Here is a 66694-nt window from a genome sequence, read left to right on the forward strand (position 1 = left end):
CAGCCCTGCCTTCGAGACAGGCCCCGAACCTGAGGCTGGAGGCCGCCTGCCCCACCCCTGCCCCACATCAGGCACCTGGTCGATGCCAGGGAGCTGCACACTGTCATTATGGGCCATTACGTCCTCTGGAGGCCGGGGCACAAAGAGGCCACTGGTGCTGAGTGCCCCGCCTGACTGCTGGGATTATTCAGGGTGATGGGAGGGGCGGGGGGCTGCACTGGGGGCTGGCCCTCCTCCCGATTGGGCCCCAGAGCGCACCCCCACTGCACTGGGTCCCGGACGCTCTGCTCCTCACCCTGCCCCCCCAAGACTGGCTTATAGCCCCAGGGCTATCTGGGTAGCAGAGACCCCATGTCCTCTCCTGGTGCCCACCTCCTCTGCAGTGGCTTGAAGCCCTACCCTCTCTCCCTGGGGCGGGGGCCACTGGTCTCGGTCTGCCTCTTGTGGCCTGAGGCCCTGGATCCTTGAAAGGAATGTCTTGCAAGCTGGGAATCCCGGGCTCGGGAGGCTGCAGCACCCAGAGAAATCACCTGCCTGGGGCCTCAGTCTCCCCTCTGCAGGACGGGTCTACGGACGCCTCAGCTGTCTGCAGGCAGGCCCTACAGATCACCGTCTGGCCTCGAGCCCCGGAGACCCTGGGTGCAGGGGGAGCCGGGGGCCAGAGAGAGGACACGAGGTTGTCTAGCCAGGAAAGAAGATGCTGGCCGGGGTGGACCCGGGGGTGAGGAGGAACGGCCCGGACTGCACCCAGGTTGGTCAGCCAGCCTTGCAGGGCAGGGATGTGTAGGAAAGCCTTCCCAGGATGGACCGCCTGTGCACTGACAGACAGACACCTGGTCAGGGGAAGCCGGAGGCCAGAGGAGGCAGCACGCAGCTCGGGAGTCCGCAGCTTCCGCCCTCCTGCCCACAGCCACCTGGCCCCGGGGAAGGAAGCTTAGCCCCCACGGAGCCTCCGTGCAGGCCCATGCCAGCTCAGGTAGGCAAAGGAATTAAAAAACAATATTTGTGTCAGCAGAAGACATTTGCTGAAAGGTTAAATCCACACTCAGCCGCTCCTCCGGCGCAGTGCTTAACCCCCTGCCCGGCGCCCCCCTGGGCAAACCGGCAGGCCTGGATCCGCATCCCTAAGTGATCCCTTGCAGCCCACCCTGGACGGGCAGAGGAGAGCCTGCCCAGAGTTCCAGGAGGCCTGGATGCTGGCTGGGGACCCTGGTGCCCTGGGGTAGAGGCCGGCCCCGGCCCGCACCCTGGGGATCTCGGAGCAAATTCTTCCAGGGTCTTCAGGGCATACCGGCATCCCTATGGAAGACCTCCTCTGGGCCAGGCCTTAGTGGCAGAGGCCACTGAGACATGGTCTTGAGCCCAGAGTCTAGGAGATGTCAGGCCAAGGCCCACACCAGGCACCGGGAGATGCAGTGGGCCAAGCAGCTGGGGGTCCTGGCCTCAGGGTGTTGGCAGAGGAGGGAGGTTAATATCAAGGACAAGAAGGCACAGACGTCACAGAATGAATGGTGGCTGAGCTGGGTTTCGTGGAATGCATAGGAGCTCACCAGGAGAAGAAGGGGGTGAATATTGCAAACTGGGTATCACGGACCCCCAGGCCCTCTTGGAGCAGGAAGTGGGAGCAGCCAAGGGTGAGAAGATCAGCAGGGGGAGGTGGGAGGAGGCACTTCCCTCTGTACCGACTGAGCTCTCCGGCTGCTTCTGGAGGGCGATGGGGAGCCATAGAGGGTGGGGAAGTAAGAGAGTGTCATGGTCAGACCGGTTTGGGGGAAGGTCCTGGAGGAGAGGGGTTGCCCAGCCAGACACCCCTCCCTCCGCTTCCCAAGTTCCTCACACTGGAGGGATGGGCCTTTCTGGAACATTCCAGGTTTCACAGGCTGTGCCTGGGGATCCAGGCCCAGGGAAATGGGACAAGGGACAGCTAACGCTCCTGCTGGTGGCATCTAATGGAAACATGCCGTGGGATCCTGCTGGGAAATTTGATGAAGAATCTTCTGGAAAAGCAAATGTTCTCCTGACATCCCAGGTTGGAGTCTGGGTTTCTCCTCTCGGGGGTTTCCAGGCCACCTGCCACGTGCACTCTCGGGGCGCCCGGAATAGTACCTCCCTGTGTACCCACTGTCACCCCCACCTGGGGTGTGGAGCTAAGGGGACGCCAGCTGTCCCCAGCCCCACAGAGCCCGTCCTCTGGAGCTGAGGTGATTCAGAGCGAGGGCCGTACCCCTGCTGGGCGCCTGCAGCGGGGACGCAATTAGATTTAATGGGACAGAGCCCTTTCTCCTGTGCGTCTTCGCTCCCGCCCACCGCCTCCCTCAGGCGGCAGGCGGCAGGAGAGGATGCGGGGAGGTGGGAGGTGGGAGACGGGAGACGTCAGCTCAGCCTATAAGAGGCCGCCCGGCAGAGGGCCGTGGAGGCGAGCCCCGGACGGACACCAGCGCCATGCCCACTCCCAGCTCCGCCTCGCCCCAGGCCAAGGGCTTCCGCAGGGCGGTCTCCGAGCTGGATGCCAAGCAGGCCGAAGCCATCATGGTAAGGGGGCTGCCGGTGCCTGGTGGCCAGCATGGGCTGGAAGTGCAGGGGTGTCCCCTGAAGGCTGGCAGGGTACCCGGACTCGGGGTCTATATGACGCCTCGGACCTGGGCACGGTGTGGGGTCCTGGCCCTGAGCAGCTGCTCTGCCCAGGCTGGTAGGCGACCCCCAACCACCCCACTGGGGGGTGTTTGAAGCTCTGTGGGTGGTTCCTCCCCGGCCCGGGGTGTGTGTGTGTGTGTGTGTGTGTGTGTGTGTGTGTGTGTGTGACAGTGCCCTGGGCCCTGGCGGTGACTCCTGGGGGGAGGTGCTGGCCACACAGAGGGGCAGACCCCAGTCTCCCATGAGCCCAAGGGTGATCGGGGCTCCAGGGCGATTTCCATCGTCATCCACCTGTCCACCGGCCACGCATTCGTACCCACGTATGACCTCCTGTCTTGAATCCCACCTCCCCTGCCTAGCCACCCTGGGCCCCTCTGACCACCAGGACAGTCCCCAAGGCATCACCCAGCACCTGGGGGCCCCCGAGGGCAGGAGGTCTATGCCGGGCATCCTCACCTCCATGAGGCTGGATAACTGGAGACCACTCAGGCCAGAAGAGGGGTCTTGCATGTCCTCAAGGATGCCCCAGAAGAATCAGCTCCCAAACATTTCAGATGGGCTCTGTTTTTAGACCTTGAATGAAAACATGGTTTGGGATCCGGAAATGTGATTTGCAGGCACCTGCTCAGAGAACTGCCCCCCCCCACCCCGCGCCCTGGGTTCTCAGTGAGATGTCCTCCCTACCCAGCTCCCGGGGCCCACCCAGCCTTGCAGGTGCTCCCTGACCCGGGGCTGCAGCCCTGCTCTGCTCACACCCCCGAGGCCAAGCGGGGGCTCGAGGGGCTTCTCCTGCACCCTCCCCACCATGTTCCAAGACCCGAGGACACCAGAACCTTCTTGGAAGTTCAGCTCCAAGGGACGAGCCTCAGACGTTCAGCTCCTCCTTCACGCTGGCCTGGGGGCTCACGGTCTTGGGGACAGGCTGTGGACCAAGTTTGGCCATGTCCCTGTGCTGTGGGGAAGGGCCGGGGTTGGGGTGCCGAGGTGACGTCTTTCAGTGTGGCAGGCGTGGGGGTCCCTCCCAGGAGCCAGACCCCGTGTTCCCTGCCCTCCCCAGTGCTCTGGCCGACGTCCACCTCAGGGTCCCGAGTCACCCCTCCTGTCACCTCGTCCGGTTGGGACCCGGGGACAGAAGCAAGGCAGCATGTGGGGGCCGTGGGCCCATCCTCCCACCACACCGGGCCCTAGCCCGTGGCTCCACATCTTCCCAGCCACCCCCCAAGCCCCACTGGGTGGAGACAGGCTCTTAGTTCCGCCCCAGCAGGCGAGGCCCGGCCAGCCAGTCCCTCCCGTGGGCACAGCAGGGGCTCACGGACACGGGGGCGGGGGGGGGGGCTTGGAACGGGGTCTGGGGGCAGCCGAGTGCAGGGGGGGAGCTGGGCGTGTCCTGCACCGCAGTCCCCACGCTTCGTCGGGCGGCGACAGAGCCTCATCGAGGACGCTCGCAAGGAGCGGGAGAAGGCCGAGGCCTTGTCGGCCGCCTCCTCGGAGCCCGGGGACCCCCTAGAGGCCGCAGTGTTCAAGGACAAGGACGGGAAGGCCGTGCTGAATCTGCTCTTCACCCTACGGGGCGCCAAGGCCGCGTCTCTGTCCCGGGCCGTGAAGGCATTTGAGGTGAGGCTGGCTGGTGCGGACACGGTGTCCCCTCCACGGGACACCCATGCAGAGGCATGGCTGCTCACTGAGGGCCACCAGGGAGAGGGTCTCAGGAGCCCTGGGCCTGGGGGTTTGCACCCTGAGAGCTCTGGGGGGCCCCCACGGCCCTCACAGTCTCCCTCATGGTCTCGGGAACTCCCTGAGCCCAAACCACCCACCGAGCCCTGACCCCCTGCCATCCCCACACCCACCACGTCACACACAGGGTGACACATGGGGGCAGCGCATGTGGCTCCCAGCAGGGCAGCCTGGAAAGTAGGGGTCCCCACCCCCACCTGCCCCTGACGGGCTCTAGCTAATGTGATGGCGGATGGTATTAGTTGCTCTGGTCACATGAGCCCGGGCGGGACATAGGTTCCTGGCACAGGCTCCCAAATGACATTAGAGCCGGACTCCAGCTCCTGGACATCTGTGTGGCCCGAGGGCCCGTCGAGATCCTGCATCCTTGTTGCTGGGTAACGGGCGACGGATGGGAGGTGGCGGCGAGCAGAGCCTTCCTGCCAGGCCCCAGGGCGCTCAGTGGCGCTGAGCGGGGCGTTGAGCCTCCTGGGTGCGGGGGCCACAGTGGGGCCCAGGGCCCGCCCCCCAGCCCCAGATGAGGCCACCAGGGGTGGCGGACCTTCCGAATAGCGGCTGGGGACTCAGGCCCAAGGGACGCATCACGTCACCCAGAAGACTGGGTGGAGGGGCCGCGCTGAGGACTCCCATCACATAAACTGGACAAAACCCCACCTCCCAGCCGCAAGCCCTCCCCAGGCCGCAGGCTCTGACCCGCGTGTGGAGGGGGGCTTGGGTGCTCCTGGCCGCACACATCCAGGGCGGGGCCGCAGGAGCTGAGCCCACGGAGCTTCTGCCTTCCCATCCCCCCCTCACCTCCCTCCCGTGTCTGTCTCTCTCTCCATCTCTCTCCATCTCTCTATCTCTCCATCTCTGTCTTTCTCCATCTCTGTCTCTCTCTCCATCTCTCTCTGTGTCTCTCCATCTCTCTGTCTCTCCATCTCTGTCTTTCTCCATCTCTGTCCCTCTCCATCTCTCTCTGTGTCTCTCCATCTCTTTGTCTCTCCATCTCTCTTTCTCCATCTCTGTCCCTCTCCATCTCTCTCTGTGTCTCTCCATCTCTCTGTCTCTCCATCTCTGTCATTCTCCATCTCTGTCCCTCTCCATCTCTCTCTGTGTCTCTCCATCTCTCTGTCTCTCCATCTCTGTCTTTCTCCATCTCTGTCTCTCTCTCCGTCTCTCTCTGTCTCTCCATCTCTCTGTCTCTCCCTTGCTCCCTAAGACGTTTGAAGCCCAAATCCACCATCTGGAGACCCGGCCCGCCCAGAAGCCACGGGCAGGGGGCCCCCACCTGGAGTACTTTGTGCGCTGTGAGGTGCCCAGCGCTGACCTGCCCGCCCTGCTCAGCTCTGTGCGCCGGGTGGCGGAGGACGTGCGTGGCGCTGGGGAGAACAAGGGTGAGGCTGGTTCCTCTGTCCTTGTGGGCAACCCCTGACCTTGAGATGGGGACACAGAAGCTTCCGCAGGGGACCCCTGAGGGGACCACACGTGAGGCCTAGGGGGTCCCCTCTCTGCCGGCTCAGGCCCTCCGCCCATCTGTGTGCTGGCCGGGGCACCTCTGGGACCTGCCCGCTGTCACGCCCCCGCCCCCCACCCCGGGCCCTGCCAAGGAAGCCGCAAGGGAGGCTGCTTCCAGGCCGGCCTGACGCTCATGCAGGCCCCTGTTCCCTCCACCCTCCATGAAGTCCTCTGGTTCCCGAGGAAAGTTTCTGAGCTGGACAAGTGTCACCATCTGGTCACCAAGTTTGACCCTGACCTGGACTTGGATCATCCGGTAAGCGGGTGCCCCCGGGCCTCCTGGCCTCCTGTATCCCTGTTCTCATGGCCAGGGTGTCATGGATGGGGCGTCACTCTGTCTGTCTGCTGCCCGGCTCCCGGCAGAACCACCGAGGCCGGGCTTGGTGCAGCCCCCAGGCACCCTGCTGTGCAGGGCAGGGAAGGGGCAGCCGGTGGGCAGGGGGGGGCATGCATCGGGCAGGGAAGGGGGCGGTGGGCAGGGAAGAGAAGTGGCGGCAGGCAGGGAGGATGTGTTGTTCAGGGGAGGGCCAGTCGGGCAGGGGAGGGGTGTCGGGCAGGGAAGGGAAGGGGAGTCAGGTGGGCAGGGAGGGGGGAGTTGGGCAGGGGAGGGGGGCTTCAGGCAGGGAAGGGGCATTGGGCAGGGAAAGGAAGGGGTGTCAGGTGGGCAGGGGGGGCATCGGGCAGGGAGGTGGCGGGCGGGCAACCTCCTGAGCGCGGGCGGCACTGCCCCCAGGGCTTCTCGGACCAGGCGTACCGCCAGCGCCGGAAGCTGATCGCGGAGATCGCGTTCCAGTACAAGCAGTAAGGACCCTGCCGGCCTCGGCCTCGGGGAGCCAGACCCCGTCTTGGAGCCTCACCCTGGCAGGGGGGAGGGCCATCTCTGTCACCAGCGCCGTCACTGTGGCCACTGGCTCGGGGCCCCGAGCCCAGCCGAGCAAACAGGAAGCTGCCGAGGCCCCGCGGCCGGCCGGCGCTCAGCCCCAAGCCCCTCCTGTCCGCCCCCCTGCCCGCCCTCCCCGAGAGGCCCCTGCTGACCGCGCACCCACTCCGCAGCGGCGACCCTATTCCCCGCGTGGAGTACACGGCCGAGGAGATTGCCACCTGGTAAGACCCCGGTGGCCCTCCCGGGGCAGAGGGGACAAGAAGGGCCGGGTGTGGAGGCCAGGTAGAGGAGGGACTTCCCAAGGCCCTGACCGTCCACCTGGGAGGAGAGGCTGCTGCTGGGTCCGGTCATCCCCGCGGCCCTCTGTCCCTCGGAGCCCCCCCAGTGGCCAGGGTCTTCAGGGTCCAGCGAGAGGCCTGCAGTGGGGGCCCCTGCAGAGCCTCCCCGGGTGGGGGGGGCAGAGAGGAGAGCCCACAAGGACGGGCTGCTCTATGTGGGGAGGGGCCGGGGTCTGGGTGGCCAGCGGACATGGCCACGTGGGGACGGGAGCCCCGCAGCAAGGCCTGAGACCCTTGCCTGCAGGAAGGAGGTCTACACCACCCTCAAGGGCCTCTACGTCACACACGCCTGCCGGGAGCACCTGGAGGCCTTCCAGTTGCTGGAGCGCTTCAGCGGCTACCGGGAGGACAGCATCCCCCAGCTGGAGGATGTGTCCCGCTTCCTGAAGGGTGCGTGGGCCGCAGGGGAGGGGCCCGCAGGAGGGAGGCGCCCACCAGCCTGGTGCCCTGACTCCCATGGCCCTTGCAGAGCGGACGGGCTTCCAGCTGCGGCCCGTGGCCGGCCTGCTGTCCGCCAGGGACTTCCTGGCCAGCCTGGCCTTCCGAGTGTTCCAGTGCACCCAGTACATCCGACACGCGTCCTCGCCAATGCACTCCCCCGAGCCGTGAGTGTGCACCTGCTCCCCACGGGGCCCGCCCCTGCTGCCCAGCCTGCTGCCCGGCCTCGCGCAACGGGACCAGAGGGGTGCCCACCTGCAAGCAGACGGAACGTGGGGGAGGGTGCAGGGGGCGGGCTGTCGGCACCCCAGCCCCCCAGCCGCCCCTTCTCCCCACCCCCACAGGGACTGTTGCCATGAGCTGCTGGGGCACGTGCCCATGCTGGCCGACCGGACCTTTGCTCAGTTCTCCCAGGTGTGTCTCAGGCCTCAGGCGGGGGCCGCTGTGGTCCGGGGCCGGGGGGCTGCACCTGCCGGCCATCCCTGGCACCATGCTTGAGTCCCTTGGCGGCTGGACATTATCCGCTTGGGTCCAGGAGGCTTCAAGGAGACTGGATGATCCTGGAATAGAGGGGCGGGTGGGCCATGGCGGGTGTGCTTGGACCCACTCTAGGAAAACCTCCTTATAGAAATGAGTCAGCCCGGCTGCTTGCCGAGCCCACAAGCGGGGGCCGGGGGGCGGGGTCCCATGGCCTGTGCTGCCACCTGCTGGCTTCCTGAAGAACAGCAGAGAGCTGTCCTGGTCCCTGGATTGATCCTGGGAGGGTCCCTGCATCCCAGGAGGGTCCCCCATCTTCGGAGGGTCTCTGCATCCTAGGAGGGTCCCTGCATCCCAGGAGGGTCCCCCCATCTTTGGAGGGCCCCTGCATACCTGGAGGGTCCCTGCATCTCAAGAGGGTCCCCCATCTTCGGAGGCCCCCTTCATACCTGGAGGACCTCTGTATCTGGGAAAGATCCCCCATCCTGGGAGGCTCCCCACATCCTGGGAGGGTCCCCGAAACCCCAGAGGGCCCCTGGAGCACCCTCACCGCATGCAGGCGCCCATGTAGGGGTGGGCCAAGCCTCTCCCTTCTCAGTCTCCTGCCTCCACAGGACATCGGGCTCGCGTCCTTGGGCGCTTCTGACAAGGAAATCGAGAAGCTGTCCACGGTGGGTGCCTTCCCCTGCAGGGCCTTGGGGGGCGTGCTCAGGACACCTGGGTTCAGGCCGGAGGGGCCCCCATCTGGGCTGAGGTCCCCTCTTCTGTCCAGGGACTGTTACCTTTACGCTGTGATTCCCAGGGCCGGCCGGGCTCTGCCGGGGTTGGGGGTGGGGCGGGGCCGAGCGTCGGGGGCTGGCGGGGCCGCGGCTGTGGGCACCATTGCAGTGCTGTCCCCCCAGCTGTACTGGTTTACGGTGGAGTTCGGGCTGTGTAAGCAGAATGGCGAGGTGAAGGCCTACGGTGCTGGGCTACTGTCCTCCTACGGGGAGCTCCTGGTGAGGCCCGCCCCTGCCGTGGCCCCCGGCCAGGAGGGTGCTCACCCTGGGGCTCCCGGGGAGGTGGGAGCAGGGGATGACCGAGGAAGCTCGTCCCGCGCTGTCCCCAGGCCTCTAGAGGACCCCTGCAGGGAGGGTGTGGAGTCAGGATGCGGCACTCCGTTCCCTCCGGGCCCGGGGCGTGGGGGTCCTGTGACCCATGGCCTCCTCCCAGCACTCCCTGTCTGAGGAGCCTGAGATCCGGGCCTTCGACCCCGACGCTGCAGCCGTGCAGCCCTACCAGGACCAGACCTACCAGTCCGTGTACTTTGTGTCTGAAAGTTTCAGCGACGCCAAGGACAAGCTCAGGTGGGCCAGGGCTCCCAGGGCTGAGACTCCCCCCACCACACCCCCAGACTGGGCTAGCCTGCAAGCAGGGCCTGGTGTGCACACCCCTCCCACCGTTGGCCCCCCAAAAGTCCCGGGGGGGGCGGGGGGGGAGAGCTGCCGGACTGGTGGTCAGGTCAAGGCCAGGTTTCAGGAGGCAGAGTTTGACCTTTATAAGAAGGATGTGTGGGGCCCTTCCCAGCCTCCTGCCTGCTGAACAGCTGGGGCCATGGGGTGGGACAGAGGGGCAGGGGTGGCTGAGGGTGGGTGGGGGAACCCCGGGGGGCCTGGAGGGGGCGAGGAGCCTCCAGGGCCGGGGGCTGAGGGTGCGTGACCAGTGGTGTCTGGGAGAGGGGGCAGAACCTGACGCATCCCACCTGCTCATCCTCAGAGAGAGTCTTGTTTTCCAGCTGAGGGAAACCGAGGCCCAGGGGCTGTGTGTGCAGAGTGGAGGTGCGGGAGGGCCGGATCCCACAAGCAAGTGTGGGGACAGGAACAGACCTGGGGCTCTCTGGGGCACACAGCCCAAGAAGGCCTCCTGGAGGGGTGGGGTGGGATGGGGGTCCAGCCGAGGCCCGCTTGGGAATGGCCTGTCCTTCCCCTGCCCCCCACCCTTGGAGCAGGTCTCGATCCCCCGTCTTGTCCAGTTGGTCGGTCGCAAGAAGCTTTTGGGGCCTGGGCTTGCCCCGCACTGATGATGTGCCCCCTCTCCTGGGGGCCGCAGACTCTGCCCCAAGCTGCCCCTGCTCCTCCCCACCTCCCCAGTGGCCCCAGAGTCCCCACCAGGTGACCGAGGGTCCATACGCCCTCCCCTCCCTAGGAACTACGCTTCCCGCATCCAACGCCCCTTCTCTGTGAAGTTTGACCCGTATACCCTGGCCATCGACGTGCTGGACAGTCCCCATGCGATCCGGCGCTCCCTGGAGGGCGTCCAGGATGAGCTGCACACCCTCACCCACGCGCTGAGCACCATCAGCTAGGAGCAGTGGGAGGGGCCCGAGGTCTCCCCACCCCTCCCTAGCCTCCCCCTGGCCCCTGCCCACGTGAGGGGCTGGATCACTGGGCACCCCGAGAGCCCGCCAGAGACCCTCCCTGCCGGAGGGCACCCCGTGGACCCCCACCCCACTGCTTCTCAGCTCTGCCTGCTGTGTCCTTGCTCCTCCCATGCTGCCCACGCCGCCCACTCGCAACCTCAATAAAAGAAAGACTCCCTCTGACCACCTCCCTGGCCTCCTCTGTGTGCCGGGCTCAGGGCTGGGGCCCCTCACCCCCTGCTCCTAGCCTTGCTCAAAGCTTTCTCTTCTGCCTCCCGCCTTCTCCGAGACCTCACCAGGCAGCCCAGGCCAGATAGGAGATGCCCTGCTCACCCCAGAGGACCAGTCTGTGCTGAGCTCCCAGCAGCTCCAGGGGGCGGAGGGGGTCCTGGCTGAGCGCATCATCCCCGTGGGGGCCGGGGGGCAGGGGCATCGGGAGCCGCACCTGGGGCTCACAGCTCTGCGTTTGGCGGGTGTGGCTTCCAAGGCAGGGCTGCAGGCTGGGCCCTCCCCACAAGCCGGGTGTCCCCACTAGAGGACAGGGGTACAGGGGCCAGCCCGTAGCAGGTGCAGGAACGGGGCCCTGAGGCATCCCACCCGCACAGAGCAGGGCCTGGAAATTGTCCCCAAAATGTGTGCTGATGGGGAGTCCAGCTGAGCTGGTTCCCAGATAACCTCCCTGGGCCTGAGTCCCCCAGCAAGGCAGCTGCGGGCTGGATTCCGGGCTCTGTGAGCTGCCCCTCAGCTCACTCAAGGGGTCTGACACGGCCCTCCAGCGGGAGGCCCCGCATCCTCCAGGGCTGGCCCAGCCCAAGCCTGGGGGCTTCCTGGGATGGGCCTGGCTCCTCCCTTGTTGCGGGGTGAGAAATGCCCACCGGTGTCCCGGGCCCTGCTCACCCGCGGCAGCCACGCCTGCCACGCACTGCCAGGGCCCTGGCATTGAGCTTTTAGTATGTCAGCCCCAGCAAACTGCTACTCATCTGTCAAGGCCCTCTGGGGCAGAAGCTTCTTCCCCAGCCCTCCCTGGTGGTCTAAGCACCTTGCCCATCCCAGGCCTCCCCTACCTGCCTCCCTTCAGCCCACGAGACCCCAGTGGGGGCCATTTCTGAGGGCTGTGAGCCCCACTGAGACCCTGGGGAAGGGGTGAGGGCTGGCCCTGACCCCCGAGCTCTACTGGCCTCTGGGCTCCGCCCTCTCACTGGGGTCCTGCTCCACCCACATCTTCCCATCCTGCATGTTCCTCTCAAGAGACCCCCAGACCTTCCGTGGCTACAGAGGGCCACGGGCTGCGTGGTGGCTGTGGGGGTTGCCGCGAGGCCTAGGCGGAAGCAGCAGTGGGGAAGGCACCCCACAGGATCAGCGGCATCCACCCTGGGCCGAGCGCGGCGTGGGGGAGTTGCTGAGCTCGGAGCAGGTGGGCCAGGCCCCTGTAGTCCCCCGGTCGTGCGGGGCCACAGACCAGGACTGCCCGGGCAGAGGGTCCAGCCTGGAGACTGGGGTCCATGCTGAGGCAAGGGCGCAGGATGCCCCCAACCCTTCCTGCCCACTTGGTCTGAGGCGACAGGAGGAGGCAGGGCTCAGCCTGTCACAGACCCTCGTGGTGTCACGGTTAGACATGGCAGGGGGAGGGGGAGAGGGTCCTGACCTCTCTCCTGGTCCTGTCCAGGGGGCTGGGGAGCACCCCAGGGGCCCCAACCGTATATATGAAAGCCCAGGGAGTCGATGGTCTGAAAGGGGTCAGCATGGGGGAGCCGGGCAGGGCCTCCAGAAGCAGGGGTGGCACGGAGGGCGAACATGGGCAGGAGAGAGGGTGTCTGCTGCCCCCACAGCAGAGATGAGAAGCAGGGCCTAGCCCGAGTGTCCACACAGCGGCTGGTCCCCAAGCTCGGCCCTCAGTGCAGCACCCTGGGTGCTGAGGGTCTCAGCAAGGTTGCCGTGCTGGGGTGGGGGTAGGGCTGTGAGCAGGGACGAGATGCTCCGCCACACCTCCCCCATGGCCTTGCATCATCCAAGGGGCCCAGGGGGCAGACAGGGGTCCAGGGGCCAGGCAGAAGAAGCCCCCTCCTCTGGTCCCGGGCTCCCCTGGACTAATGTGGAAAATGTGGCTCAGGCAAGGCCCTGGGGGGGTGGGGGCTCTGCTCCTGTGGAGACATTTTCCCCCAGCTGTGAGTGGCCATCAGGCCCCTCGTTAAGACTCTAATGACCCACAGGTGCTGACGACCAAGGAGCCGTTCCCGCAGACCCAGCACGGGGGAAATGATCCAGAAATTGCAGCCTCAGCCCCCCGGCCATCTGCCACCCCACTAGGGGCCCTAATGGGGTGGGCAGTGGGATCAGGAGCTATAAAGCTAGGAGGGCCCCGCAGCACCCAGCCCCCCGGGACCAGCTGCACCCTGACACGGACGGCTAGCAGGTGTGTCCCCGTGGGCTCCTCGTCAGCCTGGGGCTGCCCCGCTGAGGAGTCCGGGGTGTCTGGGCCCCAGGAGGACAAGAGCTCCTACCTCAGAGCGTTTGGGGGCTGAGCACAGGGTGGGGTTCCTGGGTGGGGCACATGACCCTGCCAGCCTCAACCCCCTCTGTGCCCCAGGTCCCCGTCCCCCGCCATGGCCCTCTGGACGCACCTCCTGCCCCTGCTGGCTTTGCTGGCCCTCTGGGCACCGGCCCCAAGCCGAGCCTTCGTTAACCAGCACCTGTGTGGCTCCCACCTGGTGGAGGCGCTCTACCTGGTGTGCGGAGAGCGCGGCTTCTTCTACACGCCCAAGGCCCGCCGCGAGGTGGAGGACCCGCAGGGTGAGCCCCCACGGCCCCCACCTTGGCTTCCCACCTGGCACGGGGGGAAGGCAGGCAGGATCGTTAAAAAGAACAATGACATGCCCTTGGTCACGTCCTGCAAGTGACCAGCTCCCTGGTCAGTGTCGGGCAGGAGGGACGCGTGCGCAGACTCCAGCCTTGGGGCCCCCACCCCCGGGGCCTGGGAACAGGTGGCAGGGTGCATGGGCCCCGTGCCAGGCGGCAGGCACCCTGCTGTCCCGGCAGAGGCCAGCACGGGAGGGTGGGCAGGCAGGGGAGAGCGTTCTCTCCCCGACCCGCTCCCCCCTTGTTTGCCCACCCACAGCGAGGGACGTGGAGCTGGGCGGGGCGCCTGGCATGGGCGGCCTGCAGCCCCTGGCCCTGGAGGGGGCCCTGCAGAAGCGGGGCATCGTGGAACAGTGTTGCACCAGCATCTGCTCCCTCTACCAGCTGGAGAATTACTGCAACTAGGGCACCTCCCCGCGCCGGTGGCCCTGAGACTTCCGTGCCCTGCACCCCAAGCTATTCAATAAACCCTCTGAATGAGCCTTACGGGTGTTGTCTGTGCGGCGTGGGGATTGAGGTGTCAGCCAGGGGGCCGGCAAGACGACTGCCTGGGCCATGGGGGCCCTTCCAGGGACCCTCGTCCTGTTCTCTCTACACCAGCCCCTCCAAGCTTGGCCCCTGCTCACTGGGTGCCCACAGGCAAGCTCCTGCCCTGGGTGCTGTGAGGTCCCAGGGCCCCTGGCTGTTCAGGACAGGACAGAGAAGGGCTCTGGGGGCTCTGGGGGACCTGGGGGGCCTGAGGCACTGGCTGGGAGCAGATTCTCTTAGCTCGAAAGCCTTGAGCTCTCAGGGCCCCCAGAGCACTTTCCAAGGAAAGAGATTGAGAACACTCCAGCAACTTCTCCCCGCCTGGCCCTGCAGTGCTCTACTTTTAGAGCTATTTCTGATGGAGGCTGAGAGGCGGACGGGGTCCTGCAGGGGCAGGGGACAGAGAAGGGCCCAAGAGGCTGCCCAGGGCTGGGCCTTTCTAGTGCCTCTCTGCCACCCCTGCTCTGGGCAGGCCCAGGGCCGTCCCAGCCCCAGCCCAGATCCAGCCAGAGGAACCCACGGGTGCCCTGGAGGAATCAGTAGAAGCCACATGGCAGCCTTGAGCTGAGGGATGGACTCGGACCCCATGGGCACCGGGCAGGAGTCTTGGGCCTGGCACTCAGGGGTGTCCCAAGAACTGCAGCCCACAGGGCCCAGGCTGGGTCTCCCTGCTGCCCCACGGCCCTCTCCTCCTGCTCAGCAGCCCCAGACCAAGTGGTCAGTCCCAGAAGGGCCTTTGGGCCCAAGGATGAGGTCACTTGGGTTCAGGCCTTCAGGGATCCTCCAGTGTGGGTCCACTGGGCACCCCGCCTAAGCCGTCACCTGGCATGCCAAAGAGCCTGGGGGCTGTCTGGGCTGGCCATGGCCTGGGAGGTCAGCGGGTGACCCTGGCAGCACAAAAGTCTGGCCAGCCGGCCACCCAAGCCAAACCAATGTGCGCCTCTCCTGAAGGCTCCGCCCGGGGCCGGGGCTGGGGATGGCTGGGCCGGGGCCCAGGCGCCCGGGCCCCCTGAGGCTGCAGACCATGCAGAGGCGGCCTCGGGGCCAAAAGTAGATCATCCTGCTGGGGCCTGGCTGTCTTGGCAGCCTCCCTGTAGCCCCCAGGTTCCCTCCTGGGCCACCCCCTCCCACGACATCGACACCCCTGGAGATGTGGCCGTCCGCCAACTAGCTCCGCCCCTAGAGCGGACGACCGGACACTGGACCCGGAAGAGGAGGGGAGGAGGCGGCTGGCATCAGCGGTGAATCATCCATGGGAGCACCCAGGTGGCCCCATCTGCAGGGGTAGAGGCAGGGGCGCCCTGCAGGAGTTGAGGTAGGTAAGCACCCGGGGGCAGGCCTGGGCGCAGCTGGGACGGGGAAGTGCCCTGGAGGCAGCAGTTAGCCAAGCCCGTGTCCTGGCTGGCCTGCTGGTGGGCAAGACCCTGAAAGATGACCCAGGTGCCCCCCTCCCCGTCAGGGGCCAGCAAATTCTGTGGAGCGGGGGGCAGGAGTATATGGGGCCGTCTCAGCTGCTGGGACTCACGGTGCAGCTGGTCTTGGGTGGTGCTGGGGACTCGGGGGCATCATTGGAGGACTCCCTCCCGTTGTGGGGGGGGGCTCGGGAGAGGGCTCATGTCCACTGGGATGGGAAAGCCTGCCCACCCAAGAGACACGGGCATGGTGTGCGGCGCCCCCTTGGCCCCCCTGCCTGGGCTGGCGCCCATCTCCCTGTTCCCTCCTGAGACTTACTGCAGCCCTGAGACCCAGGCCCTCCTGCCGAGACTTTCCCACCAGCCTCTCGGCCCCCCGTGGCTGTGTTCTTGGCAAGGTGGGCGCAGGACTCTCCATACCCCCCACACAGACGGATCCCGGGGGCAGGGAGAAGGGGATGCCCATGGTCGCCAGGGTCCCTGGTGGCAGAGGTGGGATCAGACCCAGCCTCCTGCTTGGCACCCCCCTGAGTACTGAACCCCAGATGCCCCAGTTTCCCAGAGCCCCCGGGTCACCCCATGGAAGCCAGGCCCACAGATCTTGGCTCTGCCACCGCCTCCAGGCCCATGCTCCGCCCCTTCTGGGAATTGGGAGAACAGTCGTCCCATGTCCTCAGACCCTGCCTGCCCTTGGAACCTGGGCTTCCCTTGCCCGCGGGGCTGGCAGTGGCTTTAAGCTGCATCCAGGCCAAATGCCCCTTAGCCAGGGGCAGCGGGATGTGAAGGAGCAGACCCCTGGCCATGCTGGGTCCCCCAGCCCCCTCACCAGAGGGCCAGGGTCCCCACCCCACGCACCTGCTCTCATGTCTGGTCGGTGTCCCACTGTCATGAGTGCCACGAGGGGTGGGATCTGTTGGACCCATATTCTTAATGGGGAGGCTGAGGCTGGAGCCAGGATGTCTGGCCCTCTGGTGCTCACAGTGTGGCTGCCTCCAGGCTGGCTCCCCAGATTGCACCTGCTCCTGGCACCGATAAACTGGCACTTCCGCCTGGCCCTTGGGGCAGTATTTGCCTTGTCCTGTTGGTAAATATTTACCGTCCTCACAGTTCTCCAGGCCCGAGCAGACCCTGAGGGGCAAGGGAGGCAGATGCAGGGATGCCGGAGTGCCCCCCCACCGCCGCCCTTGGAGGGTTGGTGCCTGGGGGGGCCGGTCCAGGAGAGGGAGCGAGCCCAGGAACCAGTGGCCCGAGCTCCTGGACAGGCCCCCTGGCAGAGCCCGGGCTGAGCCCTGGCCAGCATCTGTGTCCCGCCAAGCTGTGAGGGGAGACGCCTGTGTCCCCACCTTAGGAAGCCTGCCCTCGGACCCAGGCCTGGTCAGGCCCCCAGCGCAGGTGGCTCCCCTGAGCAGGCACCTGTCCACGCCAGGCAGGGGGACCCCGGGGGGCCATTCGCAGATGTGACCAGCAGAGGGCACCAAAGCCCCACTTTTGCCGCGTGTCCCTCAGCGTTGTCCAGGCCGGCGGTCTGCTCTGAGGGGTCCGGGCCTCTGAACTCCTGCCGTGGGGCCCTCACGGGAGCTGTGGGGCCCTCACGGGAGCTGTGGGGAACGCTGGCTCTAGCGGCCTTGAGGCTTAGGAAGGAGACGGTCTCAGCCCCCCTGCCAAGTGGGGACCAGGCTGGACGAAAGTACTGGGTCCCCAACATTCTGGGAAAGTCTCCAGGGAGAGCCTGGGCCCCGGCCCCCAGGAGGGCGGGGGCCCGGGCCCCGGGGTGGGACGCTGAGGCCCGCGGAGGGGCCGGCGCCCACGCCCTCTCCTGAGGGGTCTGCAGGACACAGGCATTGGAGGCTGCGGGCTGGGGGCCGCGGGTCCGTCAGGCCAGCCGGCCCCTCGAGCGGGGGGGCTTCGGTGCGGCAGGGGCCCTGGGACCTGGGAGGCCTCAGGCAGGGTCCAGCTGGACCCCATGTCCCATGTCCACCCCCGTCCCCACCCAGTGCTGAGAGGAGAGAGGTCGGTTCCAGAAAGAACATTTTGGGGTCAGAGGTGGACAGGGGTCTGGGGAGCACAGAGATAAACAGGGTGGTGGGGGCCGGCCCTCCTCCCGCCCTCCCTCCGGCACTATTGTTTCTGGCCTCCGCACAGGGACAGCGAGGCAGATTCCTTCGAAAGTGGACGCTGACGGGGGTGCCTCCCCATCGTCCCCCGCAGTGTGGTCAGGCTACACTGGCGCCAAGCACCGCCAGCACCCCCCCCCCCGCCCCTCCGGTCCTGAGCTCCCAGGTCACCTGCCAGCCCCAGCCTGCAACTGGTCCGGGGGGGCACCGGTCCCGACGGGCTCTGAGGCTCCACCAAGGGGTCCCTGAGGCTGCCCCCAGAAGCGGGACTCGGGGCTGTACTGAAAGGTCACCCCGCCGTCCCTACCCCCCGAGGCACTGGGCTGAGCCATGGCGTCCTGGGGGCCCTGCTGGGCCCACGGCTGGGCTGCAGCTGGAATCCGTCGGGCGGGGGGTGGACGTGGGTGCCGCTTCCCCAGCTCCCCTCACCCAGGGAGGCTCTGGATGTCCAGACCCGAGAGGCTGACCCCTGGACCAAGGTGACAGGGTCATGGGGGGCTGAGCCCGAGCCCCCATCGCCACACTCAGGGCTCCCCATCCATGAACCCATGAGGGTTAGGCCTGGCCAGGGAGGGAGGTGGGCCTCGAGGCCCCCGGCCCGGGGGTCAAAAGCCCCTGCGCTCCTGGGCTGGCCCCACCCCCTCCAGTGGGCTCGGCTGGCTGCTGAGCCATCAGAACCTGGCGGGGGAGGGGGCCCACATTCGCCGGCCTCACTCTGACCCTCTTCCCGGCCCATCTGTGTTTTTGGAAAACAGAGCCCGCGCCCCAGCAGCCCTGCCAGCTTGTGGCCATCCCCGCTGTGACCCCGAGCCCACTCCTTTGTTCTTCAAAGGCCATCCTCCCTTCAGAACTTGGCCCGGTTCCAGCCCAGCCTCCCGCGGGGCCACCGTGCCTGCCCCCCCAACGCCCAAGGCCCGGTTGCTGAGGGACCTTGGAAAGTCTCTTCCCTCCCTAGACCTCAGGTTCTTGCTCAGTGGGCAGCAAGAACGGGGCTGGGAGGAGGTGAATTTGGGAGGCCTGGGATGAAGCTGAGGCTCTGAGCCTGGGGCTCTGGCATCTCTGACCCTCCCTGACCCACTCTGATACCCCCTGACCTTCCCTGACACTCCACGGCCCTCCCTGACCCTCTCTGGCCCTCCCTGACTTCCTGACCCTCCCTGGCCCTCCCTGGCCCTCCCTGGCCCTCCCTGGCCCTCCCTGGCCCTCCCTGGCCCTCCCTGGCCCTTGCTGACCCTCTGTAGCCCTTTCGGGCTCTCCCTTACCCTAGCTTATGCTCTATAACTCTCCCTGGCCCACTCTGGTCCTCTGTAACCCACTCTAGCCCTCCCTGGCCCTCCCGGATCTTCTGCAACCCTCCCTGACCCTCCCTGACCCACCCTGGCCTTCCATGGCCCTCCGTGATCCTTTGCAATCCTCCCTGGTCCTCCTTGACCCTCCCTGGCCCTCCCTGGCCTTCCCTGGCCCTCCATGGCCCTCTGTAACCCTCTCTGGCCCTCCCTGACCCTCCATGGTACTCTCATGAGGTCTGACATGCTCAACTCATCAAGGAGATCTTTAAGGGGCAGGGGTGGGGCAAGGGCAGAAAGGCCCTCTCCAGGCCTAGAGGATGGGTTGGTCCTTGGTTGCCCATGAGGGTGCTTTCTGGACCCCAGCCCAGCTGTGAGGAAAGGAAGTGGCAGAGAGGCCAGGCTCTGGAGAAAGGAAGAGTTGGCCGAGAAACTCCTCAGCTCTAGCCACACAGTCAGAGCTCAGAACAGAGGGCAGGCTGGGAGGCTTCCTGGAGGAGGTGTCTTGTGCCCCTACACAGGCATCTCAACCTTGAGGACAAGTCCATATCAGGCTGTTGCTGTGGGTCAGGTACAGCTCATGCCACATTCCCTGGAGCCACAGTGGCAGCTGTACTTGCACAGATGCCCCCCATACCCTTCCTCGTGGCTGGGCACGGGCTAGTCCCGACCAAAAAGAAGGGACAGGCTGAGGTCTGGAGAACATGATGGGCCGAATCCTGTGAGTGCCTCCCCTCACCTCAAGCCTCAGCATATCAGAGCCAGCCAGAGTGTCCACCCAGGCCAGTGCCATGCTGAAGGGGGAGAGATGTTTGGCTAGGTGGGCCAGGGTGTAAGTCCCTGCTCTGCTGCTCCTGGCTGTGTGGCCTTGGGAAAGTTACTGAACATTTCTGGGGCTCAGTTTCCTCATCTCTCAGAGGGAAATCAGAGGAGGCTGTCCTTGCCTTGGCTGCTGAGAGGGCCCAGCATGGTGCACCATGTGCGCTGGGGAGCCCCCCAGGGCCTGTGCCAATCAGCAGGCCTGCCTCTCTGCGCCATCAGGTCCTTCCCTAGCAGGATGCCACTGTCATCCCAGGAAAGCATCGTCCCCAGTGGGCCAGGCATGTGGGTGAGGAGTCGTGGAAGGCCAAGGCCAGGTTTAGGCTCAGCGATCTGTCCTGGCTCCGCTGCTTGCTTCCCGTGTCCAGCAAGCTGTCCCTCTCTGGGGCTTGGTGGCATTGGGACAGCCTGTGGGTCTGGTAGTCCTCCCAAGATCATGGGCAAGAGGAAGTGGATGCGGTCCCCGCCATGTGGCCCATGGGTATGTGGGGGGGGGGGTGGTCTTGCCAAGAGGACCAGCTCCCCAAGGGAGGAGCCTCAGGGCTGAGGTCCTGGAAGGTCCCCATGGAAAAGAGGCCAGGAACGGGGCAGAGACCAGGACCAGCCAGGGCCTGCCGCTGCGCTACCAGTCACCTAGGCTGCACCCCCATATGGCGCCAGGAAAGAATGTTCTAGTGCCAACAGTGAGGGGAGTCAGGAGCAGATACACATTCACATCAGGAGAGTATAATAGTGAGTGTTTATTAGCGTTTACTTTGTACCAGACACTGATTCCAGGCCTCTGTGTCCTGGCACATGGAACTCATGAGATCAGGGGAGGCGGAGGCCCAGGGGGTGACCCAGCTTGCCCACCTCCACGGGCAGAGCCAGAACGTGAACCCTGTCAGCCTCCAGGCCTCCTCCTGCCCACTGCTCCCCTCCTGTCCATCATGCCTGGCGCCCCTAGGGCCCTCGTGATGCGGCCTGGGGGCCTTCAAGCCTGTAGGCAGCCCCCAGCAATCTCCCCTGGCTGGTCAGACTACCTGCTGCACAGATGCAGGAAGCTGAAGGTATCCGACGGGACAAAATCTAGCTTGTTCAGGATGGGGTTCTCTCCATTCCTGGGTTTGGTAAAGGGACCCTGTTGTTATCCAGGAGGCACTATTACTGATTTAAGGGAAACTAGGCTTTCTGAGGCAGCGGATGCACTTCTACAAGTGGCCACAAGGTGTCGGGATCGGGCCAGATTTGGAAAACCCTGCTCGCAAGAGGGCTTGGAGAACAAAATTCAGCCTACCCCTGCTCCTCCCAGGGTCTCTGCCTTGGGAAGGGGGTCCTAACATTAACATTCTTCCCAGAGCCTCCCAGTAATAGATCTGAGTTTATTCTGATACAAATATAATACGTGCCCCTCTAATTTTCAGAACACAATGATGCTTCTGGAAGGTGTCCCAGGTTGCACCTGTGGTTTGGGGCATCTGCCTTGCCACATCCGCTAGTGTTGGGGAGTCCCCCAAAGGGGGAATTCCCCTAGGCCTCCCTCCACCACCTGTTCTGTAATGCCAGGATGGAAATGGATAAAAGTCTCCTATCTGAGCACAGAAAAGTGCAGAGCCCACCTGTACCCTGATGCTGTAGGGGGCCCCGCTCCGTAGAGACAAATGTCCTTTTGCCCCCTCAGCCCTCTCCCCAGAATACCCCAAGTTGTACTAAGACCGGTGAGCTCTTCTGCTGTAATTCTAGAAGTGGCCACCAGGTGTCAGCATGAGGCTGCTCAAGCAGCCAAGCAGAGGCAACTCTTCCGCACTTGGGATTTCTGGGGGTGCCCCAGAAGTCTGCTGAATAAATGAGGTTCTGGCTGGAACCCCAGGATGGGATGATCCTCTTCTAGGCCCAAAGGCAGTGGGGGCAATGAGGTTTTTGTTATGAGGTGTCCCTGCAAGCTTGGGGGAGAGGTTTAAATTCCCAGCGAGATTTAGTTCAATGGGGCACTCCAAATTTGTCCCTTTTGTGTTCCTTCCCCCTACCTGTATCCTTTATTGGCCATGTGCTCTCCCTCCACCATGGAAAAGAAATGGAATGCAGGGCTGTGGGTCCCAGCCCTCACACCCACCTCCCTGACCCAATGCCTCTAGTCCTGCCTCAGTGGTGCCATGGCTTAGCTAGTCTTCCATGGGCCCTTCCCACCCTGACCTCTATCCTCTGCTCCCCTCTCCTTGCTTAAGCACTCTGGGTTCCAAGATGCTCGTGGATTAAAATTGCCCTGCATGATTCCCTTTTGGGCCAGGCTTGAGATAGGGATCCAGATTAGAGCAAAACTCAGATTCAAGACACTGTTTTGGGGCTGGGAGCTCCCACACTTCCAGGAAATGATCTATGGGTTTGAAAGGCTACTTCCTTTTCAGCCCATTAGCTGCCTGCCTTCTCAGTTTGGTGGGCCTCCTGTGGAACCCTATGTCTGGCTTAGGGTCAGCCCTTACACTCTCCGTAGCTCCACCTGTGGCTTGGAAAATCCCAGCTAAGTCTTCTCATAAGGACCTGGTAGTAGCTCCTTGCAACATCTGGGTATCTTGCAGCAGACACAGGGGACAACACAGGATGCAAAGCCTTCAAGCCACAGAGCCCACAGCAGAGTCAGAGCCAACATGAGCAGGTGACTGCTGTACCCCAAGAACTGTGGGCTGCTTCACACTGACTCCCTTCTATGTGCCCCAGACCTGGCTCAGGACCCTTTAGCATCCCTGCATCCCTCCCTATGCAAGAGTCCAGCAAGGAGTCCCACCTGCCTTCTTCCCATAGGGTTATGTGGCTCTGGAGCATCCGCATCCTTTGGGACACACCTGCCAGATCTGAGTCCCCCCTCAAGTCTATCTTCCCCACCAAAAGTCCTGTCCTCCCAACTGGAAGCCCCATCCCTCCAGCTAAGGAAAGGAGTTCAGGTTAGGGCTTGAGAGAGAAAGGAACAGTGAGTGTTAAACCCCAGCATGTGCCAGTTAGCTGGGTAAGCTGGGGTGCTGGGTGCTGGGGGGTGTGGGACTGGTGGCCTTCTCCGAGGTACACATGTCTTTGCCTCTCAGTGAGTCTTTGCTCTGCTGCCTGCTCTCTCTGCAAGCTTGGAAGCAGGGTTTAAATTCCCAGTGAGATTTAGTTCAATCAGGCAGCACATCTGCCTGCCCCCCTCCCAGGTGCTGATGGCTCTGAGGCTGTACCTTGATTGGAGTTTCAGCCAGGCTCAAAGGCTGTGAACCCAATATCCCACCCTCAGTGCCTATGAGCAGGACTGGTGCTCAGAGCTGCCACCTGCCACCACACTTGTGGTGCAGGGTCCCTATCAGAAGTGATCGGTGAAGGGAGGAAACTCCCAGATGAAGCCCCTACCCCTAAAAGAAGAAATGATGTGAAGGTGCTGCACTGCAGCTGCCTTGGAAGCACTTAAAAAGAGTTTTTTCTGATCACTCTCGAACCCGGCTTCTTTCTGCATATGGCCCGTCGCCATTTTACCCGTGCCACGCCCACCGGCATACCAGGGTGTCAAGTGACTGCCAAGTGTCAATCTCAGGAGGCCCCACCCCCTCTCCACCCCTCCACATAGTCCCACCTCCTGGGGGAGTGCTTCCGGTCTGTGTCCCCGCCCACACACGCCTCTCCGTGGGGTCAGGGGGTGGGCCAAATCTCCACCCCCTTGTGCACTGTGCCCTGGCGTGAGAAGGTGCCACAGCCAGCTGCCCAGTGGCACAAGCACCACCGAGTTGGCGCAAAGCTACCCAATTTGGAGGGACTCGAGGAAAGGCGTGGAGGGGACGAGGAGGTGAGGGGCAAAACTAATTTCAATTGGCGTTTGAGCAGGTGCTGTGCTCAGTGGTGGAGAGCCTCTCCGGCTTCTAGGGGCTATTATAATGCACACTCTAAAAGTGCCCTTCATCGTCTCTCCAGCCTCAGCCTCGTCCCCCTCCTCCTCCTCCACGTCAACCCGGCTGGAGGGTCTGGGCACCACAGCCAGAGCACCCCCTACTTTGGCGGCGACTGCTAATATTGGCCCGACCAGTGGATCATCGGCCGGGCAGCTTCAGCAGAGAGGCTTGGGCACCAGTGACTCCCCGGTCCTCTTTATCCACCGCCCGGGAACTTCAGGGACTACGCAGCGACTAGAGTACAGGTGACTGGGCTTCCCTCCCTCTTCCTGCAGCCTCTGTGTGAGAAACACTGCATGCTGTGTTGAGGCATGGGTGGGCTGGGGGCTTGGGGCAGCTAAAAGGATCCCCATTTCTGCAGGAGGGACAGAACCTCTGCTGTCAGAGGGAAGGCCCAGGCAAGCTATTCTAAGAATAGCCTCGACTTTGGAGGGGACAGGAAATACAAGTGGGGAGGGGGCTTATCTATAGGCTGCACAGTGGCTTTTGCAGGGAAAATAGGTTTTCCTTCACTAATCTGCCAGGCAAAGTGGGAGGGGCAGGGGTGGAGGGTAGGGCTGCTCTTCTCAGCAGGAGTGAACAGCTGTTTTTGCAAATGTAAAAGGCAGGGCTTTTCTGTGTGAGAAGTTTGCAGTTGCTGCACCTCCCCGCCCCCCCCCCCCCCCCCCCCCCCCCGCAATCCCAACCAAAGACAAACAGGAGACTGTGCAGAGGGGCCAGGGGCCGAGATTTTGGAGCAGTTTTTTTTATACCATTTTAAAAGTAAAGCTTCCCCCTCTCCCCACTCCCTACACCTCCCAACCATAACCAAAGAATCCCACTAAGTAATTGGAAAGGAGATTGAGGAGGAGGACAATGAAGGGCCATACACCTTGGTACCCCCACAGCAGGACTGAAAGAGTAAAGCTCCTCTCTCCCTGAAGGCCTGCCTGGTTCTCCTGGTGCCTCTCCTGCCCACAGAACTGTGTGCTGGGGCAAGGGCAATTTCCTGGGGGTGTGCATAATTCTACACATGAAGTTTCTCTCCCTTCCACCCGGGGGTCCCAAACTTCTCCATAGAGCCAGTGTGGTGTCTGTGGTGACAGGTTTCATTCCCCAAGGAAAGCCCAGTGTCCCACCCCAAGGCCGCCATCCAGCTGATTTCTTCATACAGAACTGTGTCCTTTGGTTTATACCTGGCCCCCTCCTTGCTTCCACCCAAGGTGGGAATGTTGGAGTGGGGGGTGTCATATATTGTTATGTGATCCCCCAAGGCAGGCCTTTTGTGTGCAGCCCCCACCCCATGCCCAGGCAGAAGTCCACGCCAGCCAGGAAGGGGCAGCCCAACCAACAGAAGGGTCTCTTGCCTCTTTATGGGCAGGCAACTTTGCAGGCTTGGCTCCTGGGAAGCCCAGCTCTAGGTGAACTGTGGGCCACTTTCCTCTTCCCTTGTCCTTTGAAAAAGGGGGAGCTAGGCGGCCAGAGGGACAGGAAGGGGAGCTGCCACCCAAAACCCTGGCAAGGTGACCTGCAGGCCTTCCCACTGAACAGCCAGTGGACAGGGAGGAAGGGATGGTGCTCTGTCTTGGGGGAGGTTTGTTTTAAAAGTGCTCATCTCAGGAACACCTTTGTGTTTTCCCCAGGGGCCGAAGAGTCACTGCAGAACTCCTTGAGGAGGAGGTGGATCCCAAGCCCCAAGGCCCTGCATCTCATCCAGCAGAGACCCCTGCCCAGGCTACCCCCCAGCCAGCGCCCCAGCCCCAGCCCCAGCCCCAGTCACAATCCGACCCACAGCCGGCCAGAGCTGCCCGAGAACCCAGCCCGGAGGTGAGCTGCTGCGGCCTGTGGCCCAGGTGGTCGCCGCGTGCTCAGAACTGAGGCCCGCAGCCAGCCCCAGCCCCACAGAGGTGAGTGTCTGCAGACCCCCGGGGCAGGGCTGAGGTGTCCACTGGCTTCGCTCTCCAAGTGTCAGCTCCTGGCAGAGGCCTCCTTTCCTTAGGTTCACGGAGCAAGCCCCCCACAAGGCCCAGGGAAGCTGGGGTGTATTCAGAGTCACACCGTGGGCATCCGTGATTCAGGGGGTCTGCTCCGCTCTGGGGTGTCTGTCCCTGGGTCGCTCAGGTGTGGGCACAGCCGCTCCTTGCAGTCTGGGCTCCTCTAGGGGTCCTTGGAGGGGAGCTCCTGGCCAGAGAAAGGCAAGGGGGAGGGAGGGAGCAGCCATGGGGGGAGGGGAGGGCAAGGACAAGCTGGGGACAGAATTGGAGGAAAGAGAACACAAGCGGGTGGCGGGGGAGAATTCATCAATTGGGGGGGCAGCAGGAGCCCCCCCCCGGTAAGCGGGCTTCTGCTGGGGCACCTGAGACCCAGGTCCTCCCTGCCCTGGGCTGCTGGGCTGTGGGGCCTCACACCAGTGGCTTGACCTCTCTGTGTCCCCATTTGTCAAAGTGGGTGGCAATCGCAGACTCCTGGCTGTTCAGCTGTGAGGAGAAAGGGAGGTCGTGCCCCACGGGCGGGCGGCAGAGGGACTCTTGAGTGCTGCGGCCATAGGAGCCCCAGTGTCCCGATTCCATTGTGTTCAGCCGGAGGGGCTTCCTGTGTGTGTGAGTCGGGGGTGGGGGGGGGGACTAGAAAGGCCCTCAGGCCAGAGCGCCTGGGACACTTCTGGAGCAAGCTCGGTGGTAGTGGCCGCGCCGGTTCATGGACAAGGTACTGGGGTGGGGGCACAGGCTGAGCTGCCCTGGAGGGGTGCTCTGCTCCACGGTCCTGGGGAGCTTTGGAAGTGCGGGCGGGGTCGGTCTGTGTCCTTGCGCTGGACCCCAGAAGTGACTGAGGCCACCCTTCAGAGCCGGGGTGGGGGGGGGAGGGTGGGACCCAGCAGGTGACCCCCTTCTAGGTTGGTTGGCCCATCTGAGAGACAGGCCGAGAATGTTCTTTTTAAGGTGCCTTTATTTCCGACACTAAGAAAACAATAGTGGCCTTGCCTGGGTCCTCCCCCCGCACGCCTGCTCAGCCCCCTCCCCTGCGGCCCCCACCCAGCCCCTAACGCCTACCTACTTTTGGCTTTGGTTTATGGAACAGTGGTTTGTGGCGCCTTGTGCCTTGGGTGGCTGGTGCCGTCATCGGGTCCTGGTGGTTCCAGCTGGGTCCTTGGTCCCTCACTTCTAGCCGGGGCTGACGCTGAGCCGGCGTCCCTCCTGGAGCCCAGCGCAAGGTCTGCGCCTCAGTGGCCGGTGCCCTGCGGTGGGTGAGGGAGGGGCGCTCAGGGACCCTCAGAGAACGGAGCAGCGTTTGCAGAATGCTGGGCCGGGTCCCAGGGAGCGGGAGCGGCCAGCTCCCGGTGGTGGGAGGACACCGGGAAAGGAGAAAGACCGCCTGCTGGGAGCAGGGGAGTGAGGGAGCCGGGAGGCAGGCGCGAGAACAGCCGCAGGCCTGGGGCGTAAGGGCCAGGCTCTTAGGGTGAGTCCAAACTGGGGGGGGGGTGATTATTCTTTGTGGAGCATGGGTTTGCGGTCTGCAGGGAGGCGCGCGCTGCCGCCTGGGCTGGAGCAGGACGGGGGGAGGGTGGCTGGCGCTAGGGCTGAAGTTCTGCCAGCCAGGCCCTGGGCAAGAGAGACCCCAGTCCCGCAATATGCTCGGGCTACTGCAGTTCCCTTCCTACCGTGGAGGGCCGGAAGTCGGTGAGAGCCTGACGCTGTGCTGGCTGGGGGCAGTCAGTGCCTTTTTTGAGCCCTAGGGTGACCCGGATCTGCCCCTTCCGAGCCTGCCCCTTTAGCCACACTTTTGACTAAATAAGGCGAGGGTTCAGCGGGCAGCCCCACGGGGGAAAGCGCATGTGCACCCCCCCTCCTTGCCCCCGTGGCTCAGCCTGGCACCCCAAAGTGGCCTCAGCCTCCTACCTCCAAGGTCCAGGCAGAGGCCAGAAGGGCAGGTCTCCAAGCACCGGGCAGAGGCTTCTCCGGGGCAGGCTCCTGTGTGGGCAGAAAGCAGGGGAGGGACCCACTGAGAGGCTGCTGGTGTGGTTGCCCCCCCACCGTGCACCCCCAACCAGGGGGAAAGCCCACGCTTTGGAAAGGGGCTCTCACGTCAGCACCCCTGTCCTACTCTGAGCCTGGGAAGCAGGCCTGGAGGAAAGGTGGGGAGCCCAGAGCAGAGCCACAGGGAGCCCTGTGTTTGTCCATAAGCAGAGGCCCTCCGGAGGATCTGGAATCTGCTCTGGGCTCCCAGGGACCCAGTTCCCTACCCCCAAATTCACAGGTCTCCATGCAGTGGGGAGCGACTTCAAGGCACCCAAGGCTTCTCTGCTGGAGGCCCTCTCCTCGCCCTCCCTCTGTCCCCAGGCACACCCCACACCCGCACAGGCCTGAGAGCCAGGGGCGCGGGAGGCTACAAAGCTGGTGGAGGGGGGAGGGGGCGGTGATGGGGGGGCAGGCCAGATGTTCTTGGAATGGGACACGGGGTGATTGATGCGGACTGGAATTTGAAGGGGGAACATTCCCCACGTGCCTGGGGCTCTGGGTGGAAAATGGGCTGTTTTTCATGGTGGTGGGGGGGGGACGTCTCCCTGTCTTGCCAAAATAACGTGAAGAGTCCCGCACCTGTCCAATGGCATTAACCCCTGCCTTCCCAGAATGTCAGGCTTTGAGCCGCCCCCTTCTAACTGGGGTCCTTCTGTGGGGTGACAGTGGGGACAAGCGATGCCCGCTGGAGGGGACCCGGGATCCCCACCATTTCTCTGTCCCCCAGCAATGCCTTCTTTCTGGAAGCTCCGTACCCCTCAGATGCCCCCCCCAGGGTCGCTGCCCCCCACCTCAACAGTGCTCAGTTCCGAGGGGGTGACCGTGTTTGTGCCAGCAGCGCCTTGCGCCTGCGCTGCTTCAACACTGGCTTGTGAGCGACTGGGCTTTCCCAGCCGGGATATAGCTATAGGCTCTGCGTGGAAATTCTCCTTGAGAAAACGAAAGGAGACCCCTGGCGCCCCGGCCACCGTGCAGGGCTGCCCCCATTCCTTCTCCCCGATGTCTCTCCTCTTCTTCCCCATTCCCTCCCCTCCTTCGTGTCACCCAAACAAAACTGGTTTCGCCCCTGTGTGGGGACTGGTTAAGGCCCGAAGGGCGCTCGCGGAGCGCCTCGGCGCGCGGGGGTGGCCGTCTGGGGTGCTCCCGGGCCCCCAAGCCGAGCCGGGGACGAGCCTGCCCGCGGCGGCCGCCCGGCCGCGGCTTCGCCTAGGCTCGCAGCGCGGGAGCGCGTGGGGCGCGGCGGCGGCGGGGAGCGCGGGGCCGTCCTCGGAGGCGGCCGAGCGGGGAGCCGGGAGCCCCGGGAGCGCCGGGGCGCCGCGCCCAAGTCGCTCCCTCGCGGCTCCCGGGTTCCTCCCTTCCTCCCGACGCCTGCTCGGCCGGGCTGCCGCCGCACGCGCGCTCACGGCGGCCAGAAGGCCAAAGAAAGAGCAGCGATACTCCTTCCGGGGCGCGCGCCCCGGGGAGCCCCGCGCTACCTGCCCGCGCCGCCCGCGCCGCCCGCGCCCGCGGCCCCCGGGGAGGGCGCCACTGCTCCGCGCGCGAGCCCCCAGACGCGGGGGGAGCGGCGGCGGCGCGGCGCCTCCCCGGCCCCGGGAGCTCCGCCACTCCCGTGCGGCCCTCCACCTCCGGGGTCCCAGCCCACCGAGCGACCTCCCTGCTCCCACCAAACGCGGACGTAATTTTTTCTGGGATCCTCCAAATGTAAGGCTTGCTCCCAGGTCCTCCAAACACATCCAGCGTTTCCCCAGGCCACAAGAATTTTCTTGGACATCAATTTCCGGGGACCTCGAGAAAAGCAAGGCCCCCGCTGGCTTCCCCAGATTCACCTAGTGGCCTGGAACCCCAGACTCATTGGGCAGGCTCTTAACAGCCGTATATACCATACTCCAGACCCCAGCGGTTTACACACCGCCAACCCAGGATCCCCTACAATTTCAACGTTAACCCCGGGTCCTGTGGTCACGCTGACCAATTTGCCTGGCTCCCCAGAAGGAGGACAGTGTTTTTCTGGCACTTAGGCGCCGTCTCTCCAAAACAAGTGGAGCTTTTTCCCTGTGCCTCCATAATTTTGGACCTTAACTGCAGGGTCTCCCAAGCTAGTATACTTGTCCCTGTTCTGGCTCCCCCACACTGAATCCCTGTTTCCCCGGGCTCACCACAGTTTAGGACGCTGCTGCGGGGTTCCACAAATTTATCGGCATCAGCCCGGGTTCCCTAAATTTTACACAAAGATTCCCAGGTCCCCCCAATGCACGAAGCAATTTTCCCAGAACCCTCAGAGTTTGAACGTGGCTTCCTATTCCTTTCCTAAAATTGAGGCATTGCACCCAGCGCACAGCAGGCCCTTTTCTCAATCCTAAATAGTCTGCGCTCTGGTTTCCTGACTTCCACAAAGTTGGGAGGATGATTTCTGACCCCCAGATCTCACTGAGCAATATTTTTTGTTGGGGGGGGGGCATGAAAATTCGGCACGTTCGTTTACAGGACTCTCCAAGCTTCCTGGCCACTAATCAGGTCCCTTACGGGTTAGACGCTGTCACCCAGCCCTGGAAAGCACACTGAGCAATTACTGGAGATGTGCTTCCTTGTGGCCCTGTGGGTTGGGCAGATTCCCCTGGGCACTCCATGCAGGAAACAAACCCTTTGCACAAAGCCTATGTCTCCTTGTACCGGGCTCTGTTGGGTGTCCCCAGTAACCAAATATTGGGAACATGTTCTCTTCACCATAACATTTTGAGTATTAAAATATTCCCTGTGTCCCACTGGCTTACTGACAAAAATCCAGATTTTCTGAAATTCAAGCAGTGATCTCAAACCCCAGGATGACACTGGACCCTTTTCCTGATCCTTTATATTTGAACATGCTGGGCTCTCTCAAATATCACGCATTGCCGTCCAGGCCTGAAAACACAGTCAGTACTACACTCGGATCACAGAAAGACACTGATTTCTTGGACTCCAGAGCATTCTGCATACCCACAAAGTCACCCAAAATGTAAGCAACATTTCCTGGGTCTCTCACACACTGCAAGCTCCCTGTAGATCACCAATTTTGGACACTGATTCTCCAGGCCTCACAACCTACGAACTCTTAATCCTTTTCCCCTAAAACTTAGATATTGACCCCCAGTTTTCCTGAGGACTCTGAGCAACTTCCCTGGATCTCCAGATTCAAAAATTAGTTTGCTGGGGCCTCCAAATTGAGACATGTCTCCCAGCCCTCCAAAATAAATTGGGACCTCCCCCTCCACAAAACAACTGAGCTTTTTTTGAACATTGATTTTTGAGTCACCTGATTTTATGACCCTTGCTCCCCAAGTCCCTCTAAATTCAGGCAACTTTCCATGCCCCCCCCCAGATGAAAATGTCCAGGGATCAAAAAATATCCTAGAAACCCTAGGTCTTATGGGCCTGTGTCCTACAAGCTTCCAGGCTATTACCAGTGGTCCCTGAGATTTAGACATCTGCCTCCATTGGACAATTCCCAGGGATCCCCAAAACTTGGGACATGTTTTGCTAGGGTTCCCCAAATGCAGACAGTGACCAAGCAAACAGGATATTTTTCCTGCTCACCAAAAATAAACTAATTGAAACCAATTAAAAATTAAAATATAAGCAGACATGGATGTTTCTGCATTTCCCAAATATACTGATCACACCCCAGGTTCCCCCAAGTTTAGACAGTGTTTCTTGAGTCTCTAAAGGACACTGTGAATTGGCCCCAGACCATGACAATTAAGGAGGTTACTTCCTTGCCAGCACCCACTTCCAGGCCACTAATTTTGCATTTCTAAATTGTGGAAGTAAATCTCTACTTCCCTCCACCACACTGAAATTTCCTAGATCCCCAAAATGGGTTCAGTGTTTCTCTTCTCCCAGTTTCAGATAATGTGCCTCTGAGGTTCCCCCCCCTCCACGTTTCATGCTGAGAATTTTCTCAGAGTCACCCAAAACCTATCTCCCACAAATTGGCCTGGGGCTCCCCTAAGCTTGTTGACCAAGATGCTGGGTCCCCCATATTTTAGAATCGAATTTCTTGTTCCCTCCCCCCCCCCCCACCCACCCTTTGCACTGAGCAATGTCCCCTGATCCTTCAAACTTGGACCCTGGATCCTGAGTCTCAAATGTTGTCACTGATTACAGTTCCCCACACACCAACGGGGCCTCCCTCGGGTCTCCTGCCTCGGGACACTAGTGCTCTGAGCCACAAACCAGACAGAGCTCTGACTTGCGTTCCCGACATTTGGGCATTGTTCCTGGCCCGCCGGCAGCCCTCTGCACTTTTTCCAACCCCACGCGCGGTGGGTACTGGTTTCAGCCTCTCTTCGTCTCCTACGAAGACCCCCCGAGCTCCTCGGATTTGGGAAATTTCTCTCTCTATTCCCCAACACACTTGGCCCGGCAGCGTGTCCGCCAGGACGTGGGCAGTGCTGCTCCCGCGTCCAGGAAAACGACTGGGCATTGCCCCCAGTTTCCCCCAAATTTGGGCATTGTCCCCGGGTCTTCCAACGGACTGGGCGTTGCCCCCGGACACTGGGGACTGCCCCCGGGGTCTCGCTCACCTTCAGCAGCGTCCACCGCCGCCGCAGAGAGCTCGCTCGCTGCCTCGCCTCCTCGTGCGCCCGCGGACGCAGCTTCCAGCCTCCAGCCTCCAGCTTTGCGGTGAGCTCCCCGCTGCCTCCGCGGCCCCGGCCGGCTTCCCCGCCCGCCCCGCCACCGACCCGCTGGGGCCGGCGCTCGCCTCGGGCGGCCGCCGGGGACACCAGAACGGGGCGCAGGAGCCTGTTGAGGGCTTGCGGCTCGGCGGCCGCGCTCGCTGGGACCTGGCGCCCCGAAACCTGCGCCGCTTTCGTTTGCTCTTTGCAAAGATCACAGTAGTGGGGAAGGTGCCTCGGTGGCCCCCAAAGCGGGGAGGGCCGGGCGCTGGGTCGGAGGGACGCCGAGGAGAGGCGCACCCCGTTTGGGCGGTGCGGCGCCTCCAAGTCCGCCGGGCAGGGTACTTGGGGAGGCGCGCGCCGAGCGCGGGCGAAGTGATTGATGGCGGAGCGAGGGGGCGAGCCGGCGCGGGCTTCCGCCGGCGGCGTCCCCTTCCCCTCGGAGAGGCGCGGGTGGCCGGGGCGCCGAGGGGCAGGCGGGGCGCCGGGGCTTGTGCGTGGTTTTGACTTGGTAAAAATCACGACTTCTTTACGTCGTCCAAACTCTCCAGGAGATGGTTTCCCCAGACCCCCACATTATCGTGGTGGCCCCCGGGGCTGAACCCGACTCTACGCAAGTCCAACGCACTGAGAACAGGGGAATCATTATCCGGATATTTTGGGTGGGCCCCAAAGTCGAGCTGCTTAGACAAACCCCGGTGAGTTCGGTCATGCAGGTAGGATTTCAGCGCTGTTTCCCGCCCTGCTCTTCCCTCCCCGGCCAGGCGCAGCCGCGGCAGGCCCCACGTCTGGCTCCCATTTGGGCCTGGCCGGGCCGGGCCTCCCCAGGAACCGCACCTGGCGGCCGCCGCAGCTATACCCCGGCTCCCGCGCGGCACCGGGGGGCGCTCAGGCTCCGGCTGCCGCGACTTCAGGCGCCGCGCCTGCTTGGGCAGGTGGCGGCTGCGCGCCCTGCCCGGGACCGGAGGTTCCTCCTTCCCCTACAGCTCGCCGCGGGACTAGGGGACCCCCGACCCGGCGCCGAACCACCTGCGCCCTCACTCTTGATCCGGCGCCCCCGCCGCGTAGCCCCGCGGAGGCGCTAGGGCCTGGGACACCGCCCACCTTTCTCGCTTCGCGCCCCCAGCGTGCGCGAGCCTAGAAACCCCTGGTTCCCCGGAACCCGAAAGGGGGAGCCCCCCAACACTTTAGAACGGAGACTCGGGATTTCTTTCGCATTCTGCCGCTCCCCGCCCCCAACCCAATCTCGCCGCGAGCACCCCACAGCCCCCCCCCACCGTCGCCCCCGGACCCGGGGCCCCCCAGCCCCTCGCCCTCCCTTGCTCGAGCTGCAGGGGCGGTCCGGAGGGCGGGGCCAGCGCCCCGAGGGCGCCCATTGGCGCGGGCGCGGGGCCAGCGGGGCCCGAGCGGGCGCCGCGCCGCGGGGTGGCGCGGCTATAAGAGTCGGGCGTTGGCGCCCGCAGTTCGCCTGCTCTCCGGCGGAGCTGCGTGAGGCCAGGCCGGCCCCCGGCCCCCCCCTTCCGGCCGCCCCCGCCTCCTGGCCCACGCCCGCCCGCGCTCGGCCCGCCAGCGCCTCCATCCGGCCGGCGGTCCCGCATCGTCGCCGCCCGCTGCCACGCTGCTGACTCCCGCCTTGGGCGCCGTCGGCGGGGCCGCGCTCCGCCGGGCCTGCGGATCCCCGCCGCCTCCTCTTCCATCTACCTCAACGCCCTCCCCGCTTCGCCCGAGGAGGCGGTCCCCCCCGCAGGCAGTCCGGCTCGCAGGCCGCCGGCGTTGTCATCCCCCGCGCTGCCCCCAGCCCTCCCCGGCGCGCGGCCCACCGCTTCCCTCCTCGCCGCGTCCCGAGCGGCTCGGCGCCGCCACCGCCACCGCCAACCCCCCCACCCAGGGCCCGGGCTCGCGACGGCAGAGGGCTCCGTCGGCCCAATCCGAGCTGGGCGCCCGCGGCCCGGGCGATCCTCCACTCCGCCCCCCTCAGCACCTTCCCCGGCCCTCGACGTTGCGCCCTGCCCTCGCTTCTCTGTGCTCCCCCGTCCCCTCTCTAGCCTCTGGTCCCGGCGCCCGCTCTCTGCTCTCCCGCAGCCTGCCCTTCGCTCCCTCCCGTCCCCCCCAGCTCCTCGCCTCCGACTGCCTCCCCCTCCACGCCCGCCCTCTCGCCTCGCCGTCCCGAAGTGGATTAATTATACGCTTTCTGTTTCTCTCTGCGCTGTTCTCCCCCGCTGCGAGCCTGCCCGCCTCTCGCTGTCCTCTCTCCCTCTCGCCCTCTCTTTGGCCCCCCCCTTTCACGTTCTCTCTGTGTCTCTCACTATCTCTGCCCCCCTCTATCCTTGATACAACAGCTGACCTCATTTCCCGATACCCTTTCCCCCCCTAAAAGTACAACATCTGGCCCGCCCCAGCCCGCAGACAGCCCGCCCTCCCCAAACAATCAGACGAGTCCCCCCCCAAAAAAAAGCCATCCCCCCGTTCTGCCCCGTCGCACATTCGGCCCCCGCGACTCGGCCAGAGCGGCGCTGGCAGAGGAGTGTCCGGCAGGAGGGCCAACGCCCGCTGTTCGGTTTGCGATACGCAGCAGGGAGGTGGGCGGCAGCTGCGCCGGCTTCCAGGTAAGCGGCGTGCGGGCCGGCCGGGCGGGGAGAGGGGCCCGGGCAGGCCCGGGGTGGGGGTCTGGGGGTCCGGCTCCCTGTGGCGAAGCCCGCGCTCTCCCCTGCGCCGCCGAAGTGGGGGTGGGTGGGTAGGGGCTTTGGGAAGTGCTGGGGAGGTGTGAGCTGTCTGCAAAGGCGACTTCCTGGTCGGTTTGTGGGTGCTGGGGGGTGTTGCTGAGAGTCTGCGATCCGTGCCGTGTGGGGGAGGGCGCTGTCCCCCAGGGTGTTGGGTAATGAGGAGGGGCGCAAGGCTCAGAAACCCACCCTGGTATGTTGACTCCGTGCCAGCAAGACTGAAGGAGGAAAACGGGGTGGGCGGGGCCAGGATGGAAGAGGGGGCGAGCTGGCAAAAGGCTCAGACGAGGCGCCACATTTGCAGTTGACCCCCCCACACACGCCCCCCCTTTCCCTGTCCCCAACATTTCCACCCAGGAATCTGGGGAGAGGGGCCGGTTGGAAGCTCAGATGAGCAGGAGCGTACAGCCCATAGAGGGTAACTGCCCCTGCCCAGTGGGCAGATGGAACTTTCCATACAAGGAGGTGTAAAGCAGCCCCCCCTCCTTCCCCTCCCCCCCCCACATTGCCTTGTGCCTAGATGGGCTGGGGGTGCAGGGTGAGCCCCCACCCCCACCCTGCGGTACTTCGCGGAGGGATGGTCCAGGGCTAGCTGTTGGGGGTGCAGGAGAGAAGGGACTGGCTGGGAGGACGGAGGGGGCGGGAGCAAAGGGGGCGGGGGGAGTGGTCAGCAGGGAGAGGGGTGGGGGGTAGGGTGGAGCCCGGGCTGGGAGGAGCCGGCTCAGACATAAAAGCTGGAGCACTGACCAGCCTGCAAACTGGACATTAGCTTCTCCTGTGAGGCAGCCTTCCAGCCTCCTCCTCCTCCTCCTCCGCTTCCTCCTCCTCCACCAGTCCCAGCAAGCCTCCTGTCCAGCTGCAGGTAACCAAGGCTGTCGAGCGAGGACCCCTCTGCCCTCCCGCTCCGGCCTGCCCGCCTGCTGATGGCCTCGGGCCTCAGCCCCTCCACCTCTCCTCTCTGCCTCTACCCTCCTCACCCCTACCCTCCCTCCTCCTCTCCCTCCTCCGGGGCTTGCTTACCTGGCCCACACCTCTGCCTGCCTCGTGCCTCTCCTCCTCGGGCCTCTGCTCTCCGCGGGTGCTCTGGACCGGACCCCCGCACTGGAGTGGCCGGGCTTGCAGAAGGACGCAGCTGCCGCTCGGCCGGCGCCCAGTCACTAGCTGGCCAAATTGTTCTTAGAATTTGGAAGGGGGCAGCAGCGGGGGCAGCCTGGGAGCCTGGCTGGGGCTGGGGCCAGGGCAGGAGTAGGTGAGCAGGGTGGCACTTTAGATCCTTCTGTGGATCTGGCCACTGCTCTTCACCCAGTTTCAGCGGAGACTGCGCTCCCTTCTTATTCCCCCTTCTCTCCTGCATGATTTCTGGCATCAGAAAATTCCCTGGGCCTCCCATGCAGCAGCCGGGCTCCAGGCTGGGAAGGGGCATGCTGCTTGGACCCCCATGCCCACCCGGTGTGGAGCCTGGGAGGGGCACCTCTGGGCAGGCTGCCCGGCCCCTGGCTTGGGTAGCATCAGGGTGCCAGGGGCTCAGAGGCCCTGGGCTGTGACTGTCGCCCCAGAAGGGGTTTGTACCTGGGCCAGCGGAGGGCAGGCTGGGGCTGCCTGCCTGGATGTGGGGGGGGGGGGGGAATCCACTTTCTAGAGGGAGCAAGGGCAGTTTGCTGTATCTACAAGAGAGCCTGAGGGCCCTCCTGAGCCCCCCAACCCTGGAGGGACCTGGTTAACCCTTGCCCGGGGCCTGCAGCTGCACAGCCTGTGCAGGGGGTGTGTCCTTCCAGGTTGGGCTCCGAGGACCTGGTTTCTAGCCTCCAGGTGGCCTGACCTGTTCTCTCCAGCTCCCAGGGTGGGCTTTGGTACCCCCGTGGGGGAGAGGGTCTGGTGATCCCAGAGGGACCTCGAGGCCCTGGGTGCTGTGATGCCAAGTGTGCAGAGGAGGCTTCTAGCCTTTGTGTTTCGGGGTGCCCCGGGCAGACTGGAGTGGAGGACTGAGCGATTCAGGAGAGCAAGGCCCCTGGGAGTGTGGTTGGCACCATGCGGTAACCGCCGGATCCTTGACCTGAGCTTTGCGCAGCCACAGACTGGGAGGGTGGGGGAGGGGGCAGGGGTGGGACTGGCCCAGCAGGACCCCCTGCTGCTTGGGGGGGGTAGGGGTGGGGGTGGGGAGAGGGTGGTCCTCTGGGATGCACATGCTCTGTGGTGGGGTGGGGCTGTCTGCCATCTTGGCTGATGCTGGGAGGTCTGAGGAGTGGCCACTGCCCTGTGCTGGCCCCGCCCCCATGACTTCATAGGACAGAGGCCAGGTTCAGTGTCCAGCACTGGCCCCCGCAGCTCTGGGTGTGGCTGAGCCCCTGCAGTGGTGACGATGGGGAGGATCACCCCCATGTGAAATTGCTGACCCGCACTTGGTACGGATCAGAGATGTGCTTCACACAGGTCCACTCAGCCTCGGGGCCACCATGCACCCTGCCTTGGGCAGTGAGAGTATGTGTGATTTCTGTAATTAAAGTGGTCACATTTAGGAGGACACCATGCTCTAAACCGAACTTGGAATTAGGAGATGGCTAGGAGGGTGTCTCCGTCAGAGGCGGGGCGGCCTCTGGCCCTGGACGTGGCCTGGGCGGGCAGGCTCATGGCCTCTTCTCTCCGCCCCCAGATGCCGATGGGGGTCCCGATGGGGAAGCCGATGCTGGTGCTGCTGACCTTCTTGGCCTTGGCCTCGTGCTGCTTTGCTGCTTACCGCCCCAGTGAGACCCTGTGCGGCGGGGAGCTGGTGGACACCCTCCAGTTTGTCTGTGGGGACCGCGGCTTCTACTTCAGTAAGTAGCTCAACGTGCAGTGGGGCAAGGGGGAGGGCGTACACAGCAGGTGATCAATAAATGCTGGAGTCCTCCGCACCATTTCCCAGACACCCAGGGTTACCCTCGGGGATGCCTGGTGTGGGGAGCCAGGTGGAGGGAAGCCACTGCAAGGTGGTGACCCCAGGCGCTCTTGTTCTGAGACTTCATGAGCACAACTGTGTCCACATTTATGGGGCACCTGCTGTGTGCCCGGGTGGTGCTCACACCCCTGATTTTCCTGCAGTATGACTCAAAGTAGAACACTCTCCTCCCAGGAAGGGTGGGATCTGCGTGGGGGCCAGAGCATGGCAGGCGTGTGGGTGGGGGTGCAGGGTGGGCTGGATGGGGTTGGGGGGGTAGGCCCTAGCAGGGAGGAGGACTTTCCCTCCCTGCCTCCCCGGGACCTGCTTGCGGGCAGGGCTGTGAGCACTGAAGTTCCTCCCACATTTTCATGGTGCCTGACATTTTGACAGTGGGATTATCTGATTTAAAGTTAGATAAAATGGGTCGGAGACCAGTAAGAACAGAAGCGTCTGCCCGCACACCCCACGTGGGGGTGGGGGAAGAGAGGAGTGCCTGCCTGCACAACAGCAGGCGGGGAGGGGACGTGCACCCCAGGGGCGGGCCACAGTGTGGGGTGCCCACCTGCCCGCCCGAGGGCTCTTGGGCTGTTCCTCCCGCTTCTCTCTTGATTTTCAACCCCTGGCAGGCTTTCCCTGAGACCTCTGCTTCTCCTTGCCCCGTCCCTCTGTGGGACCCCCAGGCTGGAGGTGACCTCTTCCTCAGGGGTGTGGGCCCTTGCCCTCGCCTCCCAGAAAGCTGGGCCTCAGTCTCCTCATCTGCAGGATGGGGGGGAGTGTTTATCTGGACAACAGGGGGCACGGGGGTGGGGGACAGGCCCCGCTGACCCTGAGGGTGGGGTGGGTGGGGGTGGGGACGTGCCTGGGGTGAGTTGGCCACCGCCCGCGTGGCCGGGCCCAGCCCTCCTCCCGCAGCGCCCCCCTCTGTCGCCTCTGCTTACCCACGGACGCCAGCCTTGGATTCCTAGAGCTCCTCTCTGAGAAGCTCTCCTGCTTCTCCTTGCTTCTGAAGCCCTCCCCACCCTGGCCTCGCCTGTGCCCTCTCGCGCGCCCGCCTCGTTTGGGGGCAGGAAGTGTAGGGTCTGGTGCCCAGGGAGTGGGTCCCCTGCCGGGAGGGCCGCCCCCCCCCCCCCGCGGGCCCTGCTCCCCAGGGCGCCTGCCCTCGGCCCCCAGGTGAGGGCCGGGACTCCTCCTCGCAGCTGACCTCGGAGCCGGAGCCGCGGAGGGACGGGGAGGACGGGAGGAGAGGAGGGCGCGGTTTCATGCAGGCCCTCACTCCTCCCCTCCCGTCTTCCCCGTCCCCCCCCCACGCCTGCCGCGACTCGAGGGCTGCGGGCCGCCCGGGCTCCTGCTCCGTGCAGGGACGCCGCTTGCGTCCCAGCCTGGCCCTCTGGATGGGACCCTGTGCCCCCAGTGCGGGGGCTGGACCCCTTGTGGGCGGCCCCCCGAAGCCGGGCTCCCCCCCCGGCACATTTTCCTCACCTCCCTGGGCAGTGGGGCCAGGAGGCTGTGTCCACCTTCCACGCGAGCAAGGAGGCGCCAAGAGGCCAGGGCCTGGTCCTGGAGCACACCCCCCACTTGCACTCCTGTCCTTCCCGGGCACCCCGCCTGCCCACTGTCTCCCCCTGGCTCCATGAGGCTGGCTGCCCCCGCAGGGCCCGCTCCCCCCCCCCCCCCATAGCTCTTCTCCTCTCCTCCCTGCCCTGCTCCGGGCAGCCGCCGGCCAGAGGCCGGCTCCAGGGGACTGTGCGGCCGGTGCTCAAGTGCGGCTCTCCTTCCCCCTGTGGGACTTCCAGGCAGGCCGGCAAGCCGCGCGAGTCGCCGCAGCAGCCGTGGCATTGTGGAGGAATGCTGTTTCCGCAGCTGTGATCTGGCCCTTCTGGAGACCTACTGTGCCACCCCCGCCAAGTCCGAGAGGGACGTGTCGACCCCTCCGACCGTGCTTCCGGTGAGAGGGGACCCGGCCTTGGTGTGGGGGGTGTCACCTCGGAGCCAGGGGCCAGGGCACGTGGCACGGCTGGGTGGCACTCGCCTGGGTGCCACGGGTCCCCGTGCCGTGGACTGTGGACGTGGCCGGTCACGCACCGGAGGGTGAGCACGGAGCCCCCGCAGGGCCCTGGCGAGCTGGGCGCCCCCTGACTGGCCCTTACCCCCTCAGGACAACTTCCCCAGATACCCCGTGGGCAAGTTCTTCCAATATGACACCTGGAAGCAGTCCGCCCAACGACTGCGCAGGGGCCTGCCTGCCCTCCTGCGCGCCCGCCGGGGTCGCATGCTCGCCAAGGAGCTCGAGGCGTTCAGAGAGGCCAAGCGTCACCGTCCCCTGATCGCCCTGCCCACCCACGACCCCGCGGCCCACGGGGGCGCCTCTCCGGAGGCGTCCGGCAATCAGAAGTGAGCCAAAATGTCGCGTAATTCTGCAAAGATGGCACCGTCCACCTAGTGCCCTCCTCCTGACCAGGGGCCGTTCCACCGGGCCCCGCCTCTGACATCTCTCGGGATCGCGTTCCCTCTGCGGGCTCCCCCAGCCCCAGCCCCCGTGCCCCAACCTCCCCATGTCAGGCTCTTCTCTCCTTGGCCCCCTCCATCGGGCTGAGGAGATCCTAGCAACATCTCTAAAAGTGTACAAACTCGATTGGTTTTAAATATCCCCCAAATTATCCCCAAATTGTACAATCAAAAAACTAAAACTACGAACCCCTAAATCTCTCTCTCTCACACACACACACACACACCAGTCCCCTTAAAATGAATTGGCTTTTTAGAAACACCAGGAACGTTAATTAGCTAAAACCAAAACAAAATAAACTAAAATTATCAATTGGCTAAAAAAAAAATACCCAAAATGAATTGGCTTAAAAACAATTGGCATCATGAAAGAATTAGGCCCCTCCCTTCCTTCTCTTCCCCAGGGACCTCGAGTCAGATTGGCCGTGAGCTCGGGCGCCTGGCCTCCAGGAGAAAGGAAGGGACCCAAAATCTACAGGTAGGCACGTCATGGTCCACTGCCGGCTCTGGCCTCCTCAGGCAAAACTCTGGTCGCGTTTGGGGAGAATTGGTCATCCTCAGAACAGCAAAGCCCCAGACTCATTCCTTGCTCTATTTCCCATCCTCGAAAGTCACCATGGAGCTAGATGGGGGTTCCCAGTGAGACCGAAGGAGGGGAGAACAGAACATGAACACCGAAATTCGTGAAAATAAACTTTAATTGGCACAAACCCCCATACAGCCTAAAATCCATCCTCCCAAAACCCACATATCCCAAAATCTTACATCTCAATTTCCACCCTAAAAAACATCCACACACCCACATGTATCCCTGCAGACACCCCCTTACATGCATGCACACGCACACACACCCTTATGCACATATGCACATGCACACTCACGCACACATGCAGACACACGCGACATGCACACACACACCCTCGCACCCATGCACACGCACACCCTCACACGCACACACACTCACGCACGCGCGCGCACACACCCTCCCACACACGCACACTGTCATGCACACGCACACCCTCACGCCCATGCACGCACACACGCACACAGATGGGTGAACCCAGCATGGTGCAGGTCAGACAGCATTCTATCTCAGACCCTTCTCTAAGTTGTTCGTTGGAGAGGTTTTCATGTCCCGTGCTCCCCTCCTGACCCCTGGGACGTGCTCCTCGGGTGGGAGAGGGTGCTCCCCACGGCCCCCGTGGTGTGAGCCCGATGCCCCCAGGCCCCACCAGCGTCTGTGCCCTGTACCATCGTGTGGAGCGAGGACCGGGTTTGGCCAGACTGGAGGTGGCTGTAGCCGAGCAGAGACCAAGACGTGCCCTACCGCGGAGCCTGACCCCCTAGGTGTGCTCTTTGAGAAACATCTGGGACCCCCAGCACACCTAGGGACCATCCTTGCTGGCCTCCTAGGGGCCTCTCAGCAATGGGGGGCCCCCCAGGGGGCCAGCAACGATGGTGGGGAGTGTGGGAAGTCTGGCGGTTGGAGGGGCGGGTGGGGGGCAGTGGGGGCTGGGTGGGGGGATGCTCTGGAGTAGGAAGTGGTCCCGTGAGGTTTGGAGGAGTCAGGAGTCACGAGTGCAGAATTACAGATCCAATTAGGAGCCCAAATTTACGCCAATTGATCTATTCCCCCCCTTTAATTGGTTTCTCCTGGGGCTTTTTTCCTTTTTTTTTTTTTTGATCCCTCCTTAGCTTTTTATGCGCGCTCACATCAAATTAAACTTACCCCCGTCCCACGTAACAGGGGAGCAGTGACAAAGCAATGTACGAAGCCACCACCACCACCGCCGCGGCCATGCCGCACGTCCTGCTCTCCGCCATTTATCGCCCTGATTCGGTTTTTGTTTTTATCTGTCCCTGTCGCTTGGGTTGAGTTGAGAGTGGGGCCTCCGTGGGGCGCTGGCCACTGCACCCCACGGAGAAGCCAGAGGGAAAGGAGTGGGCCGCTGCCCGGCCTGGCCTTCGGGGACAGTGGCTGGTCCCCGGAGGTCCTGAGGGGTGGAGGAGGGGGTGGGGAGGCATCTCCTCGGTGTCCGGAAGGTGCTCGGAGGCCATCAGGAAAGGGCCCCTGGCTGGCCCAGGCTGGCTGGGGGGGAAGGGGCTGCAGGTGTGTGAGTAGAGGGGCTCCATCAGGCTGGAGCAGGTGGCCGCCTTCCGTGCACTTGGGGAGTCCCTCCCCTCACCCCTCGGTGACACCTTGCCCACCTTCTCAGCACCCTGTCTTGCCCCCCGGAGGCTCAGAGCTCCGTGGGGCCTCTTGGGGCCCAGGCAGGGTGAGGCCGGGGAGTAGGGGAGGTCAGGAGGGTGTTGGCCCCACAGAGCAAGGAGAGCTGTGAGAGTGGTCCATCGGCTGGGGTTGCTCGGGCCCCGAGGCCCATGGGTCTGGCGGTACCGAATCAGCCACCATCTCGGCGCCTAGGGCTGTGGCAGGGATCCGGGCGGCTGGGAGGTTTACCTCACCCCCGCTTTTGCCCCCAGCGCAGCCCCCTTGCACAGCAGCCCGACTAGCATTCTAGAGGCCCAAGGCTTCTGGGCCCCAGTAACGGGGCTGGCACGACCCTGGGGGCGGTACGTGTCAGCCCACCAGTGGCACAGAGGGTCCTTCGGCAGGCGTCCGGGGAATGGGCCATTCGGAACATTGGACGGAGCTGAAAAGAGCCAAATTGTTGTAATTGGGACCCAGACAGATTGGCCTGAGATCCAAAAAGACTTGGAGGCAACCCAAATTGCCTGCCCATCCTGCCGGACGCCCATCCCACCCAGTGTTACATTCTGCCTCTCGTGGGGTGGGTGCTCCAGGGCCGTCTGCCGACGCTCCTCTGTGTCCCCCAGCAAGCAGCTCCCCCAGGGTCCCCAGCCATCCCGACCCGGGCCCCCATCTGACCTCCCGAGCCCTGGCTGTGGCCGTCCATCTTTTCTCTCCCCTCAACTGTCTTCAGCGGGACCCCCTCTTGGGTCCCCCCCACCATCGCCTGAAGAACCCCCACGTGCCGAGCACCCAATGTCACCTCCATCCACTGTCGCGGTCCATCTGGCAGTGGCCGTGCGGGCCTCAACTCGACCCCTTTAACATGCTCCTATTTCTGGCAAAATTCATTGCTTGGGTTTTGTCTTTAACATTTATCGCTCGCAATCCCAATAAAGCATTCAAATTTATCTTGTTCTGAGTCCTCTGCTCTTTCACGCGCCTACGAGGTCAAGGGGGGGCGCCTGGGGGTGCGGGCACCCCTCTGCTGCCTCACAGCACGCATGGCCAGTGAGAACAGTCTGAAAGCCTGCACACTCTCAGCAGCGACCGTGGCCACCTGCTTGGGGCCAGGGGCTCTGGGACAATCTTAGCCACCAAATCCTCAAAGATGGGGTGTCCTGTGGCAGGAGGGGCTCCCGGGGGGGGTGGCTTCCAGGACCCACTGATAAGAAGTGAAGTGCCTTCACTGCCAATCCAAGGGACCTCTCCCAGCCTGGGGGAGGGTGCGGGGGGCCCACCAGGTTCTAAAATGTTCTGGAAGCTAGCTGTTGCTAGAGATGGGGATTCACGTCTCCTGCTTGCCCAGTGGCACACACAGACATGCTCAGCCTCCCCCCAAGATGGAGGCTGCAGCAGAAACCCCCTCCTCCTCAGCCCTGCACCCCTCTTCCCCCACTGCTCTAGCTGCTGAGCTTTAGGGTCCCCGGGCTTGTAAGAAGTTGGTGAGGTTGGCATCGGTGACACTTGAGGCCTGAGCTGGACGCCTCCCCGCCCCGCCCCCCAAGCCCTGGGTCTGCAGGTGCACCATGGTGGGTAGAGGGGCGGTGGGGCCAGGCAGCTTTCAGCAAGCAGACTCAGGGCTCTGTCTGGGTTGGGGGAAGGCCTCCCACCCTGAACCCTGTCCTTCTTTCTGTTTCTAGTATTTTCGGGTATTTCCCGGCCTGGTGCTGGGCCACAAAAGGCTCAAAGCAAGTCCCCCAAGGGCTCGGGTGGTGTCCACATGCTGCCCACGCTCACTGCTCTGAGAATTCCAAGCAGGGGGCTGGGGGGCTGCCTGGAGGAGGTAGGACCAGCCTCCAAGGGTGAGGGAAAGAGCCAGTTGGATAGGGACACTGTGCCCATCTTGGGGCAGCCTGGGCCTGACAATGGTGAGGCTGGGGGCCCAGGTGGGGCAGAGGGCCCAGGCCCAGCAGTGCTGGCACACCCCACAATGAACCACCCTGACCAGGTCTCCCCACCCTGGAGACCGGGTCTGATCCTGTCTCCCACCAGCCTGATGCACCACCCGCCCCCGAAGATCCACTGAGCCCTGCCTGGCTCCCCTCGTGGGACCCTTGGGGCACTGGGCTCAGGGTCCCTCTTCCTCCCAGCTCTGGGCAAACCATGCCCTCTCCAGCTCCCCCCACCTGCTATACCCAGGGTCCTCACTCACAACCTCCTCTCCCTCACTGCAGCCCAGCCCACCTGCACCCCTGCCTGTGCTGGCTTTCCCCAAGACCCCTGCTGCCCCTCCTGAGCTCCTGGCAGCTCCCAACCCTGCTCCACCCCAGTGCTGAGGCTGCCCTCGCCCCAGCTGCTTGGGCAGCCGAGCCCCAGGTCTTCTGGGGTGCCCAGCTTGGCTTTTCTCCCCTCTCTCTGCTCTGTAAACTCTCAGCTCATTCCTGAGGCCTCACTCATTCATTCGTTCGTTTTCTCACATGTGTGGATGAACACCCCATTGGCAGGGCACCCCAGGCTCAGTGTCATGGAGGGAAATGTTGGGGTGCTTTTTGAAGCAGATGGGTCTCATGGAGAGAGTAATTTTGGAGTGCAGGCCTGAAGGAGGTGGGAGGCGTGGGGTTCTCCTGGAGGGAGGGGTGGAGAAGGGTCTCCCTCTGGGGAGGCTGGGGGAGGGGTCCGTGGGGGAGATGAGGCCAGGGTGGGAATGGGGGCTGTACAGGCCATTGTCACTCACTCAACAAACATTTACGGATTCCTACAGGGCTGGGCTGAATGGTACTCCCCCAAAACACCCCATGTCCCCATCCCAGCCTCTGGAGCCTGTGAATGCGACCTTGTTTGGAAAAAGGGTCTCTGCAGGGGTCAGTGAGGGATGAGCTCCTCCCAGATGACGGTGGGCCTCAGTCCAAACACAGGTGTCCCTGTGACAGGAGAGAAGGGGGCAGGCCCGCAGGGGAGGGCCCGGTAGAGCCCTGAGGCTGGGGGAGGCAGGAGGAAGCCCCCCTGGAGGCTCGCGGGGGGCTCGGCCCTGGGACACCTGCATTTCAGTCCTGAGAGCTGACTTTGGATTCCGGCCTCCAGAATCGGGAGAGAAAGGATTCCATCCTTTGAGCGGCCCAGCTCGTGGTCACTTAGGAAAATTACATGAGGAGGCACCTCTCTGTCCCAGTCCCTGTTCTAGGTGCTGAGGCCACTGTGGAGCACAGAGCAGGTGGCATGCCCATCCTGGAGGAGCCTCGGATCCATGGTCCCACCACCCCAGGCCGCACCCGGGCACCTCCCTCCGGTGGTTCTTGCTGATCTCTGCTCCGACCACACGGAGGTAAACACTTTTAAAACAGCAGAGCAGGCCCACTTCTGTGAAGTCCCCATGAGGACCCCTGGGTCTGGGCGGACTCACGAGCATGTTTCTGCCTCAGGGCCTTGGCACGGGCTGCCTCTGCGCAGGCCGCTTTCCCGCAGACACCTGTCCGTCACCCTCCTTACAGTAAACTGCGGACTCGGACTCCCCTCGGGGAAGCCCGCCCCCAGCGCCCTCTCACCAGGGTGATCGGGGCCTGCGTGTCCCCTCACTGCGCTGGATGCAGAGGGTGACACTGAAGCCTGACTGTGAGTGGTGGGAAGGAGAGGGGTTGTGTGCTGAGCTGGAGACACGGACTAACTTTCTGGGCTACCGACAGCCACTTGGGTCTCCGTCCCACATTCTCACGGAGCTGCAAGTGGTATCTGCTGTGGTCTGCCCAGCTCCCTCGACGTCCTGCAGACCCCTGACCCAGTGTGCGCATGGCCACCCCTCGCCTGCTCCAGGGTGCCCTGCCCTCCCCCCGCAACAATTCAGCCGGTGGATAAGGCCCACAGCTCCACCAGCCCCTGGACACGGCTGCTGCCTGCTCGTCTCCCCTGTGGCTGCCCTTCCATATGCTCTGCCAGCCCGCCGCATGCCACTCTCCCCTTAGGACCCTCCATCACTCCCATGGGCCACTGGGTAGAGTGCAAACCCCAGACCAGGCTTCCTCTGGGCCCTTAGCACCCGGCACCCCACAGTTCTTTGGTCACTCGCTGAGCCTCCCACCCCACCTTCACACCTGCTGTCTGCTCCCTCCTGGGCCCTTGGGCATCTGCTCTTACCCTGGTAACAGCCCCCCTCTAGCATACCCTCCATCGCTCCACACGGCGACCGCCACCTGCCGCCGGACGAGCCAGGAAGACACAGGGGAGCTGTCGTTGCCGCCTGCGGAGGGGTCCCCCCAAGCCCTCCTGCCTTGTGCAGCCTCAGTGCAGAGCCAGCCAGGAAGGCCCTGGAGGGTGACCCGAAGGGCTCCGGCACACCCGCCTTTGGGGGTCCCTCACCCAGCTGCTCTCCCTCTCCTTCCTAGAGGCCTCCTTGCCTTGGACCGCCTGCCTGGCTCTGGCCCCTGGGCCTCATCCCCAACAACCTGTGTCCACCCACCCTGCTGGCCGCGGCCCCCAGGGCCCCCGCTCCTCCCTGCCCGGGCCTGGCACACAGCTGGGGCTCCCTCCCAGGTGTAGCCAGATCAGGGGGCCACAGAACAGGCGGCACAGGCCCCCACCCCAGCCTCTACCTGCCCAGTCCCTCTGGCCCTGGGGGGCGGCGGCCTCAGGCCTCCTAGCGCAGCCCCCAGCCTCTCTCCCTGCTCCCAGCCCCGGCCAGCCCAGGCCTCAGCCGGCCAGAAACCAAAGAGAAAATGCCTGTTTATGCCAGTTACGCCGAAAGCAAAACAGTTTGTGGTTTGTGACCCAAATTTTTTGCCTTTTTTTTCAGAACATAACAAAGCTCAAGACAACTCCCTCCCCCCCACCCCACCCCCCCCACCCAGGCAGACAGAAACGATCTGTTTACACTGGCCGCAAAACATTCCTGGCCCGCCAGCCCGGCCCTCTCCCCCAGGCCGTGCCCTCAGCACTGAGCAGTGGAAGGGGTGCGGGGGTGCGGGGGGGGGGGGAAGGGGGGCCTGATGAGGGGGCCACAGGAGGGGGCCACAGGCTGGGTCGGGGTGTTGGTGACTGGAGCATCCTGGGGCCAGGACTATTGGGGTGCCTGTCTGTCTGGTTGGAGGGGCTTCCACACGGCCCTGGACAGGGGAGGAGCCTGGATGCATCTAACATTTCCCGACCCGCATCCGCCCCCAGCCCCCGGCTCCCACCCCTTCACACAGACACCGGGTCCCTGGGTCGTCACCCGCCTCCCTACCTTCCTCCCCACTCCTTCCTGTCCTAATGTCCAAGGCCCACATCCCCTGGCCCAGCGCCACCGCGGAGCCCACGAGGGGTGGGCACCTTCTCTGCCCTGGGAGCTGGATCCCCCACAATCGTGTAGGTGGGGTGGCAGGTGTACAGCTTGTGATCCCAGCCCAGACTGGGGCAGAGCAAGGCAGGACTGCTCCTCCCAGGGCTCAGCGGGGCCAGGCGCACGCTGGAGCCCCGGGGTGGGGCCGGGCGGGACGGCGAGGTGCTGCGGCCAGGAGGAGGGACTAGGCCCCTGTCCCATTCAGACCATCCTCAGGCCAGTCATGGCCCTCTGGGGACCCCTGTGCACCCTGCAGCCTCACCAGTCCCCTCCCCTTGCCTTCTCCCTGCTCATCTTCCCATCACCTCTCCTCTTTGTCTTGGCTCCTTTCTGCACCCCTGCACTGGCTTATGCCCCAGGCTGGGTACTACAGAGCCAGAGCCTAAGAGGGAGTCTCGGGGGCCAGGACTCCAACATATGGGGGCACACCCACAGACTCGCTAGTGGGGGTGAGGCAAAGGTGCCCCAGCAAAGCCCACACCTGAAGAAGATGGCCGGACCGCATCTGGATGGTGTGTAGGCGCTAGCAGGATGAGGGCTGGGAGGGCATTGTGCGTGGAGGGAAGAGCATGGACAGCTTTGGAACAACCTGTGGTTCTGCGTGAGCAAGGCCCAGAGGTGGATGCATGGAGAGGGACGTAAAGGCCCATGGCGGCCACGAATGCAAGGGCCCTGAGTGCTCAGCCAAGAAGCTGAACTTGACCTTGAGAGAGCTGTGGGCAGCAGGGGAGGATTTTCGAGGGGAGAGAGAGTCCTCTCTGATGTGTGTTCTAGAAAGAGGGTCCAAGCATGGGTTGAGCTGAAGCCGGAGGGTTAGCAGGCAGGTAAGGGGTGGAGGTGGCAGAGCGGGGTGGGGAAGCGTGTCAGCTGGGAAGTCCCTGCACGTGTGCCCTGGTCGGGGGGGGGGCATCTCACCCCTCCCCCAACCCCAGAGGGCAGGCCCCAGCTCCCCAGTGTGGGGCTGGGGGTAGGCACAGGGGCTCATCCTGCTGCAGGCCCTGGACACAGCCCCGTGTTGCTCCTGCGAGGCTGGCGGCCCCCACCCCCTCGCCTGGCCAGAGCATCATTTTGGAAGGTCTGGCCCCTACCTCTGCTTCCCTCTCCCCTCCTTGTCATCCCTGGCCTCCCCTCGATCAGGAACAGATGTGCCTCTGGAGCAGGAATTCTAGCTATTTGGTTAACCAGTCACTCAAGGGACTTTCTGATAAGGCGATTCGGTTCTCAGCAGAGCCAGGGAGGGGGAGGAGCAAGGACAGGGAGTCCCACCCCCACCTTCCTTGCACCCCGGGGTCTGGGGTGCTCCCAGCTAGGGTCTCCCCGCCAGCTGGCAGCTCTGGGGAAGACAGGTTTTCCGGGCCTCTCGTGGTGCTGAGGTGTCCTGGCAGGTGGGGGGCGGGCTGAGGCTGCCAGTGGTCTCCCACCCCCTGGACCTGGGTGCAGCCAAGCTCCACCCTCCACAGCCCCAGCATGAGAACTCGCTGCCTGCCTGCCATCCGTCCTTCTTTCCTTCATCATTTACCCAGCCAGCGAGGCCCTTGGAGCCATGGAGATGAGGAAGCCTCCGTTCCTGCCATTAGGACGATCAGACCATCAGAGTGAAGGAGGAGGCTGCTGTGTCAGCTCAAAGACAGACGACTGAGGACACAAGGGCTATCTTTTCCAAGTCCTTCCTGATGCAGGTGTGGGGAGCGACCACCTGGGGCTCCTCGTCTGGGGCCCCGACCCTCTTCCTCTCCAGGCTGCCCCCAATAATCAACTGACTCCCTGCTTAGGCAGGCCCCATGGAGGACCAGCCCTGCTTGGACCTTGGGGGTGGCAGCCCCCGGAACTAGTTTCTCAGATCTGCCACTTTGGGTCCCTGGTTTCCCAGAACCCAGTACAGCATCCGGTCTTGTTCTACTCCATCCATAGCTGCAGATGGCTGGGACCACTTTGACCCTTTCTTTGGTTTTCCAGCACTTAAGCACTTGGCTTGTATCTCCCAGCCATGGACTCCAATGCCTCACCCAGTACCTGGTATAGAGTAGAGACTCACTGTGGGCTCCATGAATGGACAGATGGATGAAAGGGTGGATGGTGGATGTATGTATGTATAGATGGGTGGAATGTGTGGGCAGGTGGATGTGTGCAGGGGTGGATGGAGGGGTAGGCAGAGGTAGAGATGGATACATGTATGGATGGATATGTAGATGGGTATGTGACATCTGCGGGGAAACAAATATCTACCTGTGTGGTTGCTCGAGACTGTCCTAGTGGGGAATGAGGGAGGAGAGCAGAGAGACTGAAATTTATTGAATGTCCATCCTCATAGAAATTCTATGTGCTGATTCAGATTGTTATATATCCTGCTTTTAGAGTAGGGAACATAATACGGGTTGAAAGATATTTGTTGACTAAATGGATTTTAAAGGTCTTGTTTAAGGGAACACCTATCTGGAAATTGTCTCAAGAGGACCTAAAAATCTGAACATGTAGATAAACAGGTTGTGGACTGAAAGTCCTAAAATCCTATCTAAGAAAAAGGCACAGGGCCCAGAGAGTTTTACAGGCAAGTTTTGTTTTTTGTTTTTTTTAATGCTCAAGATCATTCTTCTGCACAATGCTTCAAGCGTAGAATATGGACATAATTCCAATTCATTTTCTGTGTCTGTATAACCCTGATCCCAAGGCCTGATCATGATAGCACAGAACGAGGAAAAACCACAGACCAAGTTCACATGTGAGGATAATGCACAAATTATAAAGAAAAGAATTAGCAAATTAATTCCAGCAGTGTACTGAATTAAAGTAATAATATACCATGACCAAGCAGAGTTTACTTCCAAGAATGCAAGGATGACTCAACATGAAGAAATCCATTAATATCATCATGTTCATAGGCCAAAAGAAGAAAAACCATATGATGATATTGATAGGTGCCAAAAACATATTTAATAAAATCTAACATGCACTCCCAGTTATAAAATGTGTTTCACAGGCTCGGAATAAAAAGAAACTTCCTTAACACGAGAGAATATTGACGGCTTGCCCTGCCACCCTCTATCCCAGCCTGCTTCACATCACCCTCTGAGATGACCCTCCTCATCAACCGAGGGCGTTCCTCTAGTGGACTTCAATAGACACTTCTTTTCTTTTTTGGATGTGGCCCCTCAGGAGCATCTGCTGCTGCCGACCCCACCCTCACCCCCATCCTGAAACTCCTGTTGGTTCCAAGTATGGAGGATGTTTTCTGTATGGGATGCTTCTGACAAAGCAGCCCTTCTGCAGATAACACCCTTAAACCCTGGACAACAAAGAAACCAACAACTCCCCCAAGGGCTCTAGAGAGTTGGCAAAAGTAGGGTAGTCACAGTACGGGGAAGGCATCTAAAATCCCCATAGAAATCCTGCCATCTTTCTGGCTGGAGGTGCTGGGAGGAGCCTGGGGCAATTGAGGTCACTGGAGATAAGATGGGAATCCCCAAGAGAGGCAAGGAGGGAGCATCCCAAATTCTTTGTATATGCTCTGCCCGAGTTCCTGGCATGGGGCAGACTCAAGGCACCCTGGATGGAGATATGAGCCACCTCTTCGTGCACGTGAGTCTGCAGTTGGAGCCCAGTCGAGCTAGTAGCTAAAACAAATGCACCGGCACTCCCCAGAGAAATGCCACACACCCACAGTCTGCACAACGGAACGTTCACGGGGCCCAGGGTGCAGTCCAAAGATCACATGGCATATGCAAGGGCCAGGAACGTGTGTTTTCCCTTCAAGGGAAAAGACGATGAATCAAGGCCCACTCTGAGGGACGGGATGTCGGAATTGTCAGACAAAGACTTTAAAGGAAGTACGATAACCACAACCACCCGTGGAGATAAAGAAAAACACAGTCACAATGAATGAAAAGATAGGAGATTCGGCAGTCGGGTCACAGATGTTAAAAACATCTCAACAGATGATTAGAGCTGAAGAATACAATCTCTAATAGAGATGTATTAGAGGTAAGCGAGAACTACTGGACGAGATGAGGATCCGAATGGGGACAAAACAGAAAGAGTCTGTGAACTTGGAGATCGGTAGGTAGAAGTTACTCAGCGTGAGGCAGAGCGAGAAAGACGATTGAACGCAGAACAGCGTCGGGGTCAGACCGGCGGGGGTGGGGGTGGCGGGAGACTCTAGTGGGTCTCGGAAGGGGTGGGGTGGGAGAATGAGAAGTGAAACACTGAAGAAATAGTGACTGGAAATCTCCCAAACAGATGAAAAACACAACCGATTCGAGAAGCTCAGTGCCAGCCAAGTAGGATCAGATCACACTCAGACGTGATCACGACAAACTGAAGAAAATGAACATTAAATGGACATTAAGTGAACATTAAAAAGGAAAATCCGGAGAGGAGAAAACTACTTGGTGCAGCGGGAAGCGGTGCACCTCACCAGGAACCGTGGGGGCCGGAGGACAACGGGACAGCTTTCTTCCTTGAACCTGTTTTCCTCCTGGCTCCTGTGGCTGCTGGGTCCAGTCTCCTTGTCTGTCTTCTCGGTGTCTTGTTCTGTTCGGTTCTGTCCTGGTATGGCTTTCTGTCTCCCCTCAGTGCAGTGTTGCCCTGCCTTGTTCCAACCCAGGCGTCTCCTCTCCTCCCTTCCCTGGGCCTCTCCCCCGCACCCAGGGCCAACACGCCACAGCTCCAGCCATCACACACAGCATCCCAAACAACCCCAGTATGGACCCCGGTTCCCCTTGCCCGCAGTCAGGAGCTCGGTTCCAAACCTGCGCTGCCTCACACCTCCGGGTGCCTGTTGTCTGGTCTGTCTTCCTCCCTCCACCGCAGCGTTCATCCAGAAGCTTCTACGGGTTGGGGGCCGTTCCGTGCTCCCTGGCTACATCCAGAGGTGGAATCTGTGTCCCCATTTTACAGATGGCCAACCGAGGAAGGCAGACACTCAGCGATGGCCATCGATGGCTTCCGAGTGCCCCGAATCAGGCATGTGCTGGGCACGGCCGGGCCGACTGGCAGGCTGCCTGCCCCTGGGAACTCACCGTCTGGAGGGAGAGCCTGACAGCTAACGAGGCGTTTAATGAGCCGATTACATAATTATGGGCTGCAGAGAATAACAGGGCTCCCGGGCCTGCTGCGTCTACCCTCCCCACGCCCCTGAGGCCGAGGGGCGGGCTCCGTTCTCCTGCCACCCTGGGCCGAGGCGAGACCTGTTTGTGGGCCCGTCTCTTCAGGCAGTCCCAGACTCGGCTCCCGGACATCTCCCCGTCCGGCCCCAGGGAGCAGGTGCAATGGGACAGCCTCCCTCTCTTTCCGCCCCCGGCTGGGTGGCCTCGGAGATGCGCAGCAAGTCAGCTTGGTGCTGAGCTGAGGCCAGGGGAGAGCTCTTCCCAGCCCGGGGCCCTCGGGCACCAGCCCTGCACCCCACGTGGGTCACCCCATGACCCCAGGGCAGCCCTGCAGGCCTATGTGGTGGGGGGATGAGGTCAGCTCTCCAGCCCCAACCAGGCCTGGCCTCATCTCCAATCCTGAGTGACTTCTTGCCATGGAGGCAGAGGTGAGCCCCTTGTATGCTGAAGGAGGGTCAGCATCCCATTTCCCCAGCTCAGGGCACAGAGGGGGTCCTCTGTGCACAGCTTCCTGCATGTCCCCCAAAACCTGGGGTCCAGGCTCTGGGTGGGATCTCTAGCCCCGTGGTCCAGGGGAGACCTAGTCAGGAGCAGGAGAACAGGGAAGCTGGAAGTTGCTCCAGGCTCCCAGCTGGGAGATCCTCTGGCCCCTCTGGCCCTCCTGCCCCAGGAAGAATGGCCGGCAGCTTAGAGGCGTGCGCAGAGGGAGGGAGGGAGGCGCGTGCCCCCATGTCCAGGCTCCCTTCTCCTGTGTGTCCCACGGGGCGGGCGGGGTGGAAGAAGTCATGACGGTGATGCCTGGCCAGGCAGGCCCGCTCGTGCCCGCTGTGGGCCGGGGCAGGGCCATGTCTATGCTCTCGGCTGAACCGAGGCCCTCCTGCCACGGCCAGGCCCCGTCCTCTTGCATCACACAGGTCCGGGCCAGCGTGCCTGGGAGATGCCCTGCAGCTCAGTGACGAGAGGCCGGCGCCCTGCGTGTTCCCATCCGGCGGGTGATGGGGCGAGAGTGTGGATGTTGGCCGGCGCCGCCTGACCAGATCCACTTCCAGGCCCGGCTGGACGCCAGCTCCCCGAATGGGAAGGGGGCGGCTTTGGGGTGGCTTTGGGGTGGAGCCTCCCAGGAGAGGAAAGCCCTGGGGGCTCAGGGCCCTGAATCCTGGCCTTGCCTGCCCATTGTGAGTTCCATGGAAACTCCTTACACCAGCCTGGGATTTCAGGGCTAATTCCCAGTGACATTCGAGGAAGTTCGTTAGGGAGTGCTGGGCACGGGCAGGAGCTTGGGGCAGGGCCCATCGCAGCACGGAGCCGCGCCCCCACCACACTCTGCTTGTAATTAGCAGAGAGGCAAAGGTTTTGCTCTCAGCGGTTCACCGGGGGGTCAGGAGAATTCCCAGAACCGAAGGAATCCCGCTGCTGCCAGGTCCGAGGTAAAGGGGCTTATGGGGTAGCAATGGGGCTGCGAGAGAGACTTCAGGAGGCACTTCCAGGCCCAGTGATGAGGACATAAATGGCTGTAAACACAAGACCGTCCTGGGGGGAGGGGGGTCCAGGGGACATTCACACTCTAGTCGGGGGGAGCCGGGAATATTCAGGGTGCTGGAGGAGCTCTGGGAAGCAGGTTCTTCTAGGCCAGGCTGATCAGGGAGGGCTCCCTGGGAGAAGAAAGACTCAAGAGGAGAATCCGGAGGAGGGTGTGGCCGGGACAGAGAAGAGGGCAGGCCTACGGGGGTGGGCAGGGTGCCTGAGGCAGCTCTCCCAGCAGGACTCCTTACGCGGGGAGGTTGGCTGGGCTCAAGGTCCCGGGTGGGGCCGGAGCGTGGTCCCCCAGCTTGGGGGGTTTGCACCCCAAGCAGGAGCCGCAGAGCTAGGACCTAGGCCAGCAGCCAGTTGCACTTAAGAATGTCCTTGAATCGGGGCGCCTGGGTGGTGCAGTCACTTAAGCATCCGACTGTGATTTCAGGTCCGGTCATGGTCTCAGGGGCGTGAGATCGAGCCTCGCGCTGGGCGTGGAGCCTACTTGAGATTCTCTCTCTCCCTCTGCCCCTCTCCCCTGCATGCATGCGCGTGAGGGCATGCGCTCTCTCTCTCTGTCTCTAAAAAGAATGTCGTCAGTGAAGCTGAGATTTTGTCTGTTCCAAGAACTCAGGACCCAGCAGGACAACTTCAGTCCCCTGTGAGGGGCAGTCCTGCCGGGGAGGGGCGCGGGGGCCACAGTGGAGAGATACTTACCGTCAAGCGCTTACAGAAGAGCGACGCATCCCATTCCCTCCAGGAAAGTGGCTGAGGGGCTTTGTTGTCCGTAATCACCTTGGAGCTTCTGAGCGAAAAGCAGAACTTTGGGAAACTGGCACCTGGGAAAGAGAAGCCGGACCCGGGGTGGGGGGGAGGGGCTTGCCTACAATAACCCTTTCATTTTGAAGACTTTGAAAGTTGCAGACAATTTGCAAAGGCAGCATGTCAAGCTCCCGAATCCCCTCCCGTGCCCGCCCCCTGTTAGCACCTCCACCCCCGGGTGCATTTGCAGCCACTCCAGGGCTGGAGAGGGTCCGAGACTCAGCTGCGGCCCTGATGGGGATTCCACAACAGATCCATTCTTGCCCTCGTTCAGCTGCAGCCCCTGGCCTCACACTGTGCTCCTCTGCCCAGTCTCCTGGTCTCCTGAACGAGGGGGCTTCCTTGGCACAGGGACCCAAGGGGCTATCCGTGTGGCCTCAGGCCCCAGAGTGCATCTCGCTTTAAAGAAACCACCACTCGTCGAGTACTGGTGTAGTATCTAGAAAATCCCCAAGCGTCCTGAAGGCCATGGGAACACGCCTCCTCCCTCCCGCCACATGCCCCTATTCTTGGTGCCCGGGGACCGAGGGACTCGTCACCGACACCCGCACAGGAACGCTCGCCACAGGGATTTGCGAGGCGTAAAGCCCTGCCTGCCGCTCTTCTCTCCAATTTGGTTTTGTTTTGAAAACTAGAGGTATTTTTTATAAAAAATAATTTATATGTTAATATGCAGCATCTGATTATTTTTGTGGTTTTTAATTTATTTAAACATGTTTTAATTTCTGTAACGTACATATTTAAAAAAAAAAAGTTAATGTCTTAGTTTTAACTTGTGTATGTAAGTCCCAGTATCAGCACAAGCTCTTCGGGGCCCTCACTAGTGTTTAGGGGATGTAACGGGATCCCAGGGCAGGAATCGCGAAGAACGGAGGACACAGAGGCTGGCGTGGGTGCAGCCAGCGCTGGGTTCAATCCCTGGCATGTGGCTCTGCTTCTCTGTGCCTCGGTTTCCCTGGGTGTCAGGCCAAGAGCGTAGGAGCGGGGATCCCAGAATGATGTGTAAGGCAATTCCTCTTTGTCCTTTTGTTGGGAGGGCTTTTTGGGTCATATGCTGTTGTTTTAAATTCATAACGTTCTCTTCTCTGAAGTCTTAATGCTATTTTTACAAATAGTTGGGTCTCTTACCAGACTTCGTTTGCTTCCCATGGAGCTATAGCCCCGTCTCCGTGGGGCTTTATTAGGGTGTCCCTGCGACGTGTTCTCACGTCCAGCTGGCGAAACCCCTCTCTGTCCTTCTGTTTGAGAGCGTTGCAGTCGGCCAACCCAGGTCTCCCGAACCTAGCTGACACACACCCTTCCTCCCCCGGGGTCAGCAGGGAGAAGTCCAGGGCCCCCACCCAGGGAGCTCTTGGAGGCCCCACCTTGCTCTGACCCTGAGATGCGAGACAGGGGTCAGGCCCGCTGTGGGCACCTGCAACGAGCGAGCAGCAGCATGCTCTGCGGCTCCAGCACCACCGTCTGGATTGCCGTCCCCGCCAAGGGGACCCCAGCCCCTGTGACCGTGGGGCTTTGAGAGGGGCTGTGGGGGACAGGCCAGGTGGCCCTGCCACTCTGCCCAGGGCCGCTGTATGTGAACCTCTCCTTGAATGCTCCCATTGACAGGGAACTCACTGCCAGTCCCTGATCTAGGCTGCCCTCCTGGGACCCCACCTGCCCCCTCCTCAAACCAGGCAAGGGCCCTCCTGGGGGCTGGGCCCAGCCCACGTGCCCCCTGCTGAGCACACCTCTGAGCCGAGCCGAGTCCTCTCTGAGCGTCCCCCTCAGCCTGTCCCAGCTCTTTCCCCTCCAGTGCTCCAGGGAGGGGCCCAGCGACACAGCTCTGGGCCACGGAGGGCGGAAATCCACGTCTTCCTGGCCCAGAATCGCATCTGACCTTGGAGGAGCAGGCTGGGGGCTGGGCTGTTGGGAACACTCAGCCTTTCAGACCCCGGCAGGCTCTGTGGACCCCGGCCCCCGGCCGGCTTGCGGGAGGCCTGCCCCGACACCCGCCAAGCATCCCGCCACGACTTGCCCACCCCCTCTCCTGCCCCGACGAGGAGCGCTTGCTTAAACGTATGTGCTCTTGGGCGGGGCACGACAGCCCATGCGGGGCAACTGAACCCGCACAGTCGTGAGTGGTCTATGTGCCAGGATTCCGTCTTCCTCAGACACACCCCGGTCTCCCCCGGCCAGCGCTGAGCCCAGGGATGCCACCTGACAGGCTCCCCGAGGACCCCAACAGCCCACCCAGCTGAGCGCCTGGCTGTCTCTGCGGCCGTGCATGGGGACCCCAGCCCAATCTTCACATTTGGGGAAAACCGGCCGCTTCCTGTTTGCGTCTGGGGCTCCCTTGTTTTCCTGCACAGCGGTCGAGGGTTGGAGTACCCAGTGAGCCTGGTGCTCCCCGTCTTTGTGGGGCCTGCTGTTCCGAGGAGAAACTTAATCACTTTGTTCTCTTGGTTTAGGTTTTGCTTTTTAATAAAAAAAAAAAAAAATGACCCCACTCGGTTCTGGCCCCGCGGCCCTAAAAGGCGCCACTTTCAAAGGCTCTGCATTGCCAGGCAGGAGACCCTGGGGGAGGGCGGTGGGGCCATGGTGGCCAGTGCTCCCTGGGCCCCAGGCTGGGGGGGCCCCTCGGGCAAGCTGGAGGGTGAGACTGGGGGCGGCTGCCCCCTCTGTCCTCCTGCTTGGCCAGCAGGACCCCAAGCCACAGGTCAGCACTGGGAGCAGGGCCCTCAAATGCCAGGTGGGTCCAGGAAGGGGAAGAGCCCGAGGGCCCTCAGCTGGGGGGCGGGGGTTGGCGGATCTGAGTGACTTCCAGGCCAGCCCCCCACCTCCATCCCTTCTTCCCCCCTCCCTCCTTCCCTCTGTCTCCCAGGGCCTTGAGCCTGGAAAGGTGGGGCATGGACCCCTGGTATCCCCAGTCTTCCTCTGGGCCTGGGGTCCTGTGATCCCTGCTGAGGGGTCTTCTCCTGGCTGGAGGGGAGGGGAGTGGCTGCACAGAAAGCACCCTTCCTCTGCCCCCCACCCACGGAACCCGGACTCCCCCACTGGGGCTGGGGGAGGAGGAGACGGTGGCAAGTACAGACTGCTTGCCCATGATGCATTGGAGTCAGGTCCAGCGGGCGCCCCGGCACCCTCGGAGCCTTCCTCACAGAGCCCCTGGCAAGCCCTGCTCCCAGCACGCCGGGCATGGGCTCGCCCCAGGGTGAGGGAGAGGAGAGCCCATCTCTGGGACAGAGGCAGAGCGGGGGGACATCAGTGGAGGGGCTCAGGAGGGAACCAGATGATGGGGGTTTGGCATGCGGTGGGCTTAGACAGACAGGGAAGCCAGGAAGGAAGGGGGCTGAGGAGCTTGGAGCCCTGGTAGCACACAGGGCAAGCCCCCTGGCTCTCAGGAGCCGGGATGGCTGACCCGGCTGTGGGGCTCATCTCATCACCATTCCATCCTACGTGGACCCCGCACAGACCCCTTTCTCTCTCAACGCTGGACACTCAGTAGGGGATGAGAGCAGCAGGACCGCCTGCAGCTTGTGGTGGAAACTGGGGTTGGGGGTGGGGGCAATATCAAGAGGCAGGAGAGCATGTGACCAGGACCCTGTGGCCAGGCTACTGCTGGGCATTTACCTGAGCCGGCGAGGAGGTGCAGGGCGGCCCAGGGCTCCTTGGGCTGGCACCTGTCAGGAAAGAGCAGGTGGGAAGCCTGCAGCCGGGCCTGAGGGCCTCCAGACAGGGTAAAGGGCCCCATGAGCTTGGGGGTGGAGGACCTGTCTTCATGAAGGTCTGGGCGTTTATCTCGGAAGCAGACTGGGGAATGCACGTAGGGCAGAATCGGGGGCTTGGGAAATGGCAGCACAGGACAGGTGTCTGCGTGTGGCTGAGAGTGACGGAGTTCAAGAGAGTGTTCCCAGTGGCCAACCCGTGGGAAGCTTCTGGAGCTTAAGACAGGGGTGGGTATGTGGCCGAACAGAAGGGAGCTAGAGATGATGGAAGTGGGAGGTCAGAGCCAAGAGGCTGGAGCAGGATGTGTCCATGCATCCATCCTTCTATCCTTCCACGACTGTCCATCCGTCTCTCCATCTACCCCTCCAGCTGTCCCTTCATCCACCCATCCACCCGTCATCTCTCCCTCCATCATCCACTCACCTATGCATCATCCCTCCCTCCCTCCCTCCATCCCTCCATCCATCTCTCCCTCCCTCCATCCATCATCTCTCCATTCCCCATCTCTCCAACTGGAACCAGTGGCAGGTGTGTCGGGGGCAGAGATGCTGCCTGGCAGCCATGTGGCGTCCCTGGGCAGTGGTGAGAATGTGGCAGGAGCAAGGAGGGGTGGCTGGAGGTCTGTCCAAGATGGCAGGGAAACTGGCCCAGTGAGGGCCCGGGGAGCTCTGAGAAGTGTGTGGCTTTTTCTCTGAGGCAGGGGCTGGTGGAGGGTCTGGCTTAGGTGTTGGGCCTCTGGATGCTGAGCTAACAGGCTGAAAGCATCCAGGTCCAAAGCTGGAAGAAGAGGGGTTGCTGAGGAGGTAGGTGGTGGCTGGACCAGAAGCCGGGTGCTGGCAGAGCTGAGAACATCTGCTGAGGGAATATAGGGGCCCGGGGTGGCTCCCAGCCCTGTCGCAAGCACCGGGGAGGGTGGATGGGGAGAGGCAGTGGGTGCAGCGGGCTCTGCAGGGGACCGGTGGGGCTCAGCGCCGACTTGGCGTGTCCGCGACCACTGGGACATCTGCAGAAGGGGCCTGCGGTGGACATGCAGCTGCGGGCCTCCAGACAGCTGGGGAAGGGGTGGGGCCCGGGCTGCTGGGCTCCCGGGCCGGCCATGGGCACCCCTTCCTCAAGGCACCTCCCGGTGCTGGGTGTTGGAGGGAACTCCCAGGGCCTCCCTTGCCCCGGTACGGCCCAGAGCAGAGACAGGCAGGGAGAGGGGGCCGGGAGAGGGGGTGGGAAGAGGGGTTTCGAGTACACAGCCCTTGTCTGGGCAATGGGAGGCTCAAGTCCCAAGGTGTGCTTTGGGCCACAGGATAAACCCGCTCAGATGTTTTCTGCATTACGGAGTATGTGGGGAAGGAGGAAAAAATGCTCCACTTTCCACATCAGGCACAAAATAATTTGGTCATTCGTTTTCATTCCAATATCTGGAAAACAGCTGATTCTAGAAACCTAACCCTTCCCCGGGCATAGAGCTCAGAGGAAGAGGGCGCCCCATGGAGCTGGGGGTGGGGGTGCAAGCCTGGGGCAAGCCTTGTCCCTGCACCCTGGGGCCTTTGGGAGAGGGGCTGAGGCTGGGGCTTGGAGGAGAGACCCCACCCAGGAGCCAGCCCTGCTCACTGAGGGCAGCCAGGTTTCTATGGCACCCGCGAACCCGACACGCGGGGTTCTGGAAACTTGGTGGGCTAATCCGGGCCCTAATCCTAGCAACGGGCTGGGCTTGCAGCCGCATGACAGGAGGGGTGGGGGGGGACGCTGAGCAGGCGTGGAGACCCTCTTGTGCGGGGCCTCGCCCTGGCCGTGCCAGGGCTCTCCAGGTCCCGGCACCGGGTGCAGCCCCCCAGGAAGTGAGGACTGTCTGGTGCCCGGTTCCGGGCACCCTCTGGGCTCCCCGCAGTCCCCACGGCTGTCCTCGCCTTGAGGTTGTCAGGATCAGAGGAGATTAGCAGGTACAGGAGGCCGGGCGCGAGTTGGCAGTGGGGCTCCCTGCTGCGAGCCGAGAGAAACCCTGTGGCTCCCGGGGCGTGCCCGGGGACCCTGGCGTGCTCTTTCAGGGCCTGGGCTCTGGGCCTGCACAGTCACCGAAGCCTTGGAGGCCTTGGCCAAGGAGGCCCACCGCACGCGCGTGTGTGTGTGAGAGTGTGCATACGTGAGTGAGTGCGTGTGCACGAACACGGGAGGGAAGATGCACAGAGGGGGCCCCCTGCCTCTGACCACACTGCGTGTCCATCAGCGGCACCTGCGCGGGGCTGTGTGTTGGAAGGATACCTCTCCTGTGACCCCTGGTCCCCGGGACCCGCTCTGGGCCGGGCGGGTGGCAAAGGGGCTGCGGCTCTTGGGCCGCTCATTGCCGATCCCCGGACCCCGCCCCACCTTCAGCCTCTCCAGGTTGGGATGGGGTCCCATGTCTGAGATCCCATATGGGACAGGACCCTCTCCCCCCGGGGGCTTGGGCCCGAGAGATAGCCGGCAGGGAAAATCCTCCCAGGGAGCCTCGCACGAGGCACTGACTCGGTTTCCCCTCCCCACCCTCCACGCTTCCCTGGGTAGGGGGAGGCCTGAACTCACTCTTCCTGACCGGCTGGTCTCCTCTTCTGCCAACTGGTGGTCTGTGGGAGTGGACCAGTCCAGACTGGTCATGGTGGGAGCAGGGAGGGGGTGGCCGCAGGAAGGGGATGAAGGAGAGAAAGGGGGTGTCGGGTCTTCAAATTAGTGACTCAAATCAGGAACAAAGTCGGGTTCCGGAGGATGTTTTGGGGAGGCTCCGCCTGCCCCTCAAGTCCCTTCAGGGAGCCTGGGGGGCAGCCAGGGCCAGGCTGGAGCCCCAGCCCAAGAAGGACAGCATCTTTCCAGGCTGTGCAGGGCCCTGGTCTTTCCTGCCCTCCTGCCCCCCCTCTCAGCCCGGCTCCTGGGCATCCAGCTCAAGGGCCCCGCACCCCATCAGAGGTGGAGGCAGCTTGGGTGGAGCCCGGCAGAGTAGGGCAAGGACCAGGCCAGGTCCATTGTTCAGAAAAGGAGGAACTGACTTCAGCCCCGGGCAGGGCACCCCCCCGCCCCCCGGCTTCCTGCTCCCTGGGCGGCCAGAAGGGACTTGGTCCACCTTATTTGGGGATTGAGAAGCCACACTGCGTATGTGGCCCTGGGAGACCCAGCGTCGAACCACAGACTCGCAGCAAGGGGGGCCCCCTCTGCAGGCGCTCTCCATGACTCAGAGCTACGATGCGCGGGCAAGGAAAGGGCCGTTCAGGGTCCGTGCATCCCCCCAGCCCCTCATTCACCCACCTCCCCACTCAGATGTCCACACGGGCCCTCATGTCTGTCCTCAGCCATCCACGCATCTTTCCCTTTCTCCAGTCACCCATCCATCCCTCCACCCTGCCCTCCGCAGTACCCTCGTCTGTCCACCTTCCGTCTGTCCAGCCATCCCTCCACAGGACGCTGCAGAGGTGCCCCCCTTGCTGTGAGCATCCATCCACCCTGTCCTCTACCCACCCACACACCCATCTACCCATCCCTCCAGCTAAACCCTCATCCGCTCATCTATTCATCCCTCCATCCATCCACCATCCACCCATCACAATTTGGTAACATCTTTTTTTTTTTAAAGATTTTATTTATTTATTTGACAGAGAGAGACACAGTGAGAGAGGGAACACAAGCAGGGGGAGCAGGAGAGGGAGAAGCAGGGAGCCCGACATGGGGCTTGATCCCAGGACCCTAGGATCACGACCTGAGCCGAAGGCAGACGCTTAACGACTGAGCCACCCAGGCGCCCCACAATTTGGTAACATCTTGGTTTGATACCTGAAAGTCCATTGCCAAAAACCCTTCTTGAATAAATTCCTCAGCCAAGGAAAAAGTGCTGCTCCATTTCAGTGGCTTATAGATTTTGCATCATCCCCTCTGAGACCAGGGCCAGGACATGGGACTGTCCAATCAAGACCTTCCGTCTTCCATGATGCAGATGACAGAAGCATGCATGGGACACCAAGGAGGCTGGGGTCCCAGTGGGAAAGGGCCTCCCCTGGCTCTGCGTGACTTTGAAAAATCACCTCACTCCTCTGGTCTCGACGTGCTCTTCTGTACAATGGGTCGCGGAGACTGTTATGACGGTCAGTGGGGAGCAGGAATCTGCCGGCTTCAGCATTCTCAGGTTGTCGCAAGCGCAAGCTGTGATGGCAACCTCGTGGCTGTCCATGGACGTGGCTGACCAGGGGCCCCGTTTCCTGGGAGCCCATTCCTGGAAAGGAATCTTGCAGCCCCGGGCTCCAGCAGCCAGTGCTCCAGCCCCTGGAACTCTCAAGACAGCCTTGGAGGAGAAACAGCTTTGGGTGACGGCTGGGTGGCCACAGGTCCCAGCATGAGCTTAACGCTCAAGAATCTGGGTTTGGGCTATAAATTATACGGTTGTGCTACTGAGAGCTCATCCTATTTGAACAGAGTTTTGAAGGATGAATAGGAGTTTGCCACACGGAGGCAGGAAGGGCATCCCACGCAGAGAGAAGAGAGGCAGTGGCACTTTGGGTCTGGAGAGCTGATGTGGATGGAGCTGGCCTGCAGATCACGTCCAGGCCTGGAACAGCCATAGTGGTGGCTGGAAGGGAGTGAGGGTGGTGAGTGGAGCCCAGGGGTCTCCCAAGGGAGGCTGCAAGATTGAATGTGGCCAGGAGCCCACGGGGGCTGAGAGGTGGGCCAGGACGGGGTTTCCGGAGGAGCGGTGTGAGCGGGCCCACTGGCCAGAAGCCGGTAGCTGTGCGGGTGGGGAGTAGGGAGGGGAGAGGGTCCCGGCCCACAGTGGCTAGTGGGAGGGGGAGGCTTCTGTGTGGGGACGTGGTGAGTCCAGGAGGCCTGCTCCCAGCACCACGCATCTCCTGCCAGGTGCCCACGGAGGCTCTCTTGGGGTGTGCAATGTCTAGAAGCCTCCGGATCCTTCCCGCTGAGTCGGGGTGGGGGGGCACCCTCGGCTCTGAGTCTGGCCTGAACCCCTCTTTCCCACTGGGAGGCAGAGCTCTGGGACACCCTGGTCACCAGCTTCCATTGCCAGTCCCCCCGCCTCTGCTTGCTGGCCACAGGCATCCAGAAGGACAGCTGACCTGCAGCTCAAGGCCAACTGTCCCCCGAAACCAAACTCCAGGGGCTCTGCAGAGTGCGTGGGGCTGGAAGCTGTCCCCAGGTCCGTGACGTGGCCTGTAGGCCCAGGAGGGGTGCCGTCGGCAGCCGGTAGTGCCACGTGACTCCTGGTTCCACGGGCTGGGGGGGTTGGGGGATGAGCCTGGTGGCCCCTCCCTCCCAGCACTGGGCTGGCTTCCTGTCTGGCCCCGGGAAGTGACCTCCGGCCGCCCCCAGCAGACAGTGATGTCAGCGTCTGAGGTGACAAGGCCCAAGGCTGGCACCTGCCGCCCACACTGGCCCGGTGATCTGTCCGGGCGGCACGGGATCAGAGGCCACCTGGGCTTGGGGCAGGCAGCCCTCGGAGCGGGCTTCCGGCTGCCTTGAGGAAAACACATTTGCAGATGCTGGGCGGGGTGGGCCAGCATGCAGCAGGTGCCCAAGACACGTGTGGATGAATAAATTAAGACTGACCAAACTTGGGAGTCCTGATTTATGGAAAAGCAGGACAGTTTAGAGGCGGGGGTGGGTTCGAGGGGTATCTGGGGTCTGGGCCTCTGTGCAGAGGGCAGGCTGGTGACACCTCGGGGCACCAGGGCCCTGGGAGTGAATGCCCCAAGTGGGCGAGCAGGGTTCTGTCCAATACCCTCTGTCAGGCCATCATCGGGCAGGTCTTCCAGGGTTGGCCAATGCCATGGACTGTCCTGGGGCCTGGACCCTCCTGCCCTGCCCCCCCACCCCCATTGCCCTTCGCCATGCTCCTGCACTGGCTGGGCGGGGGGCCAGAGGCAAGCGGGCGCCTGCTGGGGCTGTAACCAAGCAGGCCGCCTGGAACCAGCCTCGGGCAAGATGGGCATGCGGCTGCCAGGCCCGACACTCCCACAGGAGCTGTGGTGAGGGGCGTGGCCGGCAGGTGAGTGGGCTGAGGAGTGCGCGGGGGGGGGGGGGGGGGCGCGCCCAGCCCGGCAGCCTGCCACCGGAGGGCCCTGCGGCGCCCAGAGGCCACGCCCCCTGAGGGAGCCCTGTGCCAGCTGCCGGGCAGCGTGGGGGTGTTGAATGACGTTCTGCTGCGAAAGGAGCAGGTGTAGCAGCTGTTCCTGGAGGGCCAAGGTTCAGGGAGGACCACATCCGGATGCCCCCAGGCTGGGAGTGTGCAGGGGAGGACCCCAGGTAACGGGCATGGTGGCCAGTCGGTCGAGGGCAGGTTCGGTTCGGAGGAAGGTGGGCCAGGCTCAGCTGGGCTGCTCCCCAGAGTCCAGGGTGCTCAGAAAAAGTGGGGCTCGTCTGGCATGTCAGGCACCGAACCTAGCAAGGACAGGGGGACGGAGGATGGGGGTTGCAGCTGATTGCAGCCCAAGGCTGGGGGTGGGGGCAGGGGCTGTGGCCACTGGAACAGACGGGTAGCTGGGAAGGGCGTGGGGTGCTCTGGGCCTGGGGAGGGGAGGACACCCATCACCAGCAGGGCCTGGATGCCTGGCTGTCACACACCCTGTGGTCCATCCCCACTCCAGTGCCACCCGGGCAGGAGGCTCTGGTGCCCCATCATTGACACCGGCTGTCCCGAACTGAGCTTCACTTGGCCCCTGCCCCAAGGATGCTCCGTCCAGAAAGGAGAAGAGGCAGAGTGGGGCAAAGGCCCAGGCGAACAGAGCCGTGTGAGGAGAGGGCAGCTGGGGGCACAGAGGAGGCCCCCCTGTTTGTGCAGATGGGGAGCTTCCTGGGGGGACCCTGCTGGTACGTGGGGTCCTGCCCAGTGTGAATGATTGTGTGTCCCCATAGGGGCGTGGGGGGCACAGGAGGCCTAAAGGAGGTGGCCGTGAGGATGGGCAGGACCCTCCCCAACTTGGCTGCTTGGCAGGGCACACATGTGGGGGGTCCCAGGCCCTTTGCCTTCAGTCTTTGGCACCATGCCCAGAACTCCAGGCCGCCCTGGCTAGGGGCCCTGCCCCCACCTCCTGAGCCCCCCACCATGCTGTCCCCCCACGTGGTCGTCAGTGTGTCTGCGTGATATGGGGTTTCCCGCTTTGGGCTTTGTGGGAGCCTCAGACTGTGGGGGCGGGACTACCGCGCTGCCTCCTGCCCACGGCCTGGGGGCCTGCCCACTGAAGTCCAGCAAGGAAGCCACCACCACTGGCCCTCCCGCAACCAGGCTGGCCCCGAGGCCAAGGAGAGACCCCCCTCTGGGCCTTCTGGTGGCACATCTGGGGTTCTGGCTTGGGTCTAGGTTTCGGGAGATGAGCATGGGAGGGTTGGGGGCATCCTACCACCAGCCTTCACCAGCTTTGTCTTGGACACTGTCCCTCTCTCAACCCTTTGGATCTGCCCGCCGGGCACTCTCCTTGAACTTTAGAGACACGGGCTACTCCCCAGCTTTGGGCACCTGCTCCCTGGGCTCTCTTTTGCCCCCACTGTCCATGGGGAGGTTTTCAGATCTGGCCCTGATGTGTCCACCGAGCACCAGGCCTGCCCTCCCTCTGGCCCTGACATCTGACAAGACGCATGAGTAACAGCACCCCCCACACGTGTCCGCTGAGGCCGACTGCTCTTCTAAACACCCTTGTCTGATAGTTTATGAATTCCCAATGTGGTCCTTCTGCAGGGCCGGGGCATCCCCACTTCCCAGGTGGGGAAAGAGCCCGCCCAGGGTGGTGCCGGCAGTGGGGCCGGGCCTGCCTCCTGGTCCTCCACCCCCGAGGCTGTGTAGAAGGCAGGTGTACCCTGGAGAAGGTGGTGTTTAAGCTGAGACGGGTGGGGGCAGATGGTGCTGCCCCTGGGAGGCATGGGGCAGGGGATTCCAAGGTCAGAGGCTGCGTGTGGCGCAGAACCCAGGGGCAGAGGCAGCTGAGCCCCGAGCATGTGGCTGC

At 62.9% G+C, this 66694-nt stretch overlaps 3 protein-coding genes and 1 long non-coding RNA gene across 9 annotated transcripts; 3 read left to right on the top strand and 1 right to left on the bottom strand.

The window, feature by feature from the left end:
• Positions 1-2358: 2358 nt before the first annotated feature.
• TH (tyrosine hydroxylase) lies at positions 2359-10582 on the top strand. Of its 3 annotated transcripts, none has more exons than XM_027580256.2 (13): positions 2359-2532; positions 4033-4248; positions 5570-5744; positions 6033-6121; positions 6599-6666; positions 6919-6969; positions 7331-7476; positions 7556-7691; positions 7869-7938; positions 8616-8672; positions 8904-8999; positions 9214-9347; positions 10186-10582. In XM_027580256.2, exons 1-13 carry the CDS (start codon positions 2443-2445, stop codon positions 10343-10345), a joined length of 1488 nt encoding a protein of 495 aa, XP_027436057.2. In that variant the 5' UTR covers positions 2359-2442; the 3' UTR covers positions 10346-10582. The 3 variants fall into 3 exon arrangements, with proteins under 3 accessions (XP_027436057.2, XP_027436058.2, XP_027436059.2); XM_027580257.2 differs by having other exon boundaries at positions 4060-4248; XM_027580258.2 differs by lacking the exon at positions 8904-8999.
• A 2172-nt stretch (positions 10583-12754) lies between these two features.
• INS (insulin) lies at positions 12755-13660 on the top strand. Its single transcript, XM_027579931.1, has 3 exons — positions 12755-12812; positions 12987-13189; positions 13515-13660. The coding sequence occupies exons 2-3, from the start codon at positions 13003-13005 to the stop codon at positions 13658-13660; spliced, it is 333 nt and encodes a 110-aa protein (XP_027435732.1). The 5' UTR covers positions 12755-12812; positions 12987-13002.
• Positions 13661-14794: 1134 nt separating this feature from the next.
• Positions 14795-43255, top strand: IGF2 (insulin like growth factor 2). Of its 4 annotated transcripts, XM_027579928.2 has the most exons (6): positions 14795-15098; positions 23327-23549; positions 24927-25190; positions 37325-37487; positions 39385-39536; positions 39747-43255. In XM_027579928.2, exons 4-6 carry the CDS (start codon positions 37325-37327, stop codon positions 39984-39986), a joined length of 555 nt encoding a protein of 184 aa, XP_027435729.1. In that variant the 5' UTR covers positions 14795-15098; positions 23327-23549; positions 24927-25190; the 3' UTR covers positions 39987-43255. The 4 variants fall into 4 exon arrangements, with proteins under 4 accessions (XP_027435729.1, XP_027435728.1, XP_027435731.1 ...); XM_027579927.2 differs by lacking the exons at positions 14795-15098; positions 23327-23549; positions 24927-25190 and adding an exon at positions 32494-32670; XM_027579930.2 differs by lacking the exons at positions 14795-15098; positions 23327-23549; positions 24927-25190 and adding an exon at positions 33443-34560.
• LOC113914581 lies at positions 25410-27253 on the bottom strand. Its single transcript, XR_003517485.1, has 3 exons — positions 27180-27253; positions 26338-26518; positions 25410-25529 (listed from the first exon to the last, which is right to left on the bottom strand). It is a non-coding gene; the product is annotated as an uncharacterized LOC113914581 (long non-coding RNA).
• Positions 43256-66694: the final 23439 nt, after the last annotated feature.

Source organism: Zalophus californianus, chromosome 11, assembly GCF_009762305.2.
Source record: "Zalophus californianus isolate mZalCal1 chromosome 11, mZalCal1.pri.v2, whole genome shotgun sequence".
NCBI lineage: Eukaryota > Metazoa > Chordata > Mammalia > Carnivora > Otariidae > Zalophus > Zalophus californianus.

Excerpts from the sequence above, each read along its gene's own strand:
- TH (XM_027580256.2), top strand. The coding sequence starts at position 2,443 with ATGCCCACTCCCAGCTCCGCCTCGCCCCAGGCCAAGGGCTTCCGCAGG. Across the intron at positions 5,745-6,032 it reads TGGCGCTGGGGAGAACAAGG|TCCTCTGGTTCCCGAGGAAA; the intron begins GTGAGGCTGGTT and ends CCCTCCATGAAG. Across the intron at positions 6,970-7,330 it reads GCCGAGGAGATTGCCACCTG|GAAGGAGGTCTACACCACCC; the intron begins GTAAGACCCCGG and ends CCTTGCCTGCAG.
- INS (XM_027579931.1), top strand. The coding sequence starts at position 13,003 with ATGGCCCTCTGGACGCACCTCCTGCCCCTGCTGGCTTTGCTGGCCCTC. Across the intron at positions 13,190-13,514 it reads CGAGGTGGAGGACCCGCAGG|CGAGGGACGTGGAGCTGGGC; the intron begins GTGAGCCCCCAC and ends GCCCACCCACAG.
- IGF2 (XM_027579927.2), top strand. The coding sequence starts at position 32,509 with ATGGTTTCCCCAGACCCCCACATTATCGTGGTGGCCCCCGGGGCTGAA. Across the intron at positions 32,671-37,324 it reads CGGTGAGTTCGGTCATGCAG|ATGCCGATGGGGGTCCCGAT; the intron begins GTAGGATTTCAG and ends CTCCGCCCCCAG. Across the intron at positions 37,488-39,384 it reads GGACCGCGGCTTCTACTTCA|GCAGGCCGGCAAGCCGCGCG; the intron begins GTAAGTAGCTCA and ends TGGGACTTCCAG.